Source organism: Anomaloglossus baeobatrachus, chromosome 2 (genome assembly GCF_048569485.1).
Source record: "Anomaloglossus baeobatrachus isolate aAnoBae1 chromosome 2, aAnoBae1.hap1, whole genome shotgun sequence".
NCBI classification, from domain to species: domain Eukaryota; kingdom Metazoa; phylum Chordata; class Amphibia; order Anura; family Aromobatidae; genus Anomaloglossus; species Anomaloglossus baeobatrachus.
In genome coordinates this window covers 27,492,378-27,564,466 of record NC_134354.1, presented here as the reverse complement: position 1 = coordinate 27,564,466, position 72,089 = coordinate 27,492,378, and the positions used below count along the sequence as shown (strand labels likewise).

Here is a 72,089-nt window from a genome sequence, read left to right as displayed (position 1 = left end):
ACGGAGAGAGACAGAGCAACAAAGAGAGCGACAGAGCAACAGAGAAAGCGACAGAGAGTGACAGCAACGGAGAGAGACATAGATCAACAAAGAAAGCGACAGAGCATCAGAGAGAGCGACAGAACAACAGAGAGCGACAGAGCAACAGAGAGAGCGACAGAGCAACAGAGAGAGCGACAGAGCAACAGAGAGAGCGACAGAGCAACAGAGAGAGCGACAGAGCAACAGAGAGAGCGACAGAGCAACAGAGAGAGCGACAGAGCAACAGAGAGCGACAGAGCAACAGAGAGAGCGACAGAGCAACAGAGAGAGCGACAGAGCAACAGAGAGAGCGACAGAGCGCAACAGAGAGAGCGACAGAGCGCAACAGAGAGAGCGACAGAGCGCAACAGAGAGAGCGACAGAGCGCAACAGAGAGCGGCAGAGTGCAACAGAGAGCGGCAGAGTGCAACAGAGAGCGGCAGAGTGCAACAGAGAGAGCGGCAGAGCGACAGAGCGAAACAGAGAGAGCGGCAGAGCAACAGAGAGCGCGACAGAGTGCAACAGAGAGCGCAACAGAGAGAGCGGCAGAGCAACAGAGAGCGACAGAGAGTGACAGCAACGAAGAGAGACATAGAGCAACAGAGAGAGACAGAGCAACAGAGAGAGTGACAGAGCAACAGAGAGAGCGACAGAGCGCAACAGAGAGAGCGACAGAGCAAGAGAGAGCGACAGAGCAACAGAGAGAGCGACAGAGCAACAGAGAGAGCGACAGAGCAACAGAGAGAGCGACAGAGCGCAACAGAGAGAGCGACAGAGCGCAACAGAGAGAGCGACAGAGCGCAACAGAGAGAGCGACAGAGCAACAGAGAGAGCGACAGAGCGCAACAGAGAGAGCGACAGAGCGCAACAGAGAGCGACAGAGCGCAACAGAGAGCGACAGAGCGCAACAGAGAGAGCGACAGAGCGCAACAGAGAGAGCGGCAGAGCGCAACAGAGAGCGGCAGAGCGCAACAGAGAGAGCGGCAGAGCGCAACAGAGAGAGCGGCAGAGCGCAACAGAGAGAGCGGCAGAGCGACAGAGCGCAACAGAGAGCGACAGAGCAACAGAGAGAGCGGCAGAGCAACAGAGAGCGACAGAGCGACAGAGCAACAGAGCGACAGAGCAACAGAGCGACAGAGCAACAGAGAGCGACAGAGCAACAGAGAGCGACAGAGCAACAGAGAGTGACAGAGCAACAGAGAGTGACAGAGCAACAGAGAAAGCGACAGAGAGTGACAGCAATGGAGAGAGACAGAGCAACACAGAGAGCGACAGAGCAACAGAGAGAGCGACAGAGAAACAGAGAGAGCGACAGAGCAACAGAGAGCGACAGAGCAACAGAGAGAGCGACAGAGCAACAGAGAGAGCGACAGAGCAACAGAGAGAGCGACAGAGCAACAGAGAGAGCGACAGAGAGTGACAGCAACGGAGAGCGCGACATAGAGTGACAGCAACGGAGAGCGACATAGAGCAACGGAGAGCGACAGAGCAACAGAGAGAGCGACAGAGAAACAGAGAGAGCGACAGAGCAACAGAGAGCGACAGAGCAACAGAGAGAACGACAGAGCAACAGAGAGCGACAGAGCAACAGAAAGCGACAGAGCAACAGAGAGAGCGACAGAGAGTGACAGCAACGGAGAGCGCGACATAGAGTGACAGCAACGGAGAGCGACATAGAGCAACGGAGAGCGACATAGAGCAACAGAGAGAGCGACAGAGCAACAGAGAGAGCGACATAGAGTAACAGAGAGAGCGACATAGAGCAACAGAGAGAGCGACATAGAGCAACAGAGAGCGACAGAGCAACAGAGAGCGACATAGAGCAACAGAGAGCAACAGAGAGCGACAGAGCAACAGAGAGCGACATAGAGCAACAGAGAGCGACATAGAGCAACAGAGAGCGACATAGAGCAACAGAGAGCGACAGAGAGCAACAGAGAGCGACATAGAGCAACAGAGAGCGACATAGAGCAACAGAGAGCGACAGAGCAACAGAGAGAGCGACATAGAGCAACAGAGAGAGCGACATAGAGCAACAGAGAGCGACATAGAGCAACAGAGAGAGCGACATAGAGCAACAGAGAGAGCGACATAGAGCAACAGAGAGAGCGACATAGAGCAACAGAGAGAGCGACATAGAGCAACAGAGAGAGCGACATAGAGCAACAGAGAGAGCGACAGAGTGCAACAGAGAGAGCGGCAGAGTGCAACAGAGAGCGACAGAGCAACAGAGAGAGCGACAGAGCAACAGAGAGAGCGACATAGAGCAACAGAGAGAGCGGCAGAGTGCAACAGAGAGCGACAGAGCAACAGAGAGAGCGACAGAGCAACAGAAAGAGCGACATAGAGCAACAGAGAGAGCGACAGAGCAACAGAGAGAGCGACATAGAGCAACAGAGAGAGCGACAGAGTGCAACAGAGAGAGCGGCAGAGTGCAACAGAGAGCGGCAGAGTGCAACAGAGAGAGCGACAGAGCAACAGAGAGCGTGACAGAGCGCAACAGAGAGAGCGACAGAGCAACAGAGAGCGACAGAGCAAGAGAGAGCGACAGAGCAACAGAGAGAGCGACAGAGCAACAGAGAGAGCGACAGAGCAACAGAGAGCGACAGAGCAACAGAGAGAGCGACAGAGCGACAGAGCGCAACAGAGAGAGCGACAGAGCGCAACAGAGAAAGCGGCAGAGCGCAACAGAGAGCGGCACAGCGCAACAGAGAGAGCGGCAGAGCGCAACAGAGAGAGCGGCAGAGCGCAACAGAGAGAGCGGCAGAGCGACAGAGCGCAACAGAGAGCGACAGAGCAACAGAGAGCGACAGAGCAAAAGAGAAAGCGACAGAGAGTGACAGCAATGGAGAGAGACAGAGCAACAGAGAGCGACAGAGCGTGACAGCAATGGAGAGAGACAGAGCAACAGAGAGCGACAGAGCAACAGAGAGAGCGACATAGAGCAACAGAGACAGCGACATAGAGCAACAGAGAGAGCGACATAGAGCAACAGAGAGAGCGACATAGAGCAACAGAGAGAGCGACATAGAGCAACAGAGAGAGCGACATAGAGCAACAGAGAGAGCGACATAGAGCAACAGAGAGAGCGACATAGAGCAACAGAGAGAGCGACATAAAGCAACAGAGAGAGCGACATAGAGCAACAGAGAGAGCGACATAGAGCAACAGAGAGAGCGACATAAAGCAACAGAGAGCGACATAGAGCAACAGAGAGAGCGACATAGAGCAACAGAGAGAGCGACATAGAGCAAGAGAGAGAGCGACATAGAGCAAGAGAGAGCAACATAGAGCAACAGAGAGAGCGACATAGAGCAACAGAGAGAGCGACAGAGCAACAGAGAGAGCGACAGAGCAACAGAGAGAGCGACAGAGCAACAGAGAGAGCGACAGAGCAACAGAGAGAGCGACAGAGCAACAGAGAGCGACAGAGCAACAGAGAGCGACAGAGCGCAACAAAGAGAGCGACAGAGCGCAACAGAGAGCGACAGAGCGCAACAGAGAGAGCGACAGAGCGCAACAGAGAGAGCGACAGAGCGCAACAGAGAGAGCGACAGAGCGCAACAGAGAGAGCGACAGAGCGCAACAGAGAGAGCGGCAGAGCAACAGAGAGAGCGGCAGAGCAACAGAGAGAGCGGCAGAGCAACAGAGAGAGCGGCAGAACAACAGAGAGCGCGGTAGAGCAACAGAGAGCAACAGAGAGCGACAGAGCGCAACAGAGAGAGCGACAGAGCGCAACAAAGAGCGACAGAGCGCAACAGAGAGAGCGGCAGAGCAACGGAGAGCGACAGAGAGTGACAGCAACGAAGAGAGACATAGAGCAACAGAGAGAGACAGAGCAACAGAGAGAGCGACAGAGCAAGAGAGAGAGCGACAGAGCGCGACAGAGAGAGCGACAGAGCGAGCGGCAGAGAGAGCGGCAAAGAGAGCGGCAGAGAGAGCGGCAGAGAGAGTGGCAGAGAGCGCGGCAGAGCAACAGAGAGAGCGTCAGAGCGCAACAGAGAGAGCGGCAGAGCGCAACAGAGAGAGCGGCAGAGCGCAACAGAGCAACAGAGAAAGCAACAGAAAGCGACAGAGCAACAGAGAGAGCGACAGAGCAACAGAGAGAGCGACAGAGCAACAGAGAGAGCGACAGAGCAACAGAGAGAGCGACAGAGCAACAGAGAGCGACAGAGCAACAGAGAGAGCGACAGAGCAACAGAGAGCGACAGAGAGAATGACAAAGAGAGCGACAGAGCAACAGAGAGAGCGATAGAGCAGAGAGAGCGACAGAGCAACAGAGAGAGCAACACAGCGTAACAGAGCGGCAGAGCGCGACAGAGAGAGCGGCAGAGCGCGACAGAGAGCGACAGAGAGAGCGACAGAGAGCGACAGAGCGCGACAGAGAGAGCGACAGAGCGCGACAGAGAGAGCGACAGAGCGCGACAGAGAGCGACAGAGCGCGACAGAGAGCGACAGAGCGCGACAGAGAGCGACAGAGCGCGACAGAGAGAGCGACAGAGCGCGACAGAGAGAGCGACAGAGCGCAACAGAGAGAGCGGCAGAGCGCAACAGAGAGCGGCAGAGCGCAACAGAGAGAGCGGCAGAGCGCAACAGAGAGCGGCAGAGCGCAACAGAGAACGGCAGAGCGCAACAGAGAGAACGGCAGAGCGAAACAGAGAGCAGCAGAGCGAAACAGAGAGCGACATAGAGCAACAGAGAGAGCGACATAGAGCAACAGAGAGAGCGACATAGAGCGACAGAGAGAGCGACAGAGCGCAACAGAGAGAGCGGCAGAGCGCAACAGAGAGAGCGGCAGAGCGCAACAGAGAGAGCGGCAGAGCGCAACAGAGAGAGCGGCAGAGCGAAACAGAGAGAGCGGCAGAGCGAAACAGAGAGAGCGGCAGAGCGAAACAGAGAGAGCGACATAGAGCAACAGAGAGAGCGACATAGAGCAACAGAGAGAGCGACATAGAGCAACAGAGAGAGCGACATAGAGCAACAGAGAGAGCGACATAGAGCAACAGAGAGAGCGACATAGAGCAACAGAGAGCGACATAGAGCAAAAGAGAGAGCGACATAGAGCAAAAGAGAGAGCGACATAGAGCAAAAGAGAGAGCGACAGAGCAACAGAGAGCGACATAGAGCGACAGAGAGCAACAGAGAGCGACAGAGAGCAACAGAGAGCGACATAGAGCAACAGAGAGCGACATAGAGCAACAGAGAGCGACATAGAGCAACAGAGAGCGACATAGAGCAACAGAGAGCGACATAGAGCAACAGAGAGCGACATAGAGCAACAGAGAGCGACATAGAGCAACAGAGAGAGCGACAGAGCAACAGAGAGAGCGACATAGAGCAACAGAGAGAGCGACATAGAGCAACAGAGAGCGACAGAGCAACAGAGAGAGCGACAGAGCAACAGAGAGAGCGGCAGAGTGCAACAGAGAGAGCGGCAGAGTGCAACAGAGAGAGGCAGAGTGCAACAGAGAGAGGCAGAGTGCAACAGAGAGAGCGGCAGAGCGACAGAGCGAAACAGAGAGAGCGGCAGAGCAACAGAGCGTGACAGAGCGCAACAGAGAGCGACAGAGCGCAACAGAGAGAGCGGCAGAGCAACAGAGAGCGACAGAGAGTGACAGCTTGAAGAGACATAGAGCAACAGAGAGAGACAGAGCAACAGAGAGAGTGACAGAGCGCAACAGAGAGAGCGACAGAGCAAGAGAGAGCGACAGAGCAAGAGAGAGCGACAGAGCAAGAGAGAGCAACAGAGAGAGCGACAGAGCAACAGAGAGAGCGACAGAGCAACAGAGAGAGCGACAGAGCAACAGAGAGAGCGACAGAGCAACAGAGAGCGACAGAGCGCAACAGAGAGAGCGGCAGAGCGCAACAGAGAGAGCGGCAGAGCGCAACAGAGAGAGCGGCAGAGCGACAGAGCGCAACAGAGAGCGACAGATCAACAGAGAGAGCGGCAGAGCAACAGAGAGCGACAGAGCAACAGAGAGCGACAGAGCAACAGAGAAAGCGACAGAGTGACAGCAATGGAGAGAGACATAGAGCAACAGAGAGAGACATAGAGCAACAGAGAGCGACAGAGCAACACAGAGAGCGACAGAGCAACAGAGAGAGCGACAGAGCAACAGAGAGAGCGACAGAGCAACAGAGCGACAGAGCAACAGAGCGACAGAGCAACAGAGAGAGCGACAGAGCAACAGAGAGAGCGACAGAGCAACAGAGAGAGCGACAGAGCGCAACAGAGAGAGCGACAGAGCGCAACAGAGAGAGCGACAGAGCGCAACAGAGAGCGACAGAGAGCGACAGAGAGCGACAGCAACGGAGAGCGACAGAGAGCGACAGAGAGCGACAGAGAGCGACAGAGAGCAACAGAGAGCAACAGAGAGCAACAGAGAGCAACAGAGAGAGCGACATAGCAACAGAGAGAGCGACAGAGCAACAGAGAGAGCGACATAGAGCAACAGAGAGAGCGACAGAGCGACAGAGCGCAACAGAGAGCGACAGATCAACAGAGAGAGCGGCAGAGCAACAGAGAGCGACAGAGCAACAGAGAGCGACAGAGCAACAGAGAAAGCGACAGAGTGACAGCAATGGAGAGAGACATAGAGCAACAGAGAGAGACATAGAGCAACAGAGAGCGACAGAGCAACACAGAGAGCGACAGAGCAACAGAGAGAGCGACAGAGCAACAGAGAGAGCGACAGAGCAACAGAGCGACAGAGCAACAGAGCGACAGAGCAACAGAGAGAGCGACAGAGCAACAGAGCGACAGAGCAACAGAGAGAGCGACAGAGCAACAGAGAGAGCGACAGAGCAACAGAGAGAGCGACAGAGTGCAACAGAGAGAGCGACAGAGTGCAACAGAGAGAGCGACAGAGCGCAACAGAGAGAGCGACAGAGAGCGACAGCAACGGAGAGCGACAGAGAGCGACAGAGAGCAACAGAGAGAGCGACATAGCAACAGAGAGAGCGACATAGAGCAACAGAGAGAGCGACATAGAGCAACAGAGAGAGCGACATAGAGCAACAGAGAGAGCGACATAGAGCAACAGAGAGAGCGACATAGAGCAACAGAGAGAGCGACATAGAGCAACAGAGAGAGCGACATAGAGCAACAGAGAGAGCGACATAGAGCAACAGAGAGAGCGACATAGAGCAACAGAGAGAGCGACATAGAGCAACAGAGAGAGCGACATAGAGCAACAGAGAGAGCGACATAGAGCAACAGAGAGAGCGACAGAGCAACAGAGAGCGACATAGAGCAACAGAGCGACATAGAGCAACAGAGAGAGCAACAGAGCAACAGAGAGAGCGACAGAGCAACAGAGAGCGACAGAGCAACAGAGAGAGCGACATAGAGCAACAGAGAGAGCGACAGAGCAACAGAGAGAGCGACAGAGCAACAGAGAGAGCGACAGAGCAACAGAGAGAGCGACAGAGCAACAGAGAGAGCGACAGAGCAACAGAGAGAGCGACAGAGCAACAGAGAGCGACAGAGCAACAGAGAGAGCGACAGAGCAACAGAGAGAGCGACAGAGCGCAACAGAGAGAGCGACAGAGCGCAACAGAGAGAGCGACAGAGCGCAACAGAGAGAGCGACAGAGCAACAGAGAGAGCGACAGAGCAACAGAGAGAGCGACAGAGCAACAGAGAGCGCAACAGAGAGTGACAGCAACGGAGAGAGACAGAGCAACAAAGAGAGCGACAGAGCAACAGAGAAAGCGACAGAGAGTGACAGCAACGGAGAGAGACATAGATCAACAAAGAAAGCGACAGAGCATCAGAGAGAGCGACAGAACAACAGAGAGCGACAGAGCAACAGAGAGAGCGACAGAGCAACAGAGAGAGCGACAGAGCAACAGAGAGAGCGACAGAGCAACAGAGAGCGACAGAGCAACAGAGAGCGACAGAGCAACAGAGAGAGCGACAGAGCAACAGAGAGAGCGACAGAGCAACAGAGAGCGACAGAGCAACAGAGAGAGCGACAGAGCAACAGAGAGAGCGACAGAGCGCAACAGAGAGAGCGACAGAGCGCAACAGAGAGAGCGACAGAGCGCAACAGAGAGAGCGACAGAGCGCAACAGAGAGCGGCAGAGTGCAACAGAGAGCGGCAGAGTGCAACAGAGAGCGGCAGAGTGCAACAGAGAGAGCGGCAGAGCGACAGAGCGAAACAGAGAGAGCGGCAGAGCAACAGAGAGCGCGACAGAGTGCAACAGAGAGCGCAACAGAGAGAGCGGCAGAGCAACAGAGAGCGACAGAGAGTGACAGCAACGAAGAGAGACATAGAGCAACAGAGAGAGACAGAGCAACAGAGAGAGTGACAGAGCAACAGAGAGAGCGACAGAGCGCAACAGAGAGAGCGACAGAGCAAGAGAGAGCGACAGAGCAACAGAGAGAGCGACAGAGCAACAGAGAGAGCGACAGAGCAACAGAGAGAGCGACAGAGCGCAACAGAGAGAGCGACAGAGCGCAACAGAGAAAGCGACAGAGCGCAACAGAGAGAGCGACAGAGCAACAGAGAGAGCGACAGAGCGCAACAGAGAGAGCGACAGAGCGCAACAGAGAGCGACAGAGCGCAACAGAGAGAGCGACAGAGCGCAACAGAGAGAGCGGCAGAGCGCAACAGAGAGCGGCAGAGCGCAACAGAGAGAGCGGCAGAGCGCAACAGAGAGAGCGGCAGAGCGCAACAGAGAGAGCGGCAGAGCGACAGAGCGCAACAGAGAGCGACAGAGCAACAGAGAGAGCGGCAGAGCAACAGAGAGCGACAGAGCGACAGAGCAACAGAGCGACAGAGCAACAGAGCGACAGAGCAACAGAGAGCGACAGAGCAACAGAGAGCGACAGAGCAACAGAGAGCGACAGAGCAACAGAGAAAGCGACAGAGAGTGACAGCAATGGAGAGAGACAGAGCAACACAGAGAGCGACAGAGCAACAGAGAGAGCGACAGAGAAACAGAGAGAGCGACAGAGAAACAGAGAGCGACAGAGCAACAGAGAGAGCGACAGAGCAACAGAGAGAGCGACAGAGCAACAGAGAGAGCGACAGAGAGTGACAGCAACGGAGAGCGCGACATAGAGTGACAGCAACGGAGAGCGACATAGAGCAACGGAGAGCGACAGAGCAACAGAGAGAGCGACAGAGAAACAGAGAGAGCGACAGAGCAACAGAGAGCGACAGAGCAACAGAGAGAACGACAGAGCAACAGAGAGCGACAGAGCAACAGAAAGCGACAGAGCAACAGAGAGAGCGACAGAGAGTGACAGCAACGGAGAGCGCGACATAGAGTGACAGCAACGGAGAGCGACATAGAGCAACAGAGAGAGCGACAGAGCAACAGAGAGAGCGACATAGAGCAACAGAGAGAGCGACATAGAGCAACAGAGAGAGCGACATAGAGCAACAGAGAGCGACATAGAGCAACAGAGAGCGACATAGAGCAACAGAGAGCAACAGAGAGCGACAGAGCAACAGAGAGCGACATAGAGCAACAGAGAGCGACATAGAGCAACAGAGAGCGACATAGAGCAACAGAGAGCGACATAGAGCAACAGAGAGCGACATAGAGCAACAGAGAGAGCGACATAGAGCAACAGAGAGAGCGACATAGAGCAACAGAGAGCGACATAGAGCAACAGAGAGAGCGACATAGAGCAACAGAGAGAGCGACATAGAGCAACAGAGAGAGCGACATAGAGCAACAGAGAGAGCGACATAGAGCAACAGAGAGAGCGACAGAGTGCAACAGAGAGAGCGGCAGAGTGCAACAGAGAGCGACAGAGCAACAGAGAGAGCGACAGAGCAACAGAGAGAGCGACATAGAGCAACAGAGAGAGCGGCAGAGTGCAACAGAGAGCGACAGAGCAACAGAGAGAGCGACAGAGCAACAGAAAGAGCGACATAGAGCAACAGAGAGAGCGACAGAGTGCAACAGAGAGAGCGGCAGAGTGCAACAGAGAGCGGCAGAGTGCAACAGAGAGAGCGGCAGAGCGACAGAGCGAAACAGAGAGAGCGGCAGAGCAACACAGAGCGCAACAGAGAGCGACAGAGCAACAGAGAGCGTGACAGAGCGCAACAGAGAGAGCGACAGAGCAACAGAGAGCGACAGAGCAAGAGAGAGCGACAGAGCAACAGAGAGAGCGACAGAGCAACAGAGAAAGCGGCAGAGCGCAACAGAGAGCGGCACAGCGCAACAGAGAGCGGCAGAGCGCAACAGAGAGCGGCAGAGCGCAACAGAGAGAGCGGCAGAGCGCAACAGAGAGAGCGGCAGAGCGACAGAGCGCAACAGAGAGCGACAGAGCAACAGAGAGCGGCAGAGCAACAGAGAGCGACAGAGCAACAGAGAGCGACAGAGCAACAGAGAGCGACAGAGAGTGACAGCAATGGAGAGAGACAGAGCAACAGAGAGCGACAGAGCGTGACAGCAATGGAGAGAGACAGAGCAACAGAGAGCGACAGAGCAACACAGAGAGCGACAGAGCAACACAGAGAGCGACAGAGCAACAGAGAGAGCGACAGAGCAACAGAGAGAGCGACAGAGCAACAGAGACAGCGACATAGAGCAACAGAGACAGCGACATAGAGCAACAGAGAGAGCGACATAGAGCAACAGAGAGAGCGACATAGAGCAACAGAGAGAGCGACATAGAGCAACAGAGAGAGCGACATAGAGCAACAGAGAGAGCGACATAAAGCAACAGAGAGCGACATAGAGCAACAGAGAGAGCGACATAGAGCAACAGAGAGAGCGACATAGAGCAAGAGAGAGCAACATAGAGCAAGAGAGAGCGACATAGAGCAACAGAGAGAGCGACATAGAGCAACAGAGAGAGCGACAGAGCAACAGAGAGAGCGACAGAGCAACAGAGAGAGCGACAGAGCAACAGAGAGCGACAGAGCGCAACAGAGAGAGCGACAGAGCGCAACAGAGAGAGCGACAGAGCGCAACAGAGAGAGCGACAGAGCGCAACAGAGAGCGGCAGAGCAACAGAGAGAGCGGCAGAGCAACAGAGAGAGCGGCAGAACAACAGAGAGCGCGGTAGAGCAACAGAGAGCAACAGAGAGCGACAGAGCGCAACAGAGAGAGCGACAGAGCGCAACAAAGAGCGACAGAGCGCAACAGAGAGAGCGGCAGAGCAACGGAGAGCGACAGAGAGTGACAGCAACGAAGAGAGACATAGAGCAACAGAGAGAGACAGAGCAACAGAGAGAGTGACAGAGCGCAACAGAGAGAGCGACAGAGCAAGAGAGAGAGCGACAGAGCGCGACAGAGAGAGCGACAGAGCGAGCGGCAGAGAGAGCGGCAAAGAGAGCGGCAAAGAGAGCGGCAGAGAGAGTGGCAGAGAGCGCGGCAGAGCAACAGAGAGAGCGTCAGAGCGCAACAGAGAGAGCGGCAGAGCGCAACAGAGAGAGCGGCAGAGCGCAACAGAGCAACAGAGAAAGCAACAGAAAGCGACAGAGCAACAGAGAGAGCGACAGAGCAACAGAGAGAGCGACAGAGCAACAGAGAGAGCGACAGAGCAACAGAGAGCGACAGAGCAACAGAGAGAGCGACAGAGCAACAGAGAGCGACAGAGAGAATGACAAAGAGAGCGACAGAGCAACAGAGAGAGCGATAGAGCAGAGAGAGCGACAGAGCAACAGAGAGAGCAACACAGCGTAACAGAGAGCGGCAGAGCGCGACAGAGAGAGCGGCAGAGCGCGACAGAGAGAGCGGCAAAGCGCGACAGAGAGAGCGGCAGAGCGCGACAGAGAGCGACAGAGAGAGCGACAGAGAGCGACAGAGAGAGCGACAGAGCGCGACAGAGAGCGACAGAGCGCGACAGAGAGAGCGACAGAGCGCGACAGAGAGAGCGACAGAGCGCGACAGAGAGAGCGACAGAGCGCGACAGAGAGAGCGACAGAGCGCGACAGAGAGAGCGGCAGAGCGCAACAGAGAGCGGCAGAGCGCAACAGAGAGCGGCAGAGCGCAACAGAGAGCGGCAGAGCGCAACAGAGAGAACGGCAGAGCGCAACAGAGAGAACGGCAGAGCGAAACAGAGAGCAGCAGAGCGAAACAGAGAGCGACATAGAGCAACAGAGAGAGCGACATAGAGCAACAGAGAGAGCGACATAGAGCGACAGAGAGAGCGACAGAGCGCAACAGAGAGAGCGGCAGAGCGCAACAGAGAGAGCGGCAGAGCGCAACAGAGAGAGCGGCAGAGCGCAACAGAGAGAACGGCAGAGCGAAACAGAGAGAGCGGCAGAGCGAAACAGAGAGAGCGACATAGAGCAACAGAGAGAGCGACATAGAGCAACAGAGAGAGCGACATAGAGCAACAGAGAGAGCGACATAGAGCAACAGAGAGAGCGACATAGAGCAACAGAGAGAGCGACATAGAGCAACAGAGAGCGACATAGAGCAAAAGAGAGAGCGACATAGAGCAAAAGAGAGAGCGACAGAGCAACAGAGAGCGACATAGAGCGACAGAGAGCAACAGAGAGCGACATAGAGCAACAGAGAGCGACATAGAGCAACAGAGAGCGACATTGAGCAACAGAGAGCGACATTGAGCAACAGAGAGCGACATAGAGCAACAGAGAGCGACATAGAGCAACAGAGAGCGACATAGAGCAACAGAGAGAGCGACAGAGCAACAGAGAGAGCGACAGAGCAACAGAGAGCGACAGAGCAACAGAGAGAGCGACAGAGCAACAGAGAGAGCGGCAGAGTGCAACAGAGAGAGCGGCAGAGTGCAACAGAGAGAGGCAGAGTGCAACAGAGAGAGCGGCAGAGCGACAGAGCGAAACAGAGAGAGCGGCAGAGCAACAGAGCGTGACAGAGCGCAACAGAGAGCGACAGAGCGCAACAGAGAGAGCGGCAGAGCAACAGAGAGCGACAGAGAGTGACAGCTTGAAGAGACATAGAGCAACAGAGAGAGACAGAGCAACAGAGAGAGTGACAGAGCGCAACAGAGAGAGCGACAGAGCAACAGAGAGCGACAGAGCAAGAGAGAGCGACAGAGCAAGAGAGAGCAACAGAGAGAGCGACAGAGCAACAGAGAGAGCGACAGAGCAACAGAGAGAGCGACAGAGCAACAGAGAGAGCGACAGAGCAACAGAGAGCGACAGAGCGCAACAGAGAGAGCGGCAGAGCGCAACAGAGAGAGCGGCAGAGCGCAACAGAGAGAGCGGCAGAGCGACAGAGCGCAACAGAGAGCGACAGATCAACAGAGAGAGCGGCAGAGCAACAGAGAGCGACAGAGCAACAGAGAAAGCGACAGAGTGACAGCAATGGAGAGAGACATAGAGCAACAGAGAGAGACATAGAGCAACAGAGAGCGACAGAGCAACACAGAGAGCGACAGAGCAACAGAGAGAGCGACAGAGCAACAGAGAGAGCGACAGAGCAACAGAGCGACAGAGCAACAGAGCGACAGAGCAACAGAGAGAGCGACAGAGCAACAGAGCGACAGAGCAACAGAGCGACAGAGCAACAGAGAGAGCGACAGAGCAACAGAGAGAGCGACAGAGCGCAACAGAGAGAGCGACAGAGCGCAACAGAGAGAGCGACAGAGCGCAACAGAGAGAGCGACAGAGCGCAACAGAGAGCGACAGAGAGCGACAGCAACAGAGAGCGACAGAGAGCGACAGAGAGCGACAGAGAGCAACAGAGAGCAACAGAGAGCAACAGAGAGAGCGACATAGCAACAGAGAGAGCGACAGAGCAACAGAGAGAGCGACATAGAGCAACAGAGAGAGCGACAGAGCGACAGAGCGCAACAGAGAGCGACAGATCAACAGAGAGAGCGGCAGAGCAACAGAGAGCGACAGAGCAACAGAGAGCGACAGAGCAACAGAGAAAGCGACAGAGTGACAGCAATGGAGAGAGACATAGAGCAACAGAGAGAGACATAGAGCAACAGAGAGCGACAGAGCAACACAGAGAGCGACAGAGCAACAGAGAGAGCGACAGAGCAACAGAGAGAGCGACAGAGCAACAGAGCGACAGAGCAACAGAGCGACAGAGCAACAGAGAGAGCGACAGAGCAACAGAGAGAGCGACAGAGCAACAGAGCGACAGAGCAACAGAGAGAGCGACAGAGCAACAGAGAGAGCGACAGAGCAACAGAGAGAGCGACAGAGCAACAGAGAGAGCGACAGAGCGCAACAGAGAGAGCGACAGAGCGCAACAGAGAGAGCGACAGAGAGCGACAGCAACGGAGAGCGACAGAGAGCGACAGAGAGCGACAGAGAGCGACAGAGAGCGACAGAGAGCAACAGAGAGAGCGACATAGCAACAGAGAGAGCGACATAGAGCAACAGAGAGAGCGACATAGAGCAACAGAGAGAGCGACATAGAGCAACAGAGAGAGCGACAGAGCAACAGAGAGAGCGACATAGAGCAACAGAGAGCGACATAGAGCAACAGAGAGAGCGACATAGAGCAATAGAGAGAGCGACAGAGCAACAGAGAGCGACATAGAGCAACAGAGAGAGCGACAGAGCAACAGAGAGAGCGACAGAGCAACAGAGAGAGCAACAGAGCAACAGAGAGAGCGACAGAGCAACAGAGAGCGACAGAGCAACAGAGAGAGCGACATAGAGCAACAGAGAGAGCGACAGAGCAACAGAGAGAGCGACAGAGCAACAGAGAGAGCGACAGAGCAACAGAGAGAGCGACAGAGCGCAACAGAGAGAGCGACAGAGCGCAACAGAGAGAGCGACAGAGCGCAACAGAGAGAGCGACAGAGCGCAACAGAGAGAGCGGCAGAGCAACAGAGAGAGCGGCAGAGCAACAGAGAGAGCGGCAGAACAACAGAGAGCGCGGTAGAGCAACAGAGAGAGCGACAGAGCGCAACAGAGAGAGCGACAGAGCGCAACAGAGAGAGCGACAGAGCGCAACAGAGAGAGCGTCAGAGCGCAACAGAGAGAGCGACAGAGCGCAACAGAGAGAGCGACAGAGCCCAACAGAGAGAGCGGCAGAGCAACAGAGAGAGCGACAGAGAGTGACAGCAACGAAGAGAGACATAGAGCAACAGAGAGAGACAGAGCAACAGAGAGAGTGACAGAGCTCAACAGAGAGCGACAAAGCAACAGAGAGAGCGACAGAGAGTGACAGAGCAACAGAGAGAGCGACAGAGAGAATGACAAAGAGAGCCTGAGAGGACAACAGAACGACAGAAAGATGTAGAGAGCGACAGAGAAAGTGACAGAACAGAAAGAGTGACAGAGACAACAACCGGGTGACAGTGAGACGGACAGAGAAAGCGACAGATAGCAACAGAGCCAAAGAGATTGACAGAGACAGCAACAGAGAGAGGGACAGAACAACACAGTGACAGAGAAAGCGACAGACAGCAACAGAGACCAAGAGACAGAGACAGCAACAGGTTAACAGAGAGAGGGACAGAACAACAGAAAGACAGACGGCAACAGAGTGACAGAGCGCGCAACAGAAAGAGCTACAGACAGCAACAGAGACCAAGAGACAGGGACAGCAACAGGTTAACAGAGAGAGGGACAGAACAAGAGAGAGAGCCACAGACAGCAACAAAGAGAGTGACAGAGCGAGCGACAGAGTAACAGACAGGATAACAGTTATTTTGTGGGGGGTGGTTCTAATCACTTACTGGATTAGTAATGGGGGTGTCTGATAGACGCCCCTCCATTACTAACCCCTGGGCTTGCTATAAGCTGTCAATTCACAGCTGACATCAACCCCAAAAGTATTACCCCGATTGCCACCGCACCAGGGCCAGGTGAAGGGCAGAATTGGAGCATGTAATGGATGCGCCACCTCTGGGGCGGCTGTGGGCAGTAGCAAATGAGTGTGCGTGTCGGGGCGTGAGACTGCAGTGAACGTTCGCTCACGAGTGCCCCTGTCCGGCCACGTCACATGGGCGAGAGCGATTTCCTTACTTCTGGCCACGTTCCAACAAGACGTGCCCGACCTCGCTCAATACCAGAGAAATGACAGAAGCTGAACACGACTAGTCTGCACGTGATCGGATTTATGCCACTTGCACCGCACTGTCTGGATTCAGAAGTCACACAGGGCTGCAGCAGACCTTTATCAGAAGAATGGACAACCCCTTTAAAAATTATTATAAAAACTACAATAAAAAAACGCAAAAATGAAAAACTGCAGTCAGTAAGGGGTTAACACTCCGGTGGCGCGTGTGGTTGGCAGGAGGCAGATGAGCGGCGCCGACCATCTCCCACACGTGGGGGGTCTGTCCCATATTCCCAGGTCCTCATCCCCGTCCTTAGCGAACCAGCTTCAAGCCCCGCCCCTTCATCACCTGACCTCCCCTCTAGCTTTCACGTTGCCCTACCGTCTCCGGCGCTTTGCATCATGGTCGTTGTAGTTCGTAGTTGTTCCAGCTACGTGATGTGGAAGCGCCGCCGAGACTACAACTCCCACAAGTAATCAGCGCCTTAACCCGTCACCGTCCATCCAAGAGTGCAGCGCTGATGACACAGATCACAGGCAGATAACAAGGAGCCGGTGAGTGTCAGGAGCCGGTGATCTCCGCCAGGAAGGACAGCGCACAAGTGAGAGCAGCTGTAATTGTCCCCTGCAGACCCCCGTCATTCCTGATACTGCTTCCTGTCCGGGTGACTACCCTGCTCTGCTCTGTCTGACAACCTCTTATCCAACCTATTATGCTGCAGTGCTGGTGGCCACATCACAGGAGACCCCTGTTCTCATAATCAAAGGGGGACCGGCTGTGTAACCCCAGCGATCAAGGGATCAGACCCATCAGCTCACTGCATACAGATATATACAGCCACCACTAGAGGGAGCTCACTGCATACAGTTATATACAGCCACCACTAGAGGGAGCTCACTACATACAGATTTATACAGCCACCACTAGAGGGAGCACACTACATACAGATATATACAGCCACCACTAGAGGGAGCTCACTACATACAGATTTATACAGCCACCACTAGAGGGAGCACACTACATACAGATTTATACAGCCACCACTAGAGGGAGCTCACTACATACAGATTTATACAGCCACCACTAGAGGGAGCTCACTACATACAGATTTATACAGCCACCACTAGAGGGAGCTCACTACATACAGATATATACAGCCACAATTAGGGGGAGCTCACTACATACAGATTTATACAGCCACCACTAGAGGGAGCTCACTACATACAGATTTATACAGACACCACTAGAGGGAGCTCACTACATACAGATTTATACAGCCACCACTAAAGGGAGCTCACTACATACAGATATATACAGCCACCACTAGAGGGAGCTCACTACATACAGATATATACAGCCACCACTAGAGGGAGCTCACTACATACAGATATATACAGCCACCACTAGAGGGAGCTCACTACATACAGATATATACAGCCACCACTAGAGGGAGCTCACTACATACAGATATATACAGCCACCACTGGGAGGAGCTCACTACATACAGATTTATACAGCCACCACTAGAGGGAGCTCACTACATACAGATTTATACAGCCACCACTAGAGGGAGCTCACTACATACAGATTTATACAGCCACCACTAGAGGGAGCTCACTACATACACATATATACAGCCACCACTAGAGGGAGCTCACTACATACAGATATATACAGCCACCACTAGAGGGAGCTCACTACATACATATATATACAGCCACCACTAGGGAGAGATCACTACATACAGATTTATACAGCCACCACTAGAGGGAGCTCACTACATACAGATTTATACAGCCACCACTAGAGGGAGCTCACTACATACAGATATATACAGCCACCACTAGAGGGAGCTCACTACATACAGATTTATACAGCCACCACTAGAGGGAGCTCACTACATACAGATATATACAGCCACCACTAGAGGGAGCTCACTACATACAGATTTATACAGCCACCACTAGAAGGAGCTCACTACATACAGATATATACAGCCACCACTAGAGGGAGCTCACTACATACAGATATACAGCCACCACTAGAGGGAGCTCACTACATACAGATATACAGCCACCACTAGAGGGAGCTCACTACATACAGATATATACAGCCACCACTAGAGGGAGCTCACTCCATACAGATTTATACAGCCACCACTAGAGGGAGCTCACTACATACAGATATATACAGCCACCACTAGAGGGAACTCACTACATACAGATCTATACAGCCACCACTAGAGGGAGCTCACTCCATACAGATTTATACAGCCACCACTAGAGGGAGCTCACTACATACAGATATACAGCCACCACTAGAGGGAGCTCACTACATACAGATTTATACAGCCACCACTAGAGGGAGCTCACTACATACAGATATACAGCCACCACTAGAGGGAGCTCACTACATACAGATCTATACAGCCACCACTAGAGGGAGCTCACTCCATACAGATTTATACAGCCACCACTAGAGGGAGCTCACTACATACAGATATATACAGCCACCACTAGAGGGAACTCACTACATACAGATCTATACAGCCACCACTAGAGGGAGCTCACTCCATACAGATTTATACAGCCACCACTAGAGGGAGCTCACTACATACAGATATACAGCCACCACTAGAGGGAGCTCACTACATACAGATTTATACAGCCACCACTAGAGGGAGCTCACTACATACAGATTTATACAGCCACCACTAGAGGGAGCTCACTCCATACAGATTTATACAGCCACCACTAGAGGGAGCTCACTACATACAGATATACAGCCACCACTAGAGGGAGCTCACTACATACAGATCTATACAGCCACCACTAGAGGGAGCTCACTACATACAGATATATACAGCCACCACTAGAGGGAGCTCACTACATACAGATTTATACAGCCACCACTAGAGGGAGCTCACTACATACAGATTTATACAGCCACCACTAGAGGGAGCTCACTACATACAGATTTATACAGCCACCACTAGAGGGAGCTCACTACATACAGATTTATACAGCCACCACTAGAGGGAGCTCACTACATACAGATTTATACAGCCATCACTAGAGAGAGCTCACTACATACAGATATATACAGCCACCCCTAGAGGGAGCTCACTACATACAGATTTATACAGCCACCACTAGAGGGAGGTCACTACATACAGATTTATACAGCCACCACTAGAGGGAGATCACTACATACAGATTTATACAGCCACCACTAAAGGGAGCTCACTACATACAGATTTATACAGCCACCACTAGAGGGAGCTCACTACATACAGATATATACAGCCACCACTAGGGGGAGCTCACTACATACAGATTTATATAGCCACCACTAGAGGGAGCTCACTACATACAGATTTATACAGCCACCACTAGAGGGAGCTCACTACATACAGATCTATACAGCCACCACTAGAGGGAGCTCACTACATACAGATATATACAGCCACCACTAGAGGGAGCTCACTCCATACAGATTTATACAGCCACCACTAGAGGGAACTCAATGCATACAGATTTATACAGCCACCACTAGAGGGAGGTCACTACATACAGATTTATACAGCCACCACTAGAGGGAGCCCACTACATACAGATATATACAGCCACCACTAGAGAGAGCTCACTACATACAGATTTATACAGCCACCACTAGAGGGAGGTCACTACATACAGATTTATACAGCCACCACTAGAGGGAACTCACTACGTACAGATTTATACAGCCACCACTAGAGGGAGCTCACTACATACAGATTTATACAGCCACCACTAGAGGGAGCTCATTACATACAGATTTATACAGCCACCACTAGAGGGAGCTCACTACATACAGATTTATACAGTCACCACTAGAGGGAGCTCACTACATACAGATTTATACAGCCACCACTAGAGAGAGCTCACTACATACAGATATATACAGCCACCACTAGGTGGAGCTCACTACATACAGATTTATACAGCCACCACTAGAGAGAGCTCACTACATACAGATATATACAGCCACCACTAGGTGGAGCTCACTACATACAGATTTATACAGCCACCACTAGAGGGAGCTCATTACATACAGATTTATACAGCCACCAATAGAGGGAGGTCACTACATACAGATATATACAGCCACCAATAGAGGGAGGTCACTACATACAGATATATACAGCCACCAATAGAGGGAGGTCACTACATACAGATTTATACAGCCACCACTAGAGGGAGCTCACTACATACAGATTTATACAGCCACCACTAGAGGGAGCCCACTACATACAGATTTATACAGCCACCACTAGAGGGAGCTGACTACATACAGATTTATACAGCCACCACTAGAGGGAGCTCACTACATACAGATTATACAGCCACCACTAGAGGGAGCTCACTACATACAGATTTATACAGCCACCACTAGAGGGAGCTCACTACATACAGATATATACAGCCACCACTAGAGGGAGCTCACTACATACAGATATATACAGCCACCACTAGAGGGAGCTCACTACATACAGATTTATACAGCCACCACTAGAGGGAGCTCACTACATACAGATCTATACAGCCACCACTAGAGGGAACTCACTACATACAGATTTATACAGTTACCACTAGAGGGAGCTCACTACATACCGATTTATATAGTTACCACTAGAGGGAGCTCACTACATACAGATTTATACAGCCACCACTAGAGGGAGCTCACTACATACAGATCTATACAGCTACCGCTAGAGGGAGCTCACTACATACAGATATATACAGCCATCACTAGAGGGAGCTCACTACATACAGATTTATACAGCCATCACTAGAGGGAGCTCACTACATACAGATATATACAGCCATCACTAGAGGGAGGTCACTACATACAGATTTATACAGCCACCACTAGACGGCGCTCACTACATACAGATATATACAGCCACCACTAGGGGGAGACCACTACATACAGATTTATACAGCCACCAATAGAGGGAGGTCACTACATACAGATTTATACAGCCACCACTAGAGGGAGCTCACTACATACAGATCTATACAGCCACCACTAGAGGGAGCTCACTACATACAGATTTATACAGCCATCACTAGAGGGAGCTCACTACATACAGATTTATACAGTCACCACTAGAGGGAGCTCACTACATACAGATTTATACAGCCACCACTAGGGGGAGCTCACTACATACAGATATATACAGCCACCACTAGGGGGAGCTCACTACATACAGATTTATACAGCCACCACTAGAGGGAGCTCACTACATACAGATTTATACAGCCACTACTAGAGGGAGCTCACTACATACAGATTTATACAGCCACTACTAGAGGGAGCTCACTACATACAGATATATACAGCCACCACTAGAGGGAGCTCACTACATACAGATTTATACAGTCACCACTAGAGGGAGCTCACTACATACAGATTTATACAGCCACCACTAGGGGGAGCTCACTACATACAGATATATACAGCCACCACTAGGGGGAGCTCACTACATACAGATTTATACAGCCACCACTAGAGGGAGCTCACTACATACAGATTTATACAGCCACTACTAGAGGGAGCTCACTACATACAGATTTATACAGCCACTACTAGAGGGAGCTCACTACATACAGATATATACAGCCACCACTAGAGGGAGCTCACTACATACAGATTTATACAGTCACCGCTAGAGGGAGCTCACTACATAAAGATATATACAGCCACCACTAGAGGGAGCTCACTACATACAGATTTATACAGTCACCACTAGGGGGAGCTCACTACATACAGATTTATACAGTCACCACTAAGGGGAGCTCACTACATACAGATTTATACAGCCACTACTAGAGGGAGCTCACTACATACAGATTTATACAGTCACCACTAGGGGGAGCTCACTACATACAGATTTATGAATACAGGGGAGGAAGAAGTCATTCATTATGCCAAGGTGTCTACATGCCTCAAACCAAGAAAGTAGTCAAAATGCACAAGTGTGCAGGTAAAAAAATTTTTTTACTTTTAATGAACACACAATGATACAATACAAAAGGCATGGATGTAGATAAATAAATTACAAAGACATAGAGGGTGATTAAAATCCCACATGTGGATGCATGCAAAGAATCATATCAATTAAGTAGCTTATAGCTCACTGGTATGGTCAGTGCTGAAAACATATGGCAACACAATGTAAGCACAGGAATTACCAGCTGAAGGAGTAAAGGAGCCGGCTCACATTATAGGTAAACAGTGCAGCAAAAGACCAAGAACCAGTATGGAGCTTACCAGGGTAACAAGGAGAAGCGTGCAGGCACACACAGGGATCGTCCCGACACGTGTTTCGTGTGAGGACTGCTTCAGGGGACGGTGGACAACAGGACAATGTGTAAGTCTAATATACCTGCCGTACTGAAGCGGGATTGGTAACACCTGTCGCAGCTCGAGGGGGCGGAGAGGCGCCGCGTCGGCATGAGCGGCTACTCAAGCGTCATCTGGGTAGAGGGAAATCCCTTATTGACGTCAGGAACCCAGAGAACGCCGGAAAGAGAGCCGCGCACACCGCGCATGCGCAGTCCCGCAACCAGGAAGTGCGATCCCAAAACCCATCTTAAGTACTGGCAACAGTAAGGGCAGAAAGAAAGCAGATAAATCTCCTGGGAAGGAACGTCCTGTATAGCGATAACTCAAAGAAAGTATATCGAATATGCCATAACAGGTAAATATAGCTAAGCAGGTTTAGTAAAAGCGAAAGCAGACGAATTATATTTAGACTGCTTATTGTAAACAGTGTACCGAACTTAAGCATACATAAACATATCATGGACGAGAAATACATGTGATGAATATACATAACGTCCCAACCAGGTACATAAGTAAACATATCTGCTCAGGTCATATTGTAGAACGAAGCATTAACTGCGATAATAATCCAGAGTAGTTTCAATAAGACACTCCATTTTCTGCAGCTCATATAGATATTCAATATTCTGATACTGTAACTCCAGAAGGGGTGGCATGAAAAACATCCGGCAGGCATATTAGAAAAACAGGCTGTGAAAAAGGTAAAAAACACAAAAAGTGGAGTTAAAATTTGTTAAAAAGACTCAACAGAACATGAACAGCACATGGGAATTGTAACCAACCAGCAACAAACATTAATACTGCCCGCAACGGAGGAGACGTGGTGGTCTAAAGAAATGACACAAACGTTTGTCTTTCATTCAATCCGTCAGGTACCACGGACCCAAGCAGAAAGATCCACCGGCACTCTGCCCTTGCCAACATCTTGTGTATATCCCCGCCCCTCAATCCAAGGTGCACCTGGTCGATTCCCCTCACTTTAAAACTTGAGGGGTCCGACCGGTGGTGAACCCTAAAGTGGCGGGGAATAGACTTAAGAGTGTCAACATCCTCAAGTTTGACTTGTTTTGCGGCAATTATATCCCTCACATGTTCCCTAGTGCGGACTTTGAGTTCACGGCTAGTTAGCCCGACATATATTAAATTGCAGCCGCACGTGGCATAATAAATTACGCCAGTGCTGTTGCAAGAGATGTAATGACGAATATCAAATGTCCTAGCACCACTAGAGGATGTGAAGGATGTTGCCCGAATGATATTGCCGTGGCGGCACGCGATGCAAGATCCACAGGGGAACGAACCAACCAAGGGTCGCCCTGCGAAGGGTAGTTTATTAGGTCTTAAATAGTGACTGTGGACCAGCATATCGCGTAAACTCCGGCCACGACGAGCCGTCATGAGAGGACGATCAGGCAGAGTGTTCTTCAACATAGGCTCAGTTTGTAAAATAGGCCAGTGTTTAGAAAGGATACCTCTGATGTGTTCCCACTGACGGTTGAATGACGACACAAAACGGATCTTAGGTTCAGTGCAGCGTGTCGTATTGGGATTAAATCTCAAAAGAAGCTGGTTTCGAGGAACAGACCTTGCGCGTTTATATGCCTTCTTTATAGATCTTGTACTGTAGCCTCTCGCCCTAAACCTATCACGCATCTCATTGGCCCGGTCCTCAAATACCCCTGTCTCAGAGCAAATCCGTTTAAGACGGATAAATTGGCCTGTGGGGATGGCATTGATGGTAAATTTCGGATGGCCGGAAGATGCGTGAAGAAGGGCGTTAACAGAGGAAGGCTTACGGTAAATATCAGTAGACACAAGGCGCTGGTCAGTAAGAGATATATTAATATCCAAAAAGTCCACCTGATTGGGGTCAGCATGGAAAGTAAGATAGATGTTAAAGGAGTTGGAGTTCAAGTGACGCACAAAGCCCTCAAGCTCCGAGGTGGTTCCCCCCCAGATGACAAATATGTCATCAATAAAGCGGAGCCAGCACTGCGCATGGGAGCTAGCCGGCACGCCACCGCCGAAAACCTCTCTCTCCCAGTACCCCAGGAAGAGGTTTGCGTACGATGGCGCGCAAGCCGCCCCCATCGCAGTGCCGCGCCGCTGGAGGTAGAACCGTTCCCCGAAGGTGAAGACGTTGTGCGTCAGTATGAACTCCAATAACTCCAAAATCAGCTGTTGGAGAGGGGGTGCCCAGTTGCTCATACTTAGAAAATATTCCACCGCCTGTAAACCATGTTCATGACAGATGTTAGTGTAAAGTGTCTCAACATCCAAGGTCACCAGCAGTACACCCACGTCCGCCGTCAGGCCATCAAGCCTCCTCAGGACGTCCGAAGTGTCTCTGACATGGGAGGGCAGCGTCTCAACCAAGGGTTGGAGATAAAAATCTATAAACTTGCACACTGCATCGCATAGCCCTCCCATGCCAGAGACAATCGGACGCCCAGGGGGAACCCGCGGGTTCTTATGTATTTTCGGCAATAGGTAGAACGTGGGCGTTACCGGCAACCCTGGAAGGAGACCATCATAGATCTTTTTTGTTATGGTCCCGGCGGTGAGAGCATTTTCGAGTATGAGAGTCAACTGAGTGAGATAGGCATTGGTCGGATTCGAGGGAAGCAGCTGGTAAAAGTCGGCATTCTTCAGTTGCCTATATACCTCGCGCTCATACATGGTGGTCGGCCAGATCACCACGTTACCCCCCTTATCCGCTGGTTTGATCACAACCCCCTCTAGCTTCTTCAACTCCTCGAGGGCCCGTTGGTGTTTAACTGAAAGGTTATTGGGTAGGTTACTCCTTGAGAGAGATTTCAGGTCTCCCATGACCAAGTCATGAAAGATCTGGACCTGGGGGCACAGTGAAAGCGGGGGGAACGTGGTGGAGCGCGGGTATAGATGTGTAGGGAAGATGCCAGACAACTCACCAGATGCCTGACCCTCGAGTTCTTCAAGTGTGCGTGTTGCCTCCTCCTCGGCCTCAGTGATGGACAGACCCGGACCAGATGTCTTAGAATGCAGCTTATGGAGGATCACCCTTCTGAGGAACAGGTTCAAGTCCTTTGCAACTGTAAATAAATCAAAATTGCAATCAGGCACAAAAGTTAGCCCCAGTTCCGGCCATCCGAAATTTACCATCAATGCCATCCCCACAGGCCAATTTATCCGTCTTAAACGGATTTGCTCTGAGACAGGGGTATTTGAGGACCGGGCCAATGAGATGCGTGATAGGTTTAGGGCGAGAGGCTACAGTACAAGATCTATAAAGAAGGCATATAAACGCGCAAGGTCTGTTCCTCGAAACCAGCTTCTTTTGAGATTTAATCCCAATACGACACGCTGCACTGAACCTAAGATCCGTTTTGTGTCGTCATTCAACCGTCAGTGGGAACACATCAGAGGTATCCTTTCTAAACACTGGCCTATTTTACAAACTGAGCCTATGTTGAAGAACACTCTGCCTGATCGTCCTCTCATGACGGCTCGTCGTGGCCGGAGTTTACGCGATATGCTGGTCCACAGTCACTATTTAAGACCTAATAAACTACCCTTCGCAGGGCGACCCTTGGTTGGTTCGTTCCCCTGTGGATCTTGCATCGCGTGCCGCCACGGCAATATCATTCGGGCAACATCCTTCACATCCTCTAGTGGTGCTAGGACATTTGATATTCGTCATTACATCTCTTGCAACAGCACTGGCGTAATTTATTATGCCACGTGCGGCTGCAATTTAATATATGTCGGGCTAACTAGCCGTGAACTCAAAGTCCGCACTAGGGAACATGTGAGGGATATAATTGCCGCAAAACAAGTCAAACTTGAGGATGTTGACACTCTTAAGTCTATTCCCCGCCACTTTAGGGTTCACCACCGGTCGGACCCCTCAAGTTTTAAAGTGAGGGGAATCGACCAGGTGCACCTTGGATTGAGGGGCGGGGATATACACAAGATGTTGGCAAGGGCAGAGTGCCGGTGGATCTTTCTGCTTGGGTCCGTGGTACCTGACGGATTGAATGAAAGACAAACGTTTGTGTCATTTCTTTAGACCACCACGTCTCCTCCGTTGCGGGCAGTATTAATGTTTGTTGCTGGTTGGTTACAATTCCCATGTGCTGTTCATGTTCTGTTGAGTCTTTTTAACAAATTTTAACTCCACTTTTTGTGTTTTTTACCTTTTTCACAGCCTGTTTTTCTAATATGCCTGCCGGATGTTTTTCATGCCACCCCTTCTGGAGTTACAGTATCAGAATATTGAATATCTATATGAGCTGCAGAAAATGGAGTGTCTTATTGAAACTACTCTGGATTATTATCGCAGTTAATGCTTCGTTCTACAATATGACCTGAGCAGATATGTTTACTTATGTACCTGGTTGGGACGTTATGTATATTCATCACATGTATTTCTCGTCCATGATATGTTTATGTATGCTTAAGTTCGGTACACTGTTTACAATAAGCAGTCTAAATATAATTCGTCTGCTTTCGCTTTTACTAAACCTGCTTAGCTATATTTACCTGTTATGGCATATTCGATATACTTTCTTTGAGTTATCGCTATACAGGACGTTCCTTCCCAGGAGATTTATCTGCTTTCTTTCTGCCCTTACTGTTGCCAGTACTTAAGATGGGTTTTGGGATCGCACTTCCTGGTTGCGGGACTGCGCATGCGCGGTGTGCGCGGCTCTCTTTCCGGCGTTCTCTGGGTTCCTGACGTCAATAAGGGATTTCCCTCTACCCAGATGACGCTTGAGTAGCCGCTCATGCCGACGCGGCGCCTCTCCGCCCCCTCGAGCTGCGACAGGTGTTACCAATCCCGCTTCAGTACGGCAGGTATATTAGACTTACACATTGTCCTGTTGTCCACCGTCCCCTGAAGCAGTCCTCACACGAAACACGTGTCGGGACGATCCCTGTGTGTGCCTGCACGCTTCTCCTTGTTACCCTGGTAAGCTCCATACTGGTTCTTGGTCTTTTGCTGCACTGTTTACCTATAATGTGAGCCGGCTCCTTTACTCCTTCAGCTGGTAATTCCTGTGCTTACATTGTGTTGCCATATGTTTTCAGCACTGACCATACCAGTGAGCTATAAGCTACTTAATTGATATGATTCTTTGCATGCATCCACATGTGGGATTTTAATCACCCTCTATGTCTTTGTAATTTATTTATCTACATCCATGCCTTTTGTATTGTATCATTGTGTGTTCATTAAAAGTAAAAAAATTTTTTTACCTGCACACTTGTGCATTTTGACTACTTTCTTGGTTTGAGGCATGTAGACACCTTGGCATAATGAATGACTTCTTCCTCCCCTGTATTCAATTGTGCCTTCAGAAGTCTTTGCCTATTACTGCTGTTAAAATCCAGCTACACTGTTCTACGGTTTTCATACATACAGATTTATACAGCCACTACTAGAGGGAGCTCACTACATACAAATTATACAGCCACCACTAGAGGGAGCTCACTACATACAGATTATACAGCCACCACTAGAGGGAGCTCACTACATACAGATATATACAGCCACCACTAGAGGGAGGTCACTACATACAGATTTATACAGCCACCACTAGAGGGAGCTCACTACATACAGATATATACAGCCACCACTAGAGGGAGCTCACTACATACAGATATATACAGCCATCACTAGGGGGAGCTCACTACATACAGATTTATACAGCCACCACTAGGGGGAGCTCACTACATACAGATTTATACAGCCACCACTAGGGGGAGCTCACTACATACAGATTTATACAGCCACCACTAGAGGGAGCTCACTACATACAGATATATACAGTCACCACTAGGGGGGAGCTCACTACATACAGATTTATACAGCCACCACTAGAGGGAGCTCACTACATACAGATTTATATAGCCACCACTAGGGGGAGCTCACTATATACAGATATATACAGTCACCACTAGAGGGAGGTCACTACATACAGATTTATACAGCCACCACTAGGGGGAGCTCACTATATACAGATATATACAGTCACCACTAGGAAGAGCTCACTACATACAGATTTATGCAGCCACCACTAGAGGGAGCTCACTACATACAGATATATACAGCCACCACTAGAGAGAGCTCACTACATACAGATTTATACAGCCACCACTAGAGATAGCTCACTACATACAGATATATACAGCCACCACTAGAGGGAGCTCACTACATACAGATTTATACAGCCACCACTAGAGGGAGCTCACTACATACAGATATATACAGCCACCACTAGAGAGAACTCACTACATACAGATATATACAGCCACCACTAGAGAGAACTCACTACATACAGATTTATGCAGCCATCACTAGGGGGAGATCACTATATACAGATATATACAGTCACCACTAGAGGGAGCTCACTACATACAGAGTTATACAGCCACCACTAGGGGGAGATCACTATATACAGTCACCACTAGAGGGAGCTCACTACATACAGATATATACAGACACCACTAGGGGGAGCTCACTACATACAGATTTATACAGCCACCACTAGAGGGAGCTCACTACATACAGATTTATACAGCCACCACTAGGGGGAGCTCACTACATACAGATATATATAACCACCACTAGGGGGAGCTCACTACATACAGATTTATACAGCCACCACTAGGGGGAGCTCACTACATACAGATTTATACAGCCACCACTAGAGGGAGCTCACTACATACAGATATATACAGCCACCACTAGAGGGAGCTCACTACATACAGATATATACAGCCACCACTAGAGGGAGCTCACTACATACAGATATATACCGCCACCACTAGAGGGAGCTCACTACATACAGATTTATACAGCCACCACTAGGGGGAGCTCACTACATACAGATATATACAGCCACCACTAGAGGGAGGTCACTACATACAGATTTATACAGCCACCACTAGAGGGAGCTCACTACATACAGATATATACAGCCACCACTAGAGGGAGCTCACTACATACAGATATATACAGCCATCACTAGGGGGAGCTCACTACATACAGATTTATACAGCCACCACTAGAGGGAGCTCACTACATACAGATTTATACAGCCACCACTAGGGGGAGCTCACTACATACAGATTTATACAGCCACCACTAGAGGGAGCTCACTACATACAGATATATACAGTCACCACTAGGGGGAGCTCACTACATACAGATTTATACAGCCACCACTAGAGGGAGCTCACTACATACAGATTTATATAGCCACCACTAGGGGGAGCTCACTATATACAGATATATACAGTCACCACTAGAGGGAGGTCACTACATACAGATTTATACAGCCACCACTAGGGGGAGCTCACTATATACAGATATATACAGTAACCACTAGGAAGAGCTCACTACATACAGATTTATGCAGCCACCACTAGAGGGAGCTCACTACATACAGATTTATACAGCCACCACTAGAGAGAGCTCACTACATACAGATTTATACAGCCACCACTAGATATAGCTCACTACATACAGATATATACAGCCACCACTAGAGGGAGCTCACTACATACAGATTTATACAGCCACCACTAGAGGGAGCTCACTACATACAGATATATACAGCCACCACTAGAGAGAATTCACTACATACAGATATATACAGCCACCACTAGGGGGAGCTCACTACATACAGATTTATACAGCCACCACTAGGAAGAGCTCACTACATACAGATTTATGCAGCCATCACTAGGGGGAGATCACTATATACAGATATATACAGTCACCACTAGAGGGAGCTCACTACATACAGATATATACAGACACCACTAGGGGGAGCTCACTACATACAGATTTATACAGCCACCACTAGAGGGAGCTCACTACATACAGATTTATACAGCCACCACTAGGGGGAGCTCACTACATACAGATATATATAACCACCACTAGGGGGAGCTCACTACATACAGATTTATACAGCCACCACTAGGGGGAGCTCACTACATACAGATTTATACAGCCACCACTAGAGGGAGCTCACTACATACAGATATATACAGCCACCACTAGAGGGAGCTCTCTACATACAGATATATACAGCCACCACTAGAGGGAGCTCACTACATACAGATATATACCGCCACCACTAGAGGGAGCTCACTACATACAGATTTATACAGCCACCACTAGGGGGAGCTCACTACATACAGATATATACAGTCACCACTAGAGGGAGCTCACTACATACAGATTTATACAGCCACCACTAGGGGGAGCTCAATACATACAGATTTATACAGCCACCACTAGAGGGAGCTCACTACATACAGATATATACAGCCACCACTAGGGGCAGCTCACTATATACAGATTTATTTAGCCACCACTGTATTGGGGCTCACAATTTACGTTCCCTATCAATATGTCTTTGGAGTGTGGGAGAAAATCAGAGAACCTAGAGGAATCCCACGTAAACACAAGGACAACATACAAACTCCTTCTGCAGATGTTGTCTTTGTTGGGTTTTGAATCCCAAGACCCCAGCGCTTCAAATAAACAGTGCTAACCACTGAGACAGGGCCACCTCAAGGAGGAGCACACTGAATATAGCTTTATACATTCCTATTGACTCGCAGTATAAAAATGTATGCTATGAGCTCCCCCTAGTGGCAGTGGATTTTTCATAACTGCATGTAGTCTGCACTCTCCTGTATTGTCTTGATAGTTTCTTGCAATGTAAAAGATCAGATAAAATGTATTAACCTATATTTCACACCAGTGGAGAACTTTTTTTCTATCAGGGGTCACTTGGATATTTATAACATCATTCGGGGGCCGCACAAAATTATCAACTTCAAACTTATCCTGCAATATTTGGTGAAACGTTTAATTACGGTAAATCTCCCCTAATGTGATGTCTGGAGCTGCTTCTCTTTGGTGCTGCTGTGATGTTAGATGATATTGATGATATTTAGTAAATCACATAGGAGACACCAAGACTGGTGTATATAGATCACATAGGAGACACCGAGACTGGTGTATATAGATCACATAGGAGACACCGAGACTGGTGTATATACATCACATAGGAGACACCAAGACTGGTGTATATACATCACATAGGAGACACCGAGACTGGTGTATATACATCACATAGGAGACGTCTAGACTGGTGTATATACATCACATAGGAGACACCGAGACTGGTGTATATAGATCACATAGGAGACGTCTAGACTGGTGTATATACATCACATAGGAGACGTCTAGACTGGTGTATATAGATCACATAGGAGACACCGAGACTGGTGTATATAGATCACATAGGAGACACCGAGACTGGTGTATATAGATCACATAGGAGACACCGAGACTGGTGTATATAGATCACATAGGAGACGTCTAGACTGGTGTATATACATCACATAGGGGACACTGAAACTGGTGTTTATAAATCACATAGGGGACACCGAGACTGCTGTATATGCATCATATAGGAGACCCCTAGACTGGTGTATATAAATCACATAGGAGATAATGAAACGTGTATATACATCACACAGGAGACACTGAGACTGCTGTATATATAGTACATCACATAGGAGACACTGAGACTGCTGTATATACATCACATAGGGCACACTGGGTCACATGCATCACAGGAGGGGCTGTGGCTGCAGTGTCAGAAGTAATTGAAGGTACAGCCGCCGCCATATTGCTGGAGGTTCCCACTCTTGATTTAAACAGTGCAGTCACATATTGCATATTCTAACGTGTTCTTTTATTAATTCCTTGCCCCAGAAGAAGTCTCCGACCTCTCGAGCACATAATGGGCACTTGGACTCGTGTCGGACTCGTAGGCTCCATCTTTTACTTTCTGCACAAGAAAAGAGCTGCATTTGCTGACGTCCAGAAGATCACTGGGCAGCGTGGCCTAGAGAGCCGGGACTACGAGCTAAAGCTGGTGCAGGTCGTGTTCCGCCATGGAGCGCGGACCCCTCTAAAGCAAATCCCACACAGCGAGCAGGTATAATAGGAAGCCATGTCTGTAGAAACAGGTCATGAGAACTGAGAAATGGTGTAAGATCGCCCTCTGCTGGCCACAAGTGTAATATTAGCTGAGTATAGCTGTATAAGTGTTTTAAGTATCATGAAACACTGATAAATACCAATCACATGTCTCGTACACCTCTCAATACTCTTTGTTTCACAGGTGGAGTGGTCACCGACTCTCCTGGAGACCCCTGACCACACACAGTTTAATTACAGGGTCACTGATCTGGTGGGGGGGCCCAAACCCCCATCCCCTTTTGAGGAGCGATACAGATCACACAGGCTCAAGGTAAATATATATGGATACTTGTATACCCGGTATTAACCATTTGCAGATCTCAGCATGAATGACTGGTGTGCTGCCGGGTCTTCTAGTTGATATGTTCGAAACAGGAAAAATGGACAAATGGAAGAATATGAGTGACTGTGACCAGGGCCGACGTGTGGGGTCTACATGACCGGGTCAGATTATCTTCAAAGTAGCAGGAATTGTTGGGTGTTTTCAGCATATGGCAGGTCTTGTGGGGTGTTCCCGGTACACGTCGGGTCTTGTGGGGTGTTCCCGGTACACGTCGGGTCTTGTTGGGTGTTCCCGGTACACGTCGGGTCTTGTTGGGTGTTCCCGGTACACGTCGGGTCTTGTGGGGTGTTCCCGGTACACGTCGGGTCTTGTGGGGTGTTCCCGGTACACGTCGGGTCTTGTGGGGTGTTCCCGGTACACGTCGGGTCTTGTGGGGTGTTCCCGGTACACGTCGGGTCTTGTGGGGTGTTCCCGGTACACGTCGGGTCTTGTGGGGTGTTCCCGGTACACGTCGGGTCTTGTGGGGTGTTCTTGGTATATGGCAGGTCTTGTGGGGTGTTCCCGGTACACGTCGGGTCTTGTGGGGTGTTCCCGGTACACGTCGGGTCTTGTGGGGTGTTCTTGGTATATGGAGGGTCTTGTTGGGTGTTCCCGGTATACGGCAGGTCTTGTGGGGTGTTCCCGGTACACGTCGGGTCTTGTGGGGTGTTACCGGTACACGGCAGCTCTTTTGGGGTGTCCCGGTACACGGCAGCTCTTGTGGGGTGTTCCCGGTATACGGCAGCTCTTGTGGGGTGTTCCCGGTACACGTCGGGTCTTGTGGGGTGTTCCCGGTACACGTCGGGTCTTGTGGGGTGTTCCCGGTACACGTCGGGTCTTGTGGGGTGTTACCGGTACACGGCAGCTCTTGTGGGGTGTTCCTAGCGGCATAGAGTTATTTTTGGCCTCGCGGCCTGTGTTGCAGTTAATGTCGCTGTGTAGCCCCTGCCTCCCCCTCCCCTGGTCCTGACAGCTCCTTCTACCCTAGGGTGGCTCGTTCCCCGGACAGCTCACCACTATCGGGATGCAGCAGATGTTCTCCCTCGGTGCCAGAATTCGGAAGGACTATGTGGAGGAGCAGACGTTTCTCTCACCAGTATTTAAAGCATCGGAGGTCTAGTAAGTTTCTGGAAAATAGATTTTGCTTATAACCAAGGAAACCAATGATCTGTAATCGCCCCCCACCCCGCTGAGTTCTGGGCTATATGTTATCGCTACATGTTTAAAAAAACATATAAAGGGTGGTGTCTGTGTGTGACCTGCAGGGTCAGGAGAAGCCCCCGTAACACCCGGACCAATCACTACAGTGGTCTTCACTGTGTTTCTTCCTTCTTTCCTTACATGGATTTTCCTTACATCCGCTCTTGTGACCATTATCTGTGGGATGGGGTCTTTATTTGCTCAAATTAACAAACTTTGCATAAATCATTACAATTGTCTATAAGAAATTTTAGAATATATTTTATTCAACAAATCTGCTTCTCTCTCCACTTATGAGTCACTTCTCCTCCTGTTTCTCTCTCCACTTATGAGCCACTTCTCCTCCTTCTTCTCTCTGCACTTATGAGCCACTTCTCCTCCTGCTTCTCTCTCCACTTATGAGCCATTCTCCTCCTGCTTCTCTCTGCACCTCTGAGCCACTTCTCCTCCTGCTTCTCTCTGCACCTATGAGCCACTTCTCCTCCTGCTTCTCTCTGTACTTATGAGCCACTTCTCCTCCTCCTTCTCTTTGCACTTATGAGCCACTTCTCCTCCTTCTTCTCTCTGCACTTATGAGCCACTTCTCCTCCTGCTTCTCTCTCTCTCCACTTATGAGCCACTTCTCCTCCTGCTTCTCTCTGTACTTATGAGCCACTTCTCCTCCTGTTTCTCTCTCCACTTATGAGCCACTTCTCCTCCTTCTTCTCTCTGCACTTATGAGCCACTTCTCCTCCTGCTTCTCTCTCCACTTATGAGCCATTCTCCTCCTGCTTCTCTCTGCACCTCTGAGCCACTTCTCCTCCTGCTTCTCTCTGCACCTATGAGCCACTTCTCCTCCTGCTTCTCTCTGTACTTATGAGCCACTTCTCCTCCTCCTTCTCTTTGCACTTATGAGCCACTTCTCCTCCTTCTTCTCTCTGCACTTATGAGCCACTTCTCCTCCTGCTTCTCTCTCTCTCCACTTATGAGCCACTTCTCCTCCTGCTTCTCTCTGTACTTATGAGCCACTTCTCCTCTTGCTTCTCTCTGCACTTATTAGCCACTTCTCCTCCTCCTTCTCTCTGCACTTATGAGCCACTTCTCCTCCTTCTTCTCTCTGCACTTATGAGCCACTTCTCCTCCTGCTTCTCTCTCTCTCCACTTATGAGCCACTTCTCCTCCTGCTTCTCTCTGCATCTATGAGCCACTTCTCCTGCTTCTCTCTGCACGTATGAGCCACTTCTCCTCCTGCTTCTCTCTCCACTTATGAGCCACTTCTCCTCCTGCTTCTCTCTCCACTTATGAGCCACTTCTCCTCCTGCTTCTCTCTCCACTTATGAGCCACTTCTCTTCCACCTCCTCTTCCTGCTTCTTGAATTGATCATTCATCATTTTACCCAGAGCTAGATTCACAGTTACACTGCTCAGTACTGCAGGGATATGTCTTCCATGCTTCTACTGATTTATAATCTGTGTTTTACCCTACCAGGTGCTAATTTCACAGCTACATTGCTTAGAACTGCTGTGTCCGCTGTGCTGCTGTGGCTTTCTGATAAGCTTTTTATTGCAGTCAGAGCTGGATTCACAGCTACCCTGCTCAGTGCTGCAGTATAATGTCCTCCATGCTGCTGCTGTATAATGTCCTCCATGCTGCTGCTGTATAATGTCCTCCATGCTGCTGCTGTATAATATCCTCCATGCTGCTGCTGTATAATGTCCTCCATGCTGCTGCTGTATAATGTCCTCCATGCTGCTGCTGTATAATGTCCTCCATGCTGCTGCTGTATAATGTCCTCCATGCTGCTGCTGTATAATGTCCTCCATGCTGCTGCTGTATAATGTCCTTCTTGCTGCTGCTGTATAATGTCCTCCATGCTGCTGCTGTATAATGTCCTCCATGCTGCTGCTGTATAATGTCCTCCATGTTGCTGCTGTATAATGTCCTCCATGCTGCTGCTGTATAATGTCCTCCATGCTGCTGCTGCTGCTTCTGACCAGGTGCTGCATAGAGATAGGAGAGCAGGAATCCCTCATTTCTGGGAGACATCATAGCAGCTAATTGCCATCCACCAGCTCAGAGATGGATCTGGCAGAAAGGAAGAAAACTGGTGAATGTGTAGGAAAAGGCATTTAATGGATAGAAATTGTTATATTCCTTGTACAAATCCGGCAGCTTATTCTGAGCAGGAAACGACAGAGGGGAGAGGACCCTGCCCTCATGGGCTTAGTCTACAGGATAATGGGGGAGGAAGCAGTGGGTTGGGATGGTTTCAGCAGCTCCGGTGGTTGTGAGGCGGCAGCTACCGTGGTAGGGAGGCAGCAGCGGGGTTAATGCAGGTTGTAGCTTGATAGACACCCCAGGATTCTGGATGGCAGGGAGGTGACATCTAGGCCTGAGAGGTAGATCTGAGTGTCATCACTATATAGGTGCTGTAAGCCATGGGACTTTAAGAGTTCTCCCAGGCCAGAGGTATGGATGGAGAAGAGTAAGGGTCCCAGGACAGAGCCTTGAGGGACACCAACAGAGAAAGGGTGGGGTGAGGGGATAGTGTGGGAGACACTAAAAGTGCGGTTGAAAAGGTAAGAGGAGATCCAGGAGAGGGTGAGGTCTGTGACACCAAGGGAAGAAAGGATCTGTAATAGGAGGGAGTGGTCAAATGAAGAGGACACATCTAGAAGGAGATGTATAGAGAAGAGTCTGTTGGCATTGGCAGAAGTAGTAAGTTTGGTCGGGGCAGTTTCATTCTGGTGTTGGGGATGGAAGCCGCATTGTAGGTGGTCAATGAGTGAGTTCTATGAGATGTGGGAGGAAAGTTCATCTTGGACTTGCTGCTTGGGAAGCTTGGAGGTGAATTGATGGACGTAAAGATGGATTGAGGGATGGCTTCTTCAGGATAGGTGTGATTGTGGCGCGTTTGATAGTAGAAGGGAAGGTATCAGATGTTAGCGATAAGTTAGAGACATGAGTTAGGGTCAGAATAAGTGTGGTGGTGATGGGGTCAATTGTACAAGTGGTGAGGGGCGATTGAGAGAGAAGATGAGTAGGATCTCCTCAGTGATGGTGGTGAGGAAGGTTCTGAGGGAAGGGCAGTGATCTGTTGGACATAGGGGTTGCGATGGTTGAGCAGTAAATCCTGCCATTTGGGGTTGTGGGACAAAGCAGATACGAGGGTTGTAAAGTCGCCCTGTTTAGTATTCGTTTATATTTCAGCGTCCGCTCCACCAACATAGTCCGTAATCTGGAGTCGGCGCGGTGTTTGCTGGCCGGACTCTACCAGCAGCGACAAGAAGGTGAGTGATCATACATGACCTACATTGTGCTATGGATCAGTGGTCCGCATTATACTGGGGGTCGCTCGTAAATATCTTGTCTGTTCGGATGTGACTTTTCTTTTATAGGCCCCGTTACTATAGTCACAGCTGAAGCCGGCAATGAAATCCTGTACCCCAATTATCAAGGCTGCAAGGAGCTGAAACGTCTGACCAGGTGACCCGTCCGCGAGATGTCCCGTATAGTTAGGGAGGAGGGGTATATAGGGGCAGCCATATTGGACCTTACTTCTCCGTCTGATAGAGGGAATGTTTGGACTCGCAGGTTGTTGGTGGATTCAGGACTAGAGGAAGTAGCTAACTTCTTTTCCTAGTTATAAAAATCAGTGTAAAAAGAAATACTCGATGTGAAGAAAACTGAAAACAAACCCAAATCGGCACAAGGTCCTAAATATTAAAAAAAGGTTTTGACAGAAAGCAAGGAAGTAAAAATGAAAATATTAATGGGAGGATGATGGGAGATTCATGGCCGCCTGACCCTCACACATGTGTGAATCTGATGATGGCTGCGTTATTGGTTCGGAGTGATGTGTCCGCCGCGGACCGTGCTGATCATGCGGCTCGTCCAAGGCAGGTCCCCGGTGGCTTCTCCCGCTAAGTCTCCCACTATATCTGTGAATAAGGAGAGACCTGTCAATCATGGGGATGGGGGCGGGAATGAGCCGCTGCGTTTCGCAGCTATAATTGTGCAGCACGGGGTTCAGGCGGCATTAATCACTGTTGTGGGGTATTCCGATAGATGACATTACCACCAGTCCACAGAGTGCGGCACTCGGCTTTCTTCCATAGAGAATGAATGGAGCAGAAGTGTCCCATTCTGGGGATCAAGGTGGCACAGACCCCCCCCCCGTCTGTGCTGCCTTTTCATTTAACCGGAACCCCCCCTTTATGTTGCATTCATGTCTGGGCTTCCTGAATTCATCGTAACCTCCGCGTTTGAAGAAAAAGAGGAAACCAAGTTGTGAGGCAAATCCCGGGATATGAAGATGAATTATGACTCCAGTCATAATCCCTCATCACTCCCTGGCAGTGCCCCCTCCCTTCTTGTTCTCAGTGTTCCACTTACACCTCCCTGGCCATGTCCTGTGATATGGAAATTAGGTGGCTTAGGGACAATGGACACAGGATGACTCCCTGCCGTGACCCTGTAGTGGGGGCTGCTAGCTAGTTAGCAAGGCTATGGAAATAGCCAGACAGAACGACTCCAGTAAAAAATGGTTCATATCTCGCAAGCCATATTTCCGATAAATATGGCAACCATAAAAATGGTGTCTCCGCATGCGGACGATGCCGGCACACCCTTTTTATGGGAGCAGGACATTGGGAAATGCCCCAGGCGTGATATCAGCCAATGGGGAACTGGCAGATAGGTCATGAGTCCCCTCGTTCTGTAGCTAAATTCATAACTGTCACAATGAGAGCATTGGCGTCCGCCTACGACGCTCCCAAGCAAAGTTATGGCCCATATTCCATGTTGTGGATTGTCCATAACTCAAGCCAGGGGTGGAGCAGTGCTCCCTCTGAGGTCACTAAGGTAGGAGGGGACCTGGATTTGTCCAGGTTGATAACCCTACTTCGGCCATTTTCCAGTGTTCTTTTCGCTGGGGGCACGTGTAGGAAACATCTGTGGGAAGGATCCTAGAAAACCTGGGTACAGCGCCCCCCTGTGGCCAGACGCAACAAGGTAACTGCTGGAACTGTGTATGCCTGTTTGTAACCCATGCTTTGATTGTAACTGTACTCTGACATATGTATATTCTGTAGATTCCCTATTGTATATATTGTAGTTCTAGTGTGCTTTAGGCTGATTAAATTATATAATTAATCTTGGGCTGTTCTGTTATCTCGATCTTGAATCCCACGTCTGTGTGTTCGGCTAATAGTTACCGTAAATCGGTTGGTGGCAGCGAATTGTGCCAAGGATTATTGTGGGGAGGCCAGTGAGATTCGGGGAGATTTTATATATTCCGCCCGCGGAGGTCGGGGGAATATATACCTTACTCTCACCGGGGACCCTTCAATAATCGGCATAAGTAGTATAGCGGCCTCCTTGCTTATTGTCGGGCAATTCCATAATTGGCCTGACTATAAGAGGGGCGCTAGAGAGCGCGTCACGTGCTCTGTCTGTCGGTCGGGAGGTAATGAGGAGGGGTGACCCCCACTTGTTACCCCCCGATTGTGACGTACTGGTAGCCAGCGCGGGGGATTTCTGAGTGACCCCCCCGGTGGTTTGTGACATATTGGTGGCATAGCGGTGGGATCGAGATAATAGTGTGTGTGAGTGTGAGACCCATACTCCCAGACACTAAAGACTGCCTGCAGCAGCTGTGGCTGCTGGGGTCTTCAGACTAGCTCAACACTAGAGTGTCAGAGTGCAGATACTGTAAGGTGTGTGGAGGCATCAGGTGTCAGTTCTGTGTCAGTGACCAAAAGTCTGCAAGAATGGCTGATGGCACCAGGAGCAGAGCTATGCAACTGGCCAATGCTAAGGCAGGAGCCGAAGAGAGGGAGGACGGTGCTGTGGACAGCAATGAGGAGGTTGCCCACGAGTCCTCCAGGAGCTCGACGCCAGAAAACCGTTCTGCCGAGGACATTGCGCAACCTGGCACTGCTGGACAAGATGAGGAGGAGCTCACCCAAGGTTCCTCAACGAGCCAGATGCCAGCCCTCCGCTCGGAAAGGGACAGTGAATCGCCTAGCTCTGCAGCGTGCCGCAGATCACCACGTGCCATTCCACCGAGCCTGGGAGGCTCGGATAGCCTTCTTCAAATGGCTATGGCCCTTCTCCAGGCTGGAGACCAGAAGGGCTACAAGGAACTCCTGGCAGAGCGCAGGGCAGAGCGGCAGGCAGCGCGTGACGCTGAGGCTGCGGAGCGGCACGCAGAGCGTGAGGCTGCGGAGCGAGAGCGGCAGGCAGCGCGTGAAGAGCGAGAGCGAGAGCGACAGGCAGACCGTGACTACCAGCTGCAGCTAGCTCAGCTCCGGCCCTCATCAGCCACACGTGACCTTCGAGACACCAAACTTCCAAAGGTCCGTGTTGAGGACTTCCCAGTGCTGGAGAAGGATGGAGACTTGGACTCTTTCTTGACTGCTTTTGAACGGACTTGCTTGCAGCACCATCTGGACAAGGACCAGTGGGCCAAATACCTGACCCCCCGTTTAAGGGGTAAGGCCCTGGATATCCTTGGGGACTTGCCTGCTGAGGCAGATCAGGGCTACGACACCATCAAGCGGGCCCTGATCCAACAGTACAACCTCACTCCAGAGTCCTACCGCAAGAAGTTCCGGAGCCTACAGAAGGGACCAAAGGACTCCTGGGCTGACCACCGGCGGGCACTTGCCCGAGCTGCCGACCACTGGACCCAAGGCCTGCAGCTTTCCACCGGACCGGAGATCCTGGACTTGTTCATCACGGAGCAACTCTTGTGGAACTGCCCTGAGGATCTCCGCCAGTTCATCCGAGACCAGAAGCCAAAGGGGTCCACGGCTACAGCTGCCCTTGCCGATGACTACACCAACAACCGGGCCCCTGAGGCCAGGAGAGCGGCCACCAGCAGCACCTGGAGAGGGGGTAAGATGAATTCTGCGACTGCCCCACCTGCCCCTAGACTGCAGGGGGTGTCCCCCTCAACTCCCCTCTCCAGGCCCGTGGCAGAGCCAAGACGGTGCCACCAGTGCAACCTACCTGGACACTTCAAGGCCATGTGCCCTCAGCGTCCCAAGGCCCCGGCTCCGTCCCCGTCCCAAGGGCCGCCCAAGGTGTATTGTGTGGGTGGGGGTGGTGGTAGGTCCCTGGACAGCTTCCAACCTGTCACCGTCGGCCGGTCTGTGACCATAGGACTGCGAGACAGCGCCTCGGAGGTGACTCTGGTGCGGCCTGAGATGGTGTCCCCCCAAGACTTGATCCCTGGAAAAACCCTCGCTGTCTCCGGGATTGGAGGCACTGACCCGGCGCTGCCTGTTGCTGACATTTATGTGGACTGGGGCGCAGGGCGGGGGGTGAGGGAGGTGGGGGTAACTGATCGGATCCCTGCAAACGTGCTACTTGGGACAGATTTGGGGCAGATAACCTCCCAGTTTGGGCCCCCCCCAAGGGCTGAACCTTCAGCCCGTACTGACATGACTCCTAACAATGTTAATGTGTTATCTATGAATGATGTAAGGGAGGAGGGAGTGAACTCTGATATTTCTGCTTGCATAGACACCATAGACACACACTCAGCTGCAGCTGTGACAGGGGAGGGGGTCAGAGAAAGGTGTGACAATGCCTCTACAAGTAACCAGCCTGTGAGCTGGGATCTGTTGCCCTCTGCAGGGATAAGCAGAGAGCAGGGTGCTGCAGGGGGAGGACCAGTGTGTGGGGTGGGGGCTACCACAGCAAATGTGGGGTCCCCAGAGATTTCACAGCGGGGTTCTGTTGCTGCAGGAGGGGAACAGGCAGGTGAGATTGGGGCCGGTCCAGGAGCGGAAGTGCTCCCAGGTAAGATCTCGGTGCATGGTTCCCCCACAACCGGGGTGTCAGGAAGCCAGGTAGGTCTGCCTGAACCGGCGACTTGGTCAGGAACGGAGGAGGAGCAGGCACGACCCACGGTCGCAGCGGCTGTGGCCGCTGTCACCCGCAGTGGGAGTGCTGGGAGCCAAGGGGCCTCCCGGAGGTCCGATAGCTCTTCCCCTTCTGACCAAGTGGCAGCCGAGTCAGGTGGAGGCCAGGACACAGGTCCCGGGGTACTGACCGAAGATGTGACAGTCTCGTCGATTCTGGCCACATCTAGTCAGGGGTTTCAGGCAGCGTTAGAAGCTGACGACAGCCTGAAAGCTCTTAAGGAGCAGGCGGCACAGCCTCCCTCGGACTCGGACCCGGAGCGAGTGGTCTGGGACCAAGGACGGCTGTACCGGGCCACGGTCCAGCAGGGTTCACCGGAGGCGTGGCCCAGGGACCGACAGTTGGTGGTACCCTATCCGTTCCGGACGGAGTTGTTGCGGATCGCACATGAGATTCCGATGGCCGGACACCTAGGGATCGCTAAGACCAAGGCCAGGTTAAACCAGCATTTCTACTGGCCAAAAATGGGGGCCGATGTGGCTGCCTACTGCCGTTCGTGTGGAACCTGTCAGAGAGTGGGGAAGGCGGGGCCACGCCCCAAAGCCCCACTGGTATCTCTGCCCATCATCGATGAGCCTTTCAGGAGGGTGGCTGTGGATCTGGTCGGCCCGCTGGCCATCCCCAGCAGCTCCGGGAAACGCTTCATACTGACGGTAGTGGACTATGCCACCCGGTACCCAGAAGCAGTGGCCTTGTCGTCCATTCGGGCTGACAAGGTGGCCACCGCATTGCTGGAGATTTTCTCCCGAGTGGGTTTTCCCCAGGAAATGCTCACTGACCGGGGGACCCAATTCATGTCCCAGCTGATGGAGGCCCTCTGTAAGCAAGTCCAGGTGCGACATCTGGTGGCCAGCCCGTACCATCCACAGACTAATGGCCTGTGCGAGCGGTTCAATGGCACCTTAAAGCAGATGCTTAAGATGTTGGTCGACTCCCATGGGCGTGACTGGGAGCGGTATCTCCCACACCTGTTATTTGCTTACCGGGAGGTTCCACAGGCCTCAACAGGATTCTCACCGTTTGAGCTCCTGTACGGGCGACGTGTGCGGGGCCCCCTGGCTCTGGTGAAGGAGGCTTGGGAAGGGGATTTGGCCACCCCTGGAGTGTCGGTTATCGAGTATGTCATGCGCTTCCGGGACAAAATGCAGGCCTTGACGCAACTGGTACACGACAATATGGCTCAAGCCCAGGCCGATCAGAAGCGTTGGTACGACCAGAACGCTTGTGAGAGGACCTACCAAGTGGGTCAAAAGGTGTGGGTACTGGTCCCCGTACCACAGGACAAGCTTCAGGCAGCCTGGGAAGGCCCATACCTCGTGTACCAGCAGCTCAACCCTGTAACGTACCTGGTCACCCTGGACCCTGCCCGTGGAAGGCGGAAGCCCTTCCATGTGAACATGATGAAGGCACATCATGAGCGGGAGGCATGTGCGCTCCCCGTGTGCAACCTGCCCGAGGAGGGAGAAGCGGAAACCCTCTTGGATATGCTAGCCCAGGTTAGGGCAGGCGGATCCATTGAGGATGTGGAGGTTGGCCACCAGCTCTTGGAAGACCAACGGTCCCAGCTGTGGGCCACCCTCCTCCCCTTCCGGGCCCTAAAGGACGCCCTGTCCAGCCCGCCCGTGCTACAGGCAGCCGACTTCACGCGGCCGTTTGTAGTACAGACCGACGCCAGTGACTTCGGCCTCGGTGCGGTGCTCAGCCAGGTGGACTCTGCGAGCCAAGAGCACCCAGTCTTGTACCTGAGCAGGAAGCTGTTACCAAGGGAAGTTGCCTATTCCACGATGGAGAAGGAGTGCCTGGCCATAGTGTGGGCCCTGCAGCGTCTGCAACCCTATCTATACGGGCGCCACTTCATCGTGGAGACGGACCACAATCCCCTCAGCTGGTTGCACACCGTCTCTGGGACGAATGGGCGATTGTTGCGATGGAGCCTGGCGCTCCAGCAATACAACTTCACCATTCGCCACAAAAGGGGCCGTGACCACGGTAACGCAGACGGGCTGTCCCGACAAGGAGAGGTCGCGGACGGGCGCACGGGGGAACACCGGAGTGTGCTGCCCCCTAGCGCCCTCAAAAGGGGGGAGGTGTGAGGCAAATCCCGGGATATGAAGATGAATTATGACTCCAGTCATAATCCCTCATCACTCCCTGGCAGTGCCCCCTCCCTTCTTGTTCTCAGTGTTCCACTTACACCTCCATGGCCATGTCCTGTGATATGGAAATTAGGTGGCTTTAGGACAATGGACACAGGATGACTCCCTGCCGTGACCCTGTAGTGGGGGCTGCTAGCTAGTTAGCAAGGCTATGGAAATAGCCAGACAGAACGACTCCAGTAAAAAATGGTTCATATCTCGCAAGCCATATTTCCGATAAATATGGCAACCATAAAAATGGTGTCTCCGCATGCGGACGATGCAGGCACACCCTTTTTATGGGAGCAGGACATTGGGAAATGCCCCAGGCGTGATATCAGCCAATGGGGAACTGGCAGACAGGTCATGAGTCCCCTCGTTCTGTAGCTAAATTCATAACTGTCACAATGAGAGCATTGGCGTCCGCCTACGACGCTCCCAGGCAAAGTTATGGCCCATATTCCATGTTGTGGATTGTCCATAACTCAAGCCAGGGGTGGAGCAGTGCTCCCTCTGAGGTCACTAAGGTAGGAGGGGACCTGGATTTGTCCAGGTTGATAACCCTACTTCGGCCATTTTCCAGTGTTCTTTTCGCTGGGGGCACGTGTAGGAAACATCTGTGGGAAGGATCCTAGAAAACCTGGGTACAGCGCCCCCCTGTGGCCAGACGCAACAAGGTAACTGCTGGAACTGTGTATGCCTGTTTGTAACCCATGCTTTGATTGTAACTGTACTCTGACATATGTATATTCTGTAGATTCCCTATTGTATATATTGTAGTTCTAGTGTGCTTTAGGCTGATTAAATTATATAATTAATCTTGGGCTGTTCTGTTATCTCGATCTTGAATCCCACGTCTGTGTGTTCGGCTAATAGTTACCGTAAATCGGTTGGTGGCAGCGAATTGTGCCAAGGATTATTGTGGGGAGGCCAGTGAGATTCGGGGAGATTTTATATATTCCGCCCGCGGAGGTCGGGGGAATATATACCCTACTCTCACCGGGGACCCTTCAATAATCGGCATAAGTAGTATAGCGGCCTCCTTGCTTATTGTCGGGCAATTCCATAATTGGCCTGACTATAAGAGGGGCGCTAGAGAGCGCGTCACGTGCTCTGTCTGTCGGTCGGGAGGTATAAAGGAGGGGTGACCCCCACTTGTTACCCCCCGATTGTGACGTACTGGTAGCCAGCGCGGGGGATTTCTGAGTGACCCCCCCGGTGGTTTGTGACAGTGTTTGCAGATTCTGTGTAATACGAGAAACCACAGTCTGGAGACAAAACCACGAAGACGCCACGTCCCTGTGACCCGGGGTCCATCTCTGTGACCTCTGGGGGTATGGGCGTCATATTGCGACTCCTCTACTTAGGGGCACACTTAAAACTTACCAGCACACAGTACAGAGAACACGGCTGCAGCTCTCCGGCATTTGTCACCCAGCTTTCTTAGGTTCCTGAACGGCATGTAGGCTGATTGATGAATAATATGGGTCCAATGTATGTGTTGCTGTATAAAGACATTAGTCGTGTAGTAACAGTGCCACCTTGTGGCTGTATCTGGTATTGCAAGTGAGTACGTTTGAGCTGCAATACCAGACACAACCACAGAGTGGCACTGTTTCTTAAAAAAAAAAAAAAGCAGTAGTAGTTTTCAATCATGGACGCCCCCTTGAAGCGGCCGCATTATACGCGGTCTGACCCCTGTATGGCTGTGATGTGAGTGTCCATTGTGTGTCCTCTCAGTGGCCGTGTGACTCTCGCCTCTTCTCAGCCGAAGATGAAGGACGATCTGAAGAAGCTCCAGCGGGACCTTCACATTGAGAGCGCCAAGGAGGTGGACTTCTTCTTACTGCTGGACAATCTCTTCGCTGAACAGGTCAGGACGCGAGCTTCTCATGGTTTCTAGATCTGTGCTTGCTGTCAATGAATGGCGATATTCAGGTTCACAACTAGAGATGAAATACCAGTTGTGATGCCAGCGACAGTGGACGGTGCCACGTACCGCACACTATTGCAGCACTTTCCTGGAGAGGACGGGTGGAGCGCATGGCTCTCCGGTCCGCACCTGTCACCGTCTCATCATCAGGGCAGGATTTTGGTCTCTGATTATTTCATAGTTTTAAGGTTAAGAAGAGACACAAATCTATCGCGATCAGTCTATAACCTCATGTGGTGATCCATTCACTGACAGCAAGCGGAAATTGGGACGGTCTCCAGGAATGGAACTTTTTGGCATGTCATTATTGTTGCATTTTTATCAGAAGGCGTCTGCTAGGGAGGTTTATGTCCACTAAACCTGGGGTCTGGTGAGCCGTGCGTTCCCAGCGCATGCACAGATCTCCCCATACTGGGGTCCAATGACCGGTACGTTCCCAGCGCATGCACAGTTCTCCCCATACTAGGGTCCGATAGGCCGTGCGTTCCCAGCGCATGCACAGATCTCCCCATACTGGGGTCCAATGACTGGTACGTTCCCAGCGCATGCACAGATCTCCCCATACTAGGGTCCGATAGGCCGTACGTTCCCAGCGCATGCACAGATCTCCCCATACTGGGGTCCGATAGGCCGTACGTTCCCAGCGTATTCACAGTTCTCTCCATACTGGGGTCTGATGGGCCGTACATTCCCAGAGCATACACAGATCTCCCCCTACTAGGCTCCCCGTATATTCCCAGCGCATGCACAGTTCTCTCCGTACTGGGGTCTGATGAGCCGTGCGTTCCCAGCGCATTCACAGATCTCCCCCTACTAGGCTGCAATGAGTCATATATTCCCAGTGCATGCACAGTTCTCTCTGTACCAGGGTCCGATGAGCCTTGTGTTCCCAGCGCATGCACAGTTCTCTCCGTACCGGTGTCTTATGAGCCGTGCGTTCCCAGCGCATTCACAGATCTCCCCCTACTAGGCTTCAATGAGTCATATATTCCCAGTGCATGCACAGTTCTCTCTGTACCAGGGTCCGACGAGCCTTGTGTTCCCAGCGCATGCACAGTTCTCTCCGTACCGGTGTCTTATGAGCCGTGTGTTTCCAGCGCATGCACAGTTCTCTCCATAAAGGGGTCCGATGAGCCGGGCGTCCCCAGCGCATGCGCAGTTCTCTCTGTACTGGTGTCCATTGCAGTATTATTATATAGTTCAGTCTCTGAGGATGCACTCAGTCACCGGGATGCGTTACCTCCACAGGCGCACGGGTTCCCATTTTCCGCACAGTACGAGAGCCACCTGCAGCGGTCGGAGCGCAGAGCCATCGATATCTTGTCTTACGCCATGGGCTCCAATAACAGGTACGTGTGCTGCCACCAATGTAATGTGGCTATAATGGCGCCCTCTAGCTGCAGAGGAGAAACATACAAGCACCTATCAGTATTGAGCCTCAGCATTCAGAATTTTAGAGGCTTCAGAGCTGTAATCTGCTTGTAAAGGGTTGGACATTGATTTCCAAGGTGGCTACTTCCACTCGGTGGCACTGGAGAGTGTTGAAGAGAGCTAATTTGCATATATTTTATTCCAGGGAGAGTTGCGTCTCACACTCTTGTTGGCGGTCTCCACCAGGAGACAATGACCCCTTGCAATCACAGGTTGTCACAGTGTCCGGTTTTTCTCCCGCAGGGAAGCTGTGAGGCTCAGCGTGGGCCCCTTCCTCTACGCCCTACAGAGTAACATGCTGGAGACGACGAGGCGCTCCTCTGACGACCCCCAGCCCAGGTATACAGACGCCGTGGGGGGACTCAGGTGGCCCCTGGGCCGTATACAGACACTGTGGGGGAACACAGGTGGCCCCCGGGCCGTATACAGTCGCTGTGGGGGAACACAGGTGGCCCCCGGGCCATATACAGGCATTGTGGGGGCACACAGGTGGCCCCTGGGCCGTATACAGGCACTGTGGGGGCACACAGGTGGCCCCTGGGCCGTATACAGGCACTGTGGGGGCACACAGGTGGTCCCTGGGCCATATACAGACACTGTGGGGGAACACAAGTGCCCCCGGGCCATGTACAGGCACTGTGGGGGGGACACAGGTGGCCCCTGGGCCATATACAGACACTGTGGGGGAACAGAAGTGCCCCCGGGCCATGTACAGGCACTGTGGGGGGGACACAGGTGGCCCCTGGGCCGTATACAGACACTGTGGGAGAACACAGGTGGTCCCCGGGCCGTATACAGGCACTGTGGGGGGACACAGGTGGCCCCCGGGCCGTATACAGGCACTGTGGGGGGACACAGGTGGCCCCCGGCTGTGTACAGGCGCGGCTTCTCTCTGACTCCGGCTGGTTTCTATTTCCAGGAAGCTCTTCCTCTACTCCACACACGATGTGACTCTCATTCCTCTTCTTGAGGCCTTTGGAATTTTTGACCAGAAGTGGCCGCCGTACGCCTCTGACATAACTCTCGAGCTGTACCAGCATCGGCCTTCCAAGGAGTGGTTCACCCGCCTCAGCTACAACGGGAAGGTGAGACGTCACAGCGCGTGTCTATGAGCGGCACAGGCGCCCTCATCCCGCACCCGACCCTCAGTGCACAGAATTTCTTTTTCCTACACTTTTTCTACAGCGGGAGGAAGCTAAATCAAGTCTGCAACCTCAGAGGCAGTGTACTATATAGCACTATAATTACTTTTACTCCACTGCTGGCAAACAAAATTACAAGAACAGAGACACATGTGGCAGCAGCAGTCCCTTTATCCTGTCTGGTGCTGCCACACTGCGCATGCGCAGAACAAACTGGTTCTCGGTCCCTGTCCCCGTCCTGGTTATTGAGTATGTACTATAACGTAAATGACTTATTTGGGAGTGGAGTGAGGCATGCTGGGATGTGTAGTTTATAGGTGCGATAAATCATTATTTATTACCATCCGGCGCATGCGCACTGCAAACTACAGATCCCAGCATTCCTTGCTCACCCTAATAACTGGTATTAACAGTGAGAAGGGAAAAAGGGATAGGAAATTAGTTTGTATTGCGCATGTGCTGGACGATAAATTCACTACGTACATGTTAGATTTTGATAATGGGACGTAAAAACTACACATCCCAGCAGCTTCACCTTCCCACACCCCCCCCACCCCAAAGAAATTATTTGCGCACTGGTGCTTCATGAGTAATCAGGATGGTAACACAGATAGATATTCATTTTGTATTGTGCATGCGCTGGATGGTAAATTTACCGCGTACATGCTAGATTGTGATAATGGGACTTAAAAACTACACATCCCAGCATGCCTCACCTCCCCCCTACAAAGGAGTTATTTACACAGCGGTGCTTCTTGAGCAATCAAGATGGTAACAAAGACGGGGAAAAGTCTTGTATTGCGCATGAGCTGGCACACACAATACAAATTCTTTCCTTATCTGTGTTCCCATCATCCAAATAACCAGTTTGCACCTTTATGTAAAATAGTTATTTTGGAGGAGGAATGAGGCATGCTGGGATGTGTAGTGTGCAGCTCCCTTCTTTGATTAGCTAGCAATCAGCACTCGGCGCATGCGCAATACAAACTCTTTCTTGTTCCCATCCTAATAATACACCCTGCATTGTTATGTATGTGTAATATTTGAAGTGGGGAGGACAAGGCATGCTGGGATGTGTACCCATCCTTCATCCTGTAGCAAGCAGCACTCTGCGCATGCGCAATACAAACTCTTTCCCTTTCCCATCTTGATAATACACTCTATATTATTATGTATATGTAATATTTGGAAGGGGGAGGGATAGGCATGCTGGGATTTTTAGTCTGCAACTCCCATCATTCATAATCTAGCAAGCAGCACTCGGCGCATGCGCAATATAAATTATTTCCCATACCCATCCTCATAATAATACACCATGCATGGTGATGTATATGAAATATGGGGGAGGGGGAGGCGTGCCAGGATATGTAGTTTGGGCATCAGGATTCCTGAAACTGTAGATTCTTTTTATTGAAGACGTCTGAAACACCCGAGACCAGATAACACTGAAAACACAAGATTTAATCCGTCATTACCGGGCATGGACCAATTAATTTGATATATATGAAATTGAGAGTGTGGACATCCCCTTTAAGCCTCTTCCCCTCCAGAGCGGTGATTCCCTCCCGTTTTGTAGTTGTAAATCCCCAGCAGCGAGGCCGCAGTAATAACGCAGAGCGCGCGGCCTCCGGATCTTTGTTCTTGTATTGATTTTGAGAATTGAATTAGATCATCCGGCTGCTCCGCGCCGACGTCCGGACGGATCCCACCGCTCTGCCTGGATACCTAATGAACTCCACTCCTTTCCTCTGATCTGTGTTGCCTGCGGGGCTCAAATTGTTGTACCATAGAGCTGTGGGTATCGGTCTCCCTCACCGCCTCTACCCTGCAGAGCAGGAGATATCGGTCTCCCTTGCCATCTCTACCCTGCAGAGCAGGGGATATCGGTCTCCCTTGCCATCTCTACCCTGCAGAGCAGGGGATATCGGTCTCCCTTGCCATCTCTACCCTGCAGAGCAGGGGATATCGGTCTCCCTTGCCATCTCTACCCTGCAGAGCAGGGGATATCGGTCTCCCTTGCCATCTCTACCCTGCAGAGCAGGGGATATCGGTCTCCCTTGCCATCTCTACCCTGCAGAGCAGGGGATATCGGTCTCCCTTGCCACCTCTACCCTGTAAGGTTATGGATATTGGTATCCCTCATAATCTCTACCCTGCAGGGCTAAACTTGTTCTACCACAAATCTGTAGATATCGGTCTCCCTCACCCTCTCTACCCTGCGTGTGACTCGCCCACCCCAGGGCTATGGGATACCCGGTGCCGGGCCGGACTAGTCCGGAGGTAGTCAGTGGTGGCTGGGCCCGGCTCCGTGGCCCTGGTGGGTGTCAGTAGAATATGTGGCTTGAATTAAAGTTTGTGTTCGTGACGCCACCTGTGGTATGCGTCTAATAAGCCGCCGCTGCTGTATGAGGCCTCCGGGGGATGATATGGCAGCAATGGTGGTACTACTCCCCACAGGTGGAGCAGTGCCCCGGGGCACAGTTGGTGCTTATTAGTGTCTATGCAGATGAAATAACAGAGGCAACTCCAAGGGTGCAGTTTCAAGTTCTTTACTCACAATTCTTGTCAAGGCCGGCAGGAACCCTTGGACTGCTGGGACCACTGTCAGGGACCTCCGCCGTTTCTGGGTGATTCTTGGAGCAAAAGCCGGTACCCTTCTCTTAAGTGTCTCTGTCTTCAGCTGTCTCCTTAAACCTTGCCTTTGTAGGATAAACCTGGCTTGGCCTCCACAACAGCCTCCAGGCTGGGGGGTCACCTGTCGGCTGATTACCCCTTTTCTAGAAGTTCTGCAGTGGGCTGTGGCCCGGGAAGTTTACAACATTCCCTGGGCCTCGGTTTTTACTGTTTGGAGATGATCTTTGCACTCCTCCGGTTTCTAGGGACCGTCCCCTGTTGCAGCTTGATCCCTCCACCGATGTTCCTGTGGACCAGGCCACCGCAGCTCTACAGCTACCCGTGGCCCTGGAATCCCTTCTGTTCTCTGCTTGGTGTCACCTGGACCCTCCGAGTCCCAGGATCTTCACCAGGAAGCGTCTCTTTCCTCTTCTCAGCTCCTGACTGACTTGGAGCTCTCTTTCTACTTCTCCTCCTTGCCTGCCTCCTGCAGACCTCTTCCTCCTTCCGCACTCTCTCTCAGACTTCTGTTGCTTTCTCTGTGCGGACACTCTGAGCTCACAGAGCTCCTTTCTCTTTCACAGCTACATGCTGGCTCCTCACTCTCTCACTCTCTGAGGTAAACTGAAACTAACTTGACCTTCCTTTCTCTATCTGCTCTCTGGTGGCTCCTCCCACCTCCCCAGTTGCTAAGCTGTACCCTATAGGAGCAGGGATGAGTCTTACGGCCCCTCCCAGCATGCAGCATGGGAGGTTTTCTGCCACTATCCCTGGTCCCAGTATGTTCCTAGCAATGGGTGTAGTGTGGATTTACCAGGGGACCGGTGTTCACTCCCTTCCTCACCCAGAATGGGGCATCACACCGCTGATGGGGTGCAATGACCTGTGGCGACGGAAGCCTCAGGGGCGCCACACGTGTATATAGGATGACAGCCCTCATTTAGGGTGGTAACGACTCTGATCCTGTCCTATTACCTAAAATATGATCCCTGTCCATCGGTCACCAATCCCCCTCTCCATTCTCAAAAAACTCAGACCAGTCTGTGTGGCATCTGGCTGCAGCAGGAGCCTCCCCCCCCGCTTCTCTACCTGCATTCTAAAGCCGCATGAGAAGGAAATGAGCCCTGGGATTTGCTGATTTGTCTCTTGTCATCTTAGACAGCACCTTAATGATAAGCAACACTTGTTAAACTCGAGAGGCCAGTGATGGATTTTTTTTTTTCATTTTTTTTATTGAAATTGTGACTTTTTATGTGCATTACATACAGTGTGTCCACCCATATCCTGTCCACCGCCATTAACTTGAGAACGGTGGCAGCTTTAGGCATAGAAGTGGTGTCTAGGTATAGTAAAGTAGTCATGCGCTACGCAATGAAACCACTTATAGCGCCACCTGGTGGAAAACAACGGAGTTAGCATTTTTATCTTGAAAACGGAACGAGATAGAGAAAAAAAGTGAATGACAAAGTTGTAGGGCATCATCAATTCAATACGAGTCTACACCTTGCATACAGAAATGCTATGATTAGAACGTGTAAAACTCACAAGGCTGCGGACGTGAAGCGATACCTCATGGAGACCTTCCTACAAGTCATTGGGTATGGTGGCTGTGTGGAGTCGCCTCCACGCTCACCTGACCTGACCCCATTGGACTTCTTTCTGTGAGGTCACATCAAACAGCAGGTGTATGCGACCCCTCCACCAACATTGCAGGACCTACAACGACGTATCACAGATGCTTGTGCAAACGTGTCACCTACCATACTGCACAACGTGCAGCAAGATACAGTATGCTGTGCAGAGGCCAGATGTGCATTGCAGCTGACGGGGGCCACTGAGCATCAAAGTTACATGAGCGCCATATGCGTGACCAGCATTCAATGTTTTGGGGGGGGGGTGGGGGTGTCATGGGTTTCATATCATAGCATTTCTGTATGCAAGGTGTCAATTCGTATTGAATTGATGATGCCCTACAACTTTGTAATTCACTTTTTTCTCTATCTCGTTCCGTTTTCGAGATAAAAATGCTAACTCTGTTGTTTTCCACCAGGTGGCGCTATAGGTGGTTTCATTGCGTAGCGCATGGCTACTTTACTATACCTAGACACCACTTCTATGCCTATAGCTGCCGCCGTTCTCAAGTTAATGGCGGTGGACAGGATATGGGTGGACACACTGTATATGTTCCCACCATGTTTATTTGTACCGGTCTGCATTTCACCACTTTTATCTAGAAATGCAGTTAGAAATATTGCAGTATTTTGGTGCAGGCAGTAAAAACTGGGGTAAAACATGGATATATTTTGAATTAGGAATTTACAAAAAATATATGTTGCATTTTGCAAAAAGATTTTGGAGCCACACGATGATCAGGCCACGTTTCCACACTTTTTTTTTTTTTATCTGCAGGTCTTTGCCCCAACATACAGTTGCATTTTTTGCTATTTTTGTTTATTGTTACATTTTCCCACTTATTATTTTCTTTCATGCAGATTTGATGCAGCGTCTATTTTTTTAGTGCTGAGATTTGGGATTCTGCTCTTAAATACAGTATGTGGGTGTTTTTTAGGCTCCTAGGAACCTATAGATATCAAAAACAAAACCGCAGCATCTTTAACTCTTTTCCAATCTGTTATTGTATGTATATATCAGACGTCAGGTCCCAGTGTAAAGAGTGGGCTCTTTGGCTAGTTCCATACCTGGCATATGATGGATCTTTTATACAGCCGGCATCTGTCTTTACCTGCAGCGACTGGAGTAAAGCTCAGATCTCTGCTGTTTTTAACAACCTAAATCCCGCTATCTGTCTCAGACAGTGGCTTTTTAAATGGCACGATCAGTGACAGGTCCCTGGAAAGTGGTCACGGGGTGCCGGTGGGCTGTGGAGGCTTCTGCCGCCGCCATATTGGACCTCACACAAAGCACAACCATTTTGGCTGTATACTGAAATGCTGTGATATTCCAACGCAAGAGATTGTCCGTGGGGAAAACATCTTTGTTAATCCACATAAGACTGGCCAGCAGGGGGCGCAGGTGCAGTAACCCTGCGGCAGTCGCCCTGCACAGATCCAGATGTTGCTTCCCCCTCCAGGACTAGAGCCTTAGATGAAGAATTGATGTTTTACTACATTTTTAGGAAAGGAAAAACAGAAAATTAGAGCCTTAAAATGCTAGTTTACTATTGTTCTCTGTTATCAGCCATAGTTGAGTCTAGTGTTGCTCGTTTCTCCAGTTCTTTACCCCCAGATGTTCACATTTCTGTGTGAGATGTAAGATGGGGCCTGCAGGTGTCCTGGTGATTTTCGGATCCTCCTGGGATCTGTTCACCCGCGGGGAGGGAGGATCCGCTCCCGGACGGCATTTCACCTTTTAATCAACTTTAATGGGAATCCCCGGAAATTCCTTTAAGCTTTTTGCTCCTGTTTTCGCCGCCATCATCGTGATCGATAACTCGCAGAGCAAAGGCTTCTGTAAAGAATGTTCCTAAGGAAAACATCTGCGTCCTCTCACCGACGGCACAAGCCATCTGCAAGACGTATACGTAATGGGTTAGACTCCGGGAGAAAGGTAGCGAGACGGAACAGGAATATACGGTATATACGGAGAAAAGTATGTGCCCCCTCCATTACACACCGACCTCCCACCCTACATCCATAGACATTACTATGGAGTCGCCCCCTTCTGTAGATTTTGGAGGCATCTGTGGGAATTTTTGCCCTTCCATCCAGACCCTGATGTTGGGGGGAGGCCGGGGTCATACTCTCCGGTCTGGTTATTGGTTATGGCTGAGGTCCGTCTCTGTGCGGTGTCATGTTCTTCCCTATCATGTCTGTATGGACTCTGTGCACTGGCCACAATCATGGGGAGTAGAAAAGGGTCTTCCCCAAACTCTTCCAACAAAGCTGGAAGCTGCAATTCTCCAAATGTCTTGTGGGGAAGAATTAAGATTTCCCATAATTGAGGCCGACCCCTGATAACAGCATCAGTCTCCTCCACCATCTGCACAGGGGGTGACGTTCTCTATTCACCAAACTCGGACCTCCTCCATCAGATAAAGCAGTGTGATCCGTCCCTGCACAGAACACGTCTCCTCCAGAGTCCAGTGGTGGCGGCTTTACACCGCTGCATCTGACGCTCAGCATTGTGCTTGGTGATGTACGGCTCGGCATTGTGCATGGTGATGTACGGCTCGGCATTGTGCTTGGTGATGTACGGCTCAGCATTGTGCTTGGTGATGTACGGCTCGGCATTGTGCTTGGTGATGTACGGCTCTGCATTGTGCTTGGTGATGTACGGCTTGATATGGTGTTTGGTGATGTATGGCTCGGCATTGTGCTTGGTGATGTACGGCTCGGCATTGTGCTTGGTGATGTACGGTTCGGCATTGTGCTTGGTGATGTACGGCTCGGTATTGTGCTTGGTGATGTATGGCTCGGCATTGTGCTTGGTGATGTACGGCTCGGCATTGTGCTTGGTGATGTACGGCTCGGCATTGTGCTTGGTGATGTATGGCTCGGCATTGTGCTTGATGTACGGCTCGGCATTGTGCTTGGTGATGTACGGCTCGGCATTGTGCTTGGTGATGTATGGCTCGGCATTGTGCTTGATGTACGGCTCGGCATTGTGCTTGGTGATGTACGGCTCGGCATTGTGCTTGGTGATGTACGGCTCGGCATTGTGCTTGGTGATGTATGGCTCGGCATTGTGCTTGATGTACGGCTCGGCATTGTGCTTGGTGATGTACGGCTCGGCATTGTGCTTGGTGATGTATGGCTCGGCATTGTGCTTGATGTACGGCTCGGCATTGTGCTTGGTGATGTACGGCTCGGCATTGTGCTTGGTGATGTATGGCTCGGCATTGTGCTTGATGTACGGCTCGGCATTGTGCTTGGTGATGTACGGCTCGGCATTGTGCTTGGTGATGTACGGCTCGGCATTGTGCTTGGTGATGTACGGCTCGGCATTGTGCTTGGTGATGTACGGCTCGGCATTGTGCTTGGTGATCTGCAGCTGCTTGGTCAAAAAGCTCAGTGATTCTGCTGATGTTTCCAGAGGAGGTCTGGACTCTGCAGTTATGGGGTCAGCAGAGCGCCGGTGACTTTTCTGCCCTCTGTTCCTCAGCACTTGGCCCCCCGCTCTGTAATGTTACGGGGTCTCCACTTTGTGGCTGATTTGCTGCGGGTTCTCCCACTCAAGAGCACTCACAGGAGATGGGGAAAATTCAGGAGGTAGAAATGTCATAAACAGACTTGTTACCCCAATGGCTTCTATTACAGGACATGCTGGTATCAATGAGCTCTGCACCACCGGCCATTAGTAAAGGTAGAGGGCATGTGGGGGGCCGGATGTGTGACGCCCTGGACTAGCCAGGTAGTCACAGACATAACATACACACCCCCACCCTAGGCAGTTACATCAGTCAGACAAAAACCCTTGTTGCCTCCCTCCAGGGTCTGATGTCCACACCAGGTGGGGCGAAGTCAGGCGGTTTGCCCCACCCACCGAGGAGTTCACAGGCCTGGAGGCGGGAAAGGTGTCAGATCAGTCTTGGAGGTGAAAGTGAGAGGAGTGAACACTTGAGGTGTCTGGGTAGGAGCCCAGGCACTGACAGCAAGGTTGGCAGACGGTGGTGGCCGTTTGTAGGAGTTGGTGGAACTCCGCAGAGCCGTAAGGACCGGGGTCGGGCGTCGGCCCGCCGGTACTGGACCGGGGAACGGAGTGAAGCTAAGCACACAGGCAGGGCCATCGGACCCCGACCAGGCTTGGAGCCACCGTCAATAGTCAAATCCGAATGTGACAGGAACCCCAGGGGTTCCCCAACAACCAAGTCCCGATTGAAGGCAACCGCTCACACCGTGACGATATACAGCCACCGCCACAGGCTAGAGACCCAAGGGCCAGCGCCTGGGGGCAAAACGTGCTCCTACGGCACCTATACGCCGGGGAGCGGACTACCGGTGGGCAACCACAGGAGTCAGAACATTTCTAAAAGGTGCAGGGAAAGACAGCCACCATCAGCCGTCCGGGTAGAGCACAACATCAACACTGCAGCCGGCTGCGGGACCCGTCCATCCGGCCGTTTTGGTTTACCAGAGACTTTGTCAGTGATTGTCTGAGTGAGTACACCAGTGCCGTCCGGCACCGCGCTGCGCAGTCCCTGCACCTCAGCCATCCGGCCTCCCCGTTACACCACCGGGCCCCAGGATCACCAACCCCCTACCCACGGTGGGGACAACATCCTAGCTGCACCCTACCATCTCTTCCGGGATCCCCGTCACCAGCAGTGCCATCATCACCACGTCCCGTGGGTGGCGTCACAAACAATCTCCCTAACCAAACCACCCTTTTTCACTCACGGGCGAGGAGCGCTGCTCGAGTCCCCGGGTCCGGTCCACCGCTCGAGCCACCAAGCAGCAGCAGCAGAAGCCCCGGACCCGAGCGTGGCGAGCCGTCCCCTCCGCCCGCGACAGATGTTATATACACTGGGGGCAATGAGTGTTGGTTGCAGATGTGGCTTTTCTTATTGCATTATTTCTATATTGACAGTTTCCATACATTGGAGGTTCTTGGTTCACATTTTTGATTTGTGTGAGCCCAGCAACCACTACAAGGTGACATCATACAGAGGGGTCTCTACATGACGCCATGTTTCTCTATAGATCTGACCTTCTCCCTGATCTTGTTTTCCAGGAGCAGTTGGTGAAGGGCTGCCGCTCCGGCCTGTGCCCCCTCGATCAGTTTCTGAACGCTCTGGCGGATTTCCCTCTTAGTCCAGACGACTACAAGCGGTTGTGCCACTGTGAAGAGGAGGTATCCGGGGCCAAGGAGAAGGCATTGCGCTCGATATAAACCCTAGAGCTGCCCGTCCGCTCCAAGAAACCAAACGTCCAACATTTCACTGTCCACAAGGACATAAAAAGTTCCGTCTCTTTCCCTTATTTCACCGCCCAATATTCTCAGGACTCCGCTCATGATTCTGTGCTCGTCAGCCGCGGCGCGGTGTCCTCATGGAGATCATCCTGGGGATTTGCATGGAGGAATTGTCCTTTTTTACATCAAATACTAAAGGAATAAATGCCACCTGAATTACAGGAGCTCAGCTAAAGTGTTAGGGGGGAGTCTGACAGCAAACAGGTTTAATAACGAGCAGAATTGTGAATGCAGCTCTGGAGTATAATTCAGCACAACTCTAACGAGGCTGAATCAATCTTTCCGATATATGATCTTGGACATAGCCAGTGTACCCAAATAGTCCTTAGATATCTGAATGTATCTAATCCTCATAACAGCGAGGTCACTGCTCACCTTGGCCGCAGTAGTGAGCGCCTCTGACCGGCCCGGATCACCGCGCTCCTTATTTTATTAGATGTCAAGTTGATGAGTGTTAATTACATTTCTCCATATAGCAAAGTCCAGGATGTCACACATTCCCATCACAGCAATTGTATTTCACACAAGAAAATACACGAGATTTCCCGTTTTGTGCCCGTCCCTTTAATCAGAATCGAAAGAGTGAAGAGACGTGGCCTAATGGGGGCCACAAAGAGCTTGTAATGAACGAGGGTAACGACCCCATGACCCTAAGCTGCTCAGATCCTCAGGGAAACATTCTGTATCTTCTGTATCCTTTATTTTTAAAAAAAAATGTTCATATTTTGTGGGAAAAAAAATAAAGTCTTTATTCTTTAACTTGTGTTTTTTTTTTTTACAGCATATAAAGGGAATATAAATAGATAAGGTAAAAAATGCACAACCAGACCCTAGTGAATAATAGTGACGAGCGGGCACTACCATGCTCGAGTGCTCAGTACTCGTAACTAGTGATGAGCGGGCACTACCATGCTCGGGTGCTCAGTACTCGTAACTAGTGATGAGCGGGCACTACCATGCTCGGGTGCTCAGTACTGGTAACTAGTGATGAGCGGGTACTACCATGCTCGGGTGCTCTGTACTCGTAACTAGTGATGAGCGGGCACTACCATGCTCGGGTGCTCAGTACTCGTAACTAGTGGTGAGCGGGCACTACCATGCTCGGGTGCTCTGTATTCGTAACTAGTGATGAGCGGGCACTACCATGCTCGGGTGCTCAGTACTGGTAACTAGTGATGAGCGGGCACTACCATGCTCGGGTGCTCTGTATTCGTAACTAGTGATGAGCGGGCACTACCATGCTCGGGTGTTCAGTACTCGTAACTAGTGATGAGCGGGCACTACCATGCTTGAGTGCTCAGTACTGGTAACTAGTGATGAGCGGGCACTACCATGCTTGAGTGCTCAGTACTGGTAACTAGTGATGAGCGGGCACTACCATGCTTGAGTGCTCAGTACTCGTAACTAGTGATGAGCGGGCACTACCATGCTCGAGTGCTCAGTACTCGTAACTAGTGATGAGCGGGCACTACCATGCTCGGGTGCTCAGTACTGGTAACTAGTGATGAGCGGGCACTACCATGCTCGGGTGCTCTGTACTGGTAACTAGTGATGAGCGGGCACTACCATGCTCGGGTGCTCTGTACTCGTAACTAGTGATGAGCGGGCACTACCATGCTCGGGTGCTCAGTACTCGTAACTAGTGGTGAGCGGGCACTACCATGCTCGGGTGCTCAGTACTCGTAACTAGTGGTGAGCGGGCACTACCATGCTCGGGTGCTCTGTATTCGTAACTAGTGATGAGCGGGCACTACCATGCTCGGGTGCTCTGTATTCGTAACTAGTGATGAGCGGGCACTACCATGCTCGGGTGCTCAGTACTAGTAACTAGTGATGAGCGGGCACTACCATGCTCGGGTGCTCAGTACTGGTAACTAGTGATGAGCGGGCACTACCGTGCTCGGGTGCTCAGTACTGGTAACTAGTGATGAGCGGGCACTACCGTGCTCGGGTGCTCAGTACTGGTAACTAGTGATGAGCGGGCACTACCATGCTCGGGTGCTCAGTACTGGTAACTAGTGATGAGCGGGCACTACCATGCTCGGGTGCTCAGTACTCGTAACTAGTGATAAGTGGGCACTACCATGCTCGGGTGTTCAGTACTCGTAACTAGTGATGAGCGGGCACTACCATGCTCGGGTGCTCTGTACTCGTAACTAGTGATGAGCGGGCACTACCATGCTCAGGTGCTCTGTATTCGTAACTAGTGATGAGCGGGCACTACCATGCTCGGGTGCTCAGTACTGGTAACTAGTGATGAGCGGGCACAACCATGCTCGAGTGCTCAGTACTAGTAACTAGTGATGAGTGGGCACTACCATGCTCGGGTGCTCAGTACTGGTAACTAGTGATGAGCGGGCACTACCATGCTCGAGTGCTCAGTACTCGTAACTAGTGATGAGCGGGCACTACCATGCTCAGGTGCTCAGTACTGGTAACTAGTGATGAGCGGGCACTACCATGCTTGGGTACTCAGTACTCATAACTAGTGATGAGTGGGCACTACCATGCTCGGGTGCTCAGTACTGGTAACTAGTGATGAGCGGGCACTACCATGCTCGAGTGCTCAGTACTCGTAACTAGTGATGAGCGGGCACTACCATGCTCGGGTGCTCAGTACTGGTAACTAGTGATGAGTGGGCACTACCATGCTCGGGTGCTCAGTACTCAGTAGGGTGCGTCTCATGTATCGAGTATAATGATAGTCAATTGGGAATTCAAACATTTTTTCGGATGATTTCTCCCATTGACTTCCATTCTTTGATACATGAGTCACAGCCAACCGAGCTCGTTACAAGTACTGAGCACCCGAGCATGGTAGTGCCCACTCATCACTAGTTATGAGCACTGAGCACCCGAGCATGGTAGTTCCCGCTCCTCACTAGTTATGAGCACTGAGTACCCGAGCATGGCAGTGCTTAATTTGTCTTCAATGAAAAAAAATTGTCAAAGCCAAATTGGATATAATTCCACACCAAACATAAAAAGGGGATGGACAAAAGTATTGGCACTGTTTGAAAAATCATGTGATGCTTCTGTAATTTGTGTAATAACAGCCCCTGTAACTTACCTGTGGCACCTAACAGGTGTTGGCAATAATAAATCACACTTGCAGCCGGTTGACATGGATTAAAGCTGACTCAACCTCTGTCCTGTGTCCTTGTGTGCACCACATTGAGCATGGAGAAAAGAAAGAAGACCAAAGAACTGTCTGAGGACTTGAGACTCCAAATTGTGAGGAAGCATGAGCAATCTCAAGGCTACAAGTCCATCTCCAAAGACCTGAAAGTTCCTGTGTCTACGGTGCGCAGTGTCATCAAGAAGTGTAAAGCCCATGGCACTGTGGCTAACCTCCCTAGATGTGGAAGGAAAAGAAAAATTGACGAGAGATTTCAACGCAGGATTGTGCGGATGGTGGATAAAGAACCTCGACTAACATCCAAACAAGTTCAAGCTGCCCTGCAGTCCGAGGGTACAACAGTGTCAACCCGTACTATCCGTCGGCGTCTGAATGAAAAGGGATTGTATGGTAGGATACCCAGGAAGACCCCACTTCTTACCCCGAGACATAAAAAAGCCAGGCTGGACTTTGCCAAAACTTACCTGAGAAAGCCTAAAACGTTTTGGAAGAATGTTCTCTGGTCAGATGAGACAAAAGTAGAGCTTTTTGGGAAAAGCCATCAACATAGAGTTTACAGGAAAAAAAAAAGAGGCATTCAATGAAAAAAACACGGTCCCTACAGTCAAACATAGCGGAGGTTCCCTGATGTTTTGGGGTTGCTTTGCTGCCTCTGGCACTGGACTGCTTGACCGTGTGCATGGCATTATGAAGTCTGAAGACTACCAACAGATTTTGCAGCATAATGTAGGGCCCAGTGTGAGAAAGCTGGGTCTCCCTCAGAGGTCATGGGTCTTCCAGCAGGACAATGACCCAAAACACACTTCAGAAAACACTAGAAAATGGTTTAAGAGAAAGCACTGGAGACTACTAAAGTGGCCAGCAATGAGTCCAGACCTGAACCCCATAGAACACCTCTGGAGAGATCTCACAATGGCAGTTTGCAGAAGGCAGCCTTCAAATCTCAGGGACCTGGAACAGTTTGCCAAAGAAGAAGGGTCTAAAATTCCAGCAGAGCATTGTAAGAAACTCATTGATGGTTACCGGAAGCGGTTGTTCGCAGTTATTTTGGCTAAAGTTTGTGCAACCAAGTATTAGGCTAAGGGTGCTAATACTTTTGTCTGGCCCATTTTTGGAGTTTTGTGTGAAATGATCAATGATTTGATTTTTGTTTCATTCTCTTTTGTGTTTTTTCATTGCAAGCAAAATAAATGAAGATAATAATACCAAAGAATGTGTGATTGCCATCATTTTCAAGAAGAAACTGAGTATTATCTGACAGACTTGCAGGGGTGCCAATACTTTTGGCCAGCACTGTATGTACAAGAATATAACTACTCTAATACTGCTTCTATATATCTAATGTTCTTCTGTGTACTGTATATACCGTATGTGACTTGCACTATGACACTGGAATACTTAATGTAATGGGACATGCTAGGGTTGTTCCTGACCCTTTATAGCAATCTTTTTAGCAACTTCATCATGTCATCATCTGGAACGGCCTCCAGATACAGGTATGCCTCTGTATTTTGTTAGTTCACATCTATACAGTGCTGAGCCTATTCACATCTGTTATAAAGAATATGTCCAGAACCACTTAACTAAGTAAAGAGAAACCACAGCTCATCATTTCTTTAGGATATGAAGGCCAGTCATTCTGGAAAATTGCTAGAACCTTGTAGGTATCCTCAAGTGCAGTCATGAAACCCATTAAATTCTATGATGAAACTGGCTCTCATAAGAAGTGCCCCAGGAATGGAAAAGCAAGAATGACCTCTGCTGCAGGGGATAAGTTCATTAGAGTTACCAGCCTTATTAACGGCCCTTATAAGATATAGATATCAAGTAAGACACATCTCAACATTAATTGTTCAGAGGAGACTGTATGAGTGGCCTTTTGGTCAATTTGTTACAAAGTAGGTACCACTGAAGACCACAATCAAGAAGACTTGTTTAGGGCTGAGCAACACCATGACAAAATAACTTATCAGTGGACTGTGCTCTGAGAAGGCAAAATGTGAGCTTTTTAGTACCAGTTGCCAAGTCTTTGTGAGATGCAGAAAATGTGAGTGGGTTTGTAGCTCCGTGGTGACCCCCATGAAGCATAGAAGGGAGGTGTGATGGTGCCTTCAATTTGGAAAAAATTTGCACTCTGCAGCAACCGCAGTCCCATCGGGTTCGCACATAGTGGTACTATCATTTGTGCTGGAAAAGGTCAATGACCCAAAACACTTCCAGACAAAGAAAAGCCTACGTGACCAAAAAGGGGAGAGGTGGAGGGGCGTCAGATTACATGACCTTCACACTCACCCAACATCAATCTAAGTGATGGGATGTGTTGGGGACTGAGTGAAGACAAAACAGCCGACAAATGCTCAGCTCCTGTGGGAGCTCCTTCAAGACTGTTGGACGCCATTCCAAGTGAGGACTTGAAGAAACTGCTGGAGAAATACCAAGGAAGCGTCATCAGAGTAAAGAGGGGTGCATATTCAGGTTTGTTTCACACGTATTTCTTTACCATTTCTTAGTTCGTTTTCATACTCACTCCTTTGAGGATTTGCCGCCTTCAGTCTGAATCTACAACTATCCACATTCCAACAAGTTCATGGAAAACCATTGCAGGAACAGGGGTGTCCAAACTTTTTACTGGTCCTGTATTCACCTATTTACACAACATTTAGGTTTGTATTGATCTGCAATGTGTGATAAAACGATCACCCAGTAACAGAGGAGCCGTTCCTCCCCGACTGAGCAGCGCCATTAACACAACCTCACAGCTAATTTATCATCCACTTGAGAACAAAAATGTTAAGTGGTGGATGAAGTAAAGCTGTGCTGAAGCTGCGCAGCGGCAGCGAGCGGATGGAAGAGGCGATGCTCATTAAATGAATCAATTCCCACTGTGGGTAATTAGCACAAAGAAGCTGCGATTTCTCTGTGTGGAGGGGTCGAGCGCACACAAGGTGGCGAAATCTGTGCCGTGACTTTGGTTTTCACGTGACACTTTCCATCACTATTGAGCCTGTGCTGTGGACATCGGGGGCAGAAACAGCGGAAATAATCCGAGGGTGGGACGGTAATGAGAGTCATCATCTCTATTACACAGCCGGAGACATTAACAGGACGGCAGCACGGTCAGTAACTGGTACGGATCGGTCAGTAACTGGTACGGATCGGTCAGTAACTGGTACGGATCGGTCAGTAACTGGTACGGATCGGTCAGTAAAGGATACAGATCGGTAAGTAACGAGAACAAATCGGTCAGTAACGGATACAGATCGGTCAGTAACGGATACAGATCGGTCAGTAACGGATACAGATCGGTCAGTAACGGATACAGATCCGTGAGTAACGGGTACAGATCCGTAAGTAACGGGTACAGATCGGTCAGTAACGGATACAGATCGGTCAGTAACGGATACAGATCCGTGAGTAACGGGTACAGATCGGTCAGTAACGGGTACAGATTGGTCAGTAACGAGAACAGATCGAGCAGTAACGAATAGCGTCGGACTGGCTACCGGAGGAATCTCCAGTAATGCCAGGCCTGGATTCAGGTACATGCATTGCACTCCGGAGCTCTCACCTGAGCTCCGGCGTGCAGCCTAAACTGTACCGCTAGCACCGAGTGATTGATTCCCTGGCGTTTGCGGTTCAGTTCATGACAGCTGCAGACAGGCCGGGGTGATCTCCGGAATTCAGGTGAGAGCACTGGAGATCAGCCCGGCCTGTCTGCAGCTGACATGAACTGAACCACATTCACCGGGGAATCAATCACTCGGCGCTCGCGGTACAGTCTAGGCGGCATGCCGGAGCTCAGGTGAGAGCTCCGGAGTGCAATGCAGGTACCTGAATCCAGGCCTGGCATTACTAGAGATTCCGCCGGTAGCCAGTCCGACGCTGGTAATGAATACGGATCGGTCAGTAACAGAAACAGATCTGGCAGTAATGGGTACTTATTGGTCACTAAAGGGTATGGTTCGGTCAGTAACAGATACAGATCTGGCAGTAATGGGTACTTATTGGTCAGTAACGGATACAGGTCGGTCAGTAAAGGGTATGGTTCGGTCAGTAACAGGTACGGATCAGTCAGTAACTCTTCCCCTTCCTGCACCTTATACAGCTCACTCCACTCCTGCAGGAGTAAGACATTGCACCATCACACACCTCCATACTCAATGTTCAGACAATAAACTATTTCCATCCCTTCATTCTCATCGCCAGCAATTCTCTTGTGTTGCACTGATTTATAAGTGGTCTAAAACCAGTTTTACGAGTTGTTCAATGTCACATATCAACAGTCTGTGACCAGTACTAGTGTTGACATTTTTACAGTGGCAGTGTAGCCTAGATTCACACTTCATTGTTCTGTATAACGTATGAAATGTCACAGCTCACCTTCTCCTCCTTGTACAATGATTAATAACACTTCTGTATACAGTAGATAACCTATTGTGAATGGTGGATCCTGTGTTATCTACTGTAATATAGAGGTGCTATCAGTCATTGTACAGGAGGGGAAGGAGGTGAGCTGTGACATAACCTATTGTGAATGGTGGATCCTGTGTTATGTCACAGCTCACCTCCTTCCCCTCCTGTACAATGACTGATATCTACTGTAATATAGAGGTGCTAACACAGGATCCACCATTCACAATAGGTGATGTCACAGCTCACCTCCTTCCCCTCCTGTACAATGACAGATAGCACCTCTATATTACAGTAGATAACACAGGATCCACCATTCACAATAGGCGATGTCACAGCTCACCTCCTCCTCCTGTACAATGACTGATAACCTCTATATACAGTAGATAACACAGGATCCACCATTCACAATAGGTGATGTCACAGCTCACCTCCTCCTCCTGTACAATGACTGATAACACCTCTATATACAGTAGATAATTCACCACCATGGACTTTATGTCCGACCTGAGATCATCGCTATTTAGTGTATAGAGAGTAGTAGTCAGCAATGATTCCACCATTGTGCTCAGAATACTATAAGTAGAGTTGACAGAGGAGAAATTGCAGCTCAGTGTACGGCTCTGGGCTACAATAAAATGGCGCCTAGATCCACTTACAGCTTTGCACAGTGCAGAGCTGAGATGGCCACACCATAGGAGATCAAGTTGGAGTCCGACCGCAGTGTCCTATGCCCTCTGTCTGCCATATTTGCGGTGCGCGTCGTGTTCTGGCAGGAAATAAAAATGGCGGCCGCTCCCGAGGCTGAAGAGAAGAAAAAAAAAAGAAACCCCAACAACCTTTTTTCAATACTTTTATAAGCCATAAAAATCCCATAATATAGGTGGGCCTTATTTATCCCATAATATATACAGGCCTTATTTATTATAAGAAAAAACAATCCAACATTGTAGCCTATAGCAACCAATCACAAAACAGCTTTCATTTCTCGACAACGGTTTAGTATGAAAGCCAAGAGCTGATTGGTTGCTATGCAGACTATGCTGTTCGGCCTATATGCACCACGTGATTAATACTCGCTTTATGTAAAGTTTAATATCTACGACATCTATATTTTCTGATAGATATATATATACTGACCCTTATTTATCACAAAACCGCTCCATGTTGTCCATAGCAACCAAGCTCAAAATTAAACCAGAGGTGTGATCGGATGCAGTAGGCCTCAGTCATTAGACCCATAGCAACCAGCGTAAGAAAGGAAATGCAGTCATTGGTTGCTATGGGCAACGAGTAAAGGTTTCTGTCAGACAGGTTGGATCAATGAGGCCCAATGTCAACTTTTATGTAAGTGGAAAACCTTTTCTTACAAAATTGAGAGGTTAGTTCAGTCAGGGCCGAATACTCAACATGGAGCTTCCCGAGGCTGGACGCGGCCACTGGGGGGTAAAGAAGTAGAAAATTTGGTTGTTTAGAATTTTTTTTTGTTTTCTAACACATGGTAAAAGTAACGTGACCCATAGACGCGTTTTCCCATAGAAATGAACGGGAAACATTTTACAAGGAAATTTGTAGTGTTTTTGTGATGAGCGTTTTGGTGCAAAATCAGCTCCAAAATCCGCCTCTAAATACATAATATAAACGTAACCCCCGGGGCGTGTTCACACGCAGCGTTTTTATGTGGTTTGCCTATTTTAGAGTATAGGAAAATAATTTATTTTTGAAATCTCACTGTGACATCACCTATTGTGAATGGTGGATCCTGTGTGATCTACTGTATATAGGGGTGTTATTAGTCATTGTACAGGAGGAGGAGGGGAGCTGTGACATCGCCTATTGTGAATGGTGGATCCTATGTGATCTACTGTATATAGGGGTGTTATTAGTCATTGTACAGGAGGAGGAGGGGAGCTGTGACATCGCCTATTGTGAATGGTGGATCCTATGTGATCTACTGTATATAGGGGTGTTATTAGTCATTGTACAGGAGGAGGAGGTGAGCTGTGACATCGCCTATTGTGAATGGTGGATCCTGTGTTATCTACTGTATATAGAGGTGTTATTAGTCATTGTACAGAAGGTGAGCTGTGACATCAACTATTGTGAATGGTGGATTCTGTGTTATCGGCTGTAGATAGGGGTGTTATCAGACATCGTACAAGAGGAGGTGAGCTGTGACATCACCTATTGTGTATGGTGGATCCTATGTGATCTACTGTATATAGGGGTGTTATTAGTCATTGTACAGGAGGAGGAGGGGAGCTGTGACATCGCCTATTGTGTATGGTGGATCCTGTGTTATCTACTGTATATAGAGGTGTTATTAGTCATTATACAAGAGGAAGTGAGCTGTGACATCACCTATTGTGAATGGTGGATCCTGTGTTATCGGCTGTAGATAGGGGTGTTATCAGACATCGTACAAGAGGTGGTGAGCTGTGACATCACCTATTGTGAATGGTGGATCCTGAGTTATCTACTGTATATAGAGGTATCAGTCACTGTACAGGAGGAGGAGGTGAGTTGTGACATTGATTGTGGAAGGTGGATCCTGTGTTGTCTCCTTTATATATTAAGTGTTCCAAATTATTATGCAAATGCTATTTTTCTCAGATTTTCCTAAATGGTTGATGGAGATGAGCCACTATAATGTTGGAATCATTAACCCTTAAAAGAAAAATCACATTTTAATTGGACAAACCTGATTTTTTTTTTTTTTTCAAAACAAAAAAACAAAATGCAATGTTCCAAATTGTTCTGCTCAAAAGTTTCCAAACATTTTATAGGGTGTAAAGAACTGAAAATGGTTATTTGTTGAATCTGCAGCATTCGGAGGTCACATTTACTAAAATCCAAAACTTTTCCAATCAAAAACATTTTAACAGGACAAGTAACCCATTTGATACGAAGGGCTGCTGATAAGTCTTTGGCTTTACCCAGAAAGAAACGAGATAGGATGATGAAACTTTCCATTTATTCCACATACTCTCGACAACACACTTCTTACATCGGTATTCCAGGTTCTGCAAGGCCGGTTTCACACATCCGGCTTTTTGCCGTTTTGCCGGATCCGGCGCTCTCCCGTACAGATAATACAGTACAATGACAGCGCTGTAACTTCCGGGTCACATGCGCCGGTCACATGACAGCATGTGACCGGCGCTTGTTGCGCTGGCATTGTACTGTATTAACTGTACGGGAGAGCGCCGGATCCGGCAAAACGGCAAAAAGCCGGATGTGTGAAACCGGCCTAAGCCTTGCAAAAAGAAGGATTTTGGTTGTGCCTCAAACCAGGCATCCATAGCAGCCATGGCATCAGAAATGGTGTGACATTTGGTACCTTGAGGTGTTTCTTCAGGTTTGGAAACAGATGCTAGTCGGAGGGAGCTAGATCTGGTGATAAGTTGGGTGGTCAACCAGCTGGAAGCCCAGCTCTGACAGTTTTGCCATGGTCACTGGTGCAGTGTGAGCGGAGGCGTTGTCTTGTAGGAACAAGATTCCTTTGGACAGCTTGCCGCAACTTTTGGCCTTCAGAGCTGCCTTCAATTGCTCCAAAAGTTCAATGTAACACCTTGCAATGATGGTGGAGCCCTTTTGAAGGTAGTCCACTAGCAGCACGCCCTCCTTATCCCAGAACACACAAGCTATTGCCTTAGTGGCTGATTTTTGTTCCCTTAACTTCTTTGGACGAGAACCACTGTGCCTCCACTCTTTTGACTGCTCCTTGTTTTCAGGGTCATATAAATAAATCCAGGTCTCATCCATAGTGACCAGTCGATCCAGGAAGTTCTTATCAGTCTGGAAACGCTGACAAATGGACCGGGAAGTTGTCACTCGCTGCTTCTCTGATCTGTTGTCAGACATTTGGGGACCCACTTTGTAGAAAGCTTCCTCATGTCCAAATGTTCATGAATAATGGCACAAACCGATTCACGGGAAATCCCCATGATGTCCGCTATTGCTTTAGCTGAAATTCGTGGATTCTCCAGTATGAGGTTGTGCACCGCATCGACGATCTCCGGAACAACCACTCTCGGTCGCCCAGGACGTTTCTCATCATTGGTGCTGAAGTGGCCCGGTTTAAATTTGGCAACCCAGTTCTTATCTGTGGAATATGAAGGGCATTGATACCCCAATGTCTGCGACATATCGCCATGAATATCCGCTGCGGACTTTCCATGCAGAAACAAGAATTTTATCATCCTCTGCTCTCAGTTGCTGTGAATATCGCATTAGACTCCGCCATTTTGTTTTCCCGCGTGCGTAGAACACTCAGGCCATAAGCAACAAACACAAAATTTTGAAAACATAAATTAGACACATAAGGCTTTCATGTGATGTAACATTCATTACCATAGAAACAAAAAAAGATCACAAAGCCAAAGACTTATCAGCAGCCCCTCGTATCATCGTTAGAATTCTAGCAGCCATTGAACTTGTGAGTTTTTGGATATTTTCTGCTTTAATTTCTTTGTAGGGAGTCAGAATATCGCCGAAAAGCTGATGTTTTGATGTGCTCTGCCTCTCACCCTCATAGATCTTTTTCTTGAGGATACTCCAAAGGTTCTCAATAGGGTTGAGGTCAGGGGAAGATGGTGGCCACACCATGAGTTTCACTCCTTTTTTGCCCATAGCAGCCAATGACTCAGAGGGGTTTTTTTTGCAGCAGGAGATGGTACATGGTCAGCATGAAGATTTTGCTATGGATGACTCAGTTCTTCTTTGTGTACAATGGAAGAAATTGGTCAGAAACTATATACTTTGACATGGTCATTTTCACACCTTCAGCCCTTCCCCCCATGATTCCAGCCCAAAACATGACACCAACCACCGCCTTGCAGACATCACATCTTTGTTGAGACATGGTGACCATCCACAACTCTATCCAGCTGGACGATCCAGGGTTGCAAGACACTCATCAGTAAAGACAAACTGCTTTTACGTCAGTCTTCATAAAGGTCTGCGCGCACTGCAACCGTTTCTGCTTGTGATCGCTGTTTAGGGGGCGGCCGAACAGTAGGTTTATGAACTGCAGCTTCTGGAGGATCCTACACCTTAAGGTTCCCAGGACTCCAGGAGGCACCAGCAGCCTCACATAGCCATTTCCTGCTTTGCATTGGTATTTTACCACCTGTCCTCTAAATCCGATGAATTTGTCTGGCAGAAACCTTCCTTATTATGCCTTTATCTGCACAAACCTGGCTGTGCTGTGTATCAGACAAAACTCTTCCAGGGCACTGCGCTATTTGATGCTTTTCGGCAGTAGTTATCCCTTTTCCTTTCCCATATTGCTTGAAACCTGTGGCTACTTAAGAAGGACACGTTCCACATTATTAAGCAGTTTTCCTTTACTTGGGCTCATCTAGCAAACTAATTGGCACCAGTGTTTGAGATTGATTTTAGTCATCCAAAGTGCCCTGAGACACAAAGACCATGGAAAAATTAAATCTCTATGACGCAAATCCAATTTGCATAATAATTTGGAACATTGTAAAGGTGTTATCAGGCTTTGGGCAGGAGGGGGGAGGATGTGAGCTGTAACATCACCTATTGTGTATTCCTTGTTCTATTGTACACTACTCACAAAAGGTTTGGGATATTTGACTTATGGGTGAAATTTCAGGATGATCCTAGAATACCCTCCCTCCTTTTCTGGCGGCCTTGAATATTGCCGATACATCATGTTACATGAGATTTGTGGACTCACCATTGGTCATACTGTTGAAAAAGAAAAGAAAAGAAAATAATAATAATAATAATAATAATAATAATAATAATAATAATAAATATATTTTTATATATATATATATATATATATATATATATATATATATATATATATATATATATATATATATATATATATATATATATATATATATATATATATAATAAAAATATATATATATCTAAATATATATCTCTATCTCATTATATATATATATATATATATATATATATACACGTACATACATATATACATACATATATATATATATATAGCTATATATCTATCTCTATCTATCTCTCTATATTTTTTTTTTTTTTTTTTTTTTTTTTTTAACAGACCAACACTGCCTTGACTGATAATCAGATATTCAATAAGCCTGTAATAAAAGCAAGAGCCAAGATAATTGTCCCTGAGCAACAGATCACAATAACATTGGTCGGAAGTTTAGATCTCATCCCTTTAACAACCAGCATATCTCTTTATGTCAAATGCAATTCCACTACTGACCACAAGGGGGCAGCTGGAAATAAAATCAGGAGTCATATGTCCAATTAAACAAAAAAATATTTAAAAATACAGAAAAAAAGAAAAATTAAATAAATGCGCTTCACTTTGTGTTTAATACTCCATGATCATCATCACATGTTAATTTGCAGCTTTTTTTCTCCCCCCAGAAAATAAAAAAAATATATTTTTTAAAAACACCAAAGCAATGTACAATAATTTCCTGTAACAAACACTCAGCTCGTTTTTGTAAGAAATATATTTTATTTTTTTCCGACACCACAGCCCTGGCAAGTGG

General features: G+C 49.8%; 1 protein-coding gene across 4 annotated transcripts; it reads left to right on the top strand.

Annotated features, from left to right (window-relative positions):
- The first annotated feature begins 16,430 nt into the window (after window positions 1–16,430).
- ACP6 (acid phosphatase 6, lysophosphatidic) lies at window positions 16,431–58,766 on the top strand. 4 transcript variants are annotated; one of them, XM_075332875.1, is made up of 11 exons: window positions 16,431–16,499; window positions 32,120–32,345; window positions 32,532–32,660; window positions 33,700–33,830; window positions 37,102–37,181; window positions 37,290–37,377; window positions 45,699–45,831; window positions 47,140–47,240; window positions 47,566–47,661; window positions 48,242–48,407; window positions 57,768–58,766. In XM_075332875.1, the coding sequence occupies exons 2-11, from the start codon at window positions 32,148–32,150 to the stop codon at window positions 57,924–57,926; spliced, it is 1,281 nt and encodes a 426-aa protein (XP_075188990.1). In that variant the 5' UTR covers window positions 16,431–16,499; window positions 32,120–32,147; the 3' UTR covers window positions 57,927–58,766. The 4 variants fall into 4 exon arrangements, with proteins under 4 accessions (XP_075188990.1, XP_075188991.1, XP_075188993.1 ...); XM_075332876.1 differs by having other exon boundaries at window positions 16,449–16,546; XM_075332878.1 differs by having other exon boundaries at window positions 16,458–16,499; window positions 32,123–32,345.
- Window positions 58,767–72,089: the final 13,323 nt, after the last annotated feature.

Coding starts and splice junctions, on each gene's coding strand:
- ACP6 (XM_075332875.1), top strand. CDS start 32,148: ATGGGCACTTGGACTCGTGTCGGACTCGTAGGCTCCATCTTTTACTTT. Junction 47,241..47,565: donor GCCATGGGCTCCAATAACAG/GTACGTGTGCTG, acceptor TTTCTCCCGCAG/GGAAGCTGTGAGGCTCAGCG. Junction 48,408..57,767: donor GCCTCAGCTACAACGGGAAG/GTGAGACGTCAC, acceptor CTTGTTTTCCAG/GAGCAGTTGGTGAAGGGCTG.